The following is a 70,330-nucleotide window of genomic DNA, read 5'->3' as shown; positions in this document are numbered from 1 at the left end:
TCAAACACTGACAACATACTCCCCTCTTGTGATTCCCAGCAACTGGCGTGCAGAGGTATACTGCCTCTTGACAGTGGCGGGTAGTATATAGCCATCATGGCAAATAGCCATTGGAAGGTAATCTTATCCTCTGTGAAACTTAAAACTCTCTCTTCATCGATAACTAGAAAGCATGGGCTCTGCTGTGCTTGACAGCAGAACATATTCTGGAACAGCAGCTTCTGAATCTCTTCTGTCCTTTCTACTTTTACATTCCTTTCCTTTAAAAGCCTCGTTAAGTCCCCTAGAGACCTCAAAGACTGGCACAGCCCCATAGAAATGATGCCAAGAGCAAAAGAAGGGGATGGGTCACATTTGTTGACGTGATGAAAGAAGCATAGAATTGTAGAGTTGGAGGGGTCCGAAGGGTCATCTAGTCCAACTCCCTGCAGTGCAGGAGGAACAAGTGGAAGTAGGAAGACCATAATTTCTTTTCTTTTTTAGTCTGAGGTTTCCATGCTCTAAATGGATGAATTAAGCCCCCTCCCCTCTTTAACTATCTCAAGCTTGCTATTATCCTATTCCAATCAGTCACAGTCTTGACATGCAAAGCTGAAAATGTGGAGCTTCTTAAGTGCTTATGTTGTAGAAAACAGGAAAAAAAATAGATACAAGTTAAGGAGTGGAAACCAGAGTAAATACTGAGGTGGGGTGAGGGCCAACAGTGGCCTCTGCCCAATTGAATGCAGCCCTTTGCTTGATTCCTTGTGGGTGGCATGGAGCAGGAAGTGGAACAAAAAGATAAAAGCGGGTCCGCTAGTCACTACTGGCTGTTCTAGTTCTGAATGGCAAATTAGAGCTGTTTTGATGTCTTCAATATGGTTGAAAGAAACTTATCTAATGGAAGCAGGCGGTCTGCTGTTTTTTAACTTTTGTTTCTTCTGTCCCCCAGCTTATCAGACCTGCCAGATTTTAGACAGGGAAAAGAGTCACTGAAAGAAACCTCACCAGATGACAAGTGAAAACTTGTCCGCTTATCAGGGAGCGTTGCTTGTTGAACTTTTTGGGGTTTTGAGTATATATACTGAGAAAGCTTTGCTATATAAGTGGTTTGTAGTACAGTATTTTGCTTTCCTCCGTTCTCATGTAGTAGCTTTTGTATTTTTGTTTTTTTGCAGGTAGTGAATCTGTTGATGGGCATTTTGCTGACTGTTGAAGTTACTCACCCTAATACTGTGCCAACAGTGGATATCCAATCTGAAATCATTGGTAGCTACTATCCCTCTGAGAGGGTGGCTGGTAGGTATATATATTTTCTGGAGAGCAATGATTTTTGATATAGTGTGTTGTGTGTTTTTCAGAGTACATAACTCCACATCAAAATGTGTTTTAAAATTCATTTGTGAGGTATGTTAATCAGGGATCAAACACTTCACTTAGCTTGCCAAGCCATAATTTGTGGCTTTCAGTAATTTCTCCTCTCTTCTGCCATATGCCAGAGAACATGGGGAAACATGTCCATGTTTCTCTTTGGTGAGAAGATGATTGATTAGAAGATCCCTCACCACTTTGCAAGTCCTATTTACAGGAGGTCTGTTCACACTGACCTATCAACTTAGAATAGAAAGATGTTCATGGAAGATCTGTATAGAAAACAACACACTCCATCAGTTGGAGGCAGAAGAAACTTACCGTATTTTTCACACCATAGGGCGCACCGGACCATAGGGCGCACCCAGGTTTTTTGGGGGGAAATAAAGGGGAAAAAATTATTTCCCCCCCAGGCGCGGGGCTGGGGCGGGGGAAGCTCGAGCTTCCCCCGATCCCAGCCCCCAAACAGGCAGCTCTCTGCAAGCCGTGGGAGCGCTCCCGCTGCTTGCGGAGAGGTCCGCGAAGCCTGGTCGCGCTGAGTTCAGCGCGCGCAGGCTTCGGCATGCTGGCAACTCTCTGCAAGCAGCGGGAGCCCAGCGCTGGGCTCCCGCTGCTTGCGGAGAGGTGTGCGAAGCCTGGAGAGCGTGAGGGGTCAGTGCGCACCGGCCCCTCTCACTCTCCAGGCTTCAGCGAAAGCCTGCATTCGCACCATAGGACGCACAGATATTTCACCTTCATTTTTGGAGAGGAAAAAGTGCATCCTATGGTGCGAAAAATACGGTAACTAATGCCTTTTTCAGCTAAGAATTAGGCTTGTGACTAAGTGTTGCCTAGCATACTGTTTTCCAACTTTCTTCAGACAAATAAAACATGGCAAAGTATCTTCTATCTCAAGTGATAGTAAACAGTATCTTATTCTATTTGTGTAGAGTCAAGCTGACTTGGTCAAAAAATTGCTAAGCAGGAAATGCAGACTGAAACTCACTTGGCCTTCAACTGGTGGGTCCGGACCCGCTAGTGGACCATGGCCTGATCCATGGTGGGTCACAACAAGAGCACTGTCGCTATGCAAATATATTATAAAAGATTAAGAAATGGGTCTCCAATTGCATGTTTGGGTCAGAGGTGGGTCATGGGTCTGAAAAGGTTGAAGACAGCTGCTCTAAAATCCCTAGCGGAAGTCAAGGTGCTCCCTCCCTACCAAGTGACATTGAGATGCTCAGCAGAAGAGTAGTATTGCAAAGCTGTCTAACTATGCTGAAACCATAGAGAACATAAAAAGAAAATGAAGTATTCTTAAGGAATATGCATTGTTAAACTAGCTTCTCCCCTTGCAACCAGCTTTCCTAAGATAAAATAATTCATTGTGGTGAAAAATTCGTGTGTTAAAATTTGTCAAAGATGTAGAGTGTTCTGGTAGCTTAGAGGTGGGCTGCATTATGCCCCTACACTAACTTTTTATGCCTACATACTGATAGATTGTCAGTGTGCTGCAATATCCCCTTTGTGATAGAAATTCTTCATCATATTGTATATTTAAAATAGTGGTTCAAAAAGCAGTTACTAGAGAGGCCTACAATACTTTTGATCACATTTCCAATTTTTTACTTCCTTCTGCTACATTCTGATGCGCTCTGCTGTTAACCAATGCACAGTGCTTTTGTCATTTGTGTTGGTTTTCAGTCCATTTTGCGAGGTACTTAATTGGATGTTCAGCAAATATAAATCCTTGATGTACTTTTATTGTTAAAAATGACTCTTGGTGTTTTTCTCCCACCAGAAAATGCATGTGTTCTCTTTGCTATCTCGCTCCTCATGTTCACAATAAGTGCTATGATGGTGTATGGAGCAATTGCTGTAAGTATATATGAATGGTTTTCAGCACTAAACTTTCCTCGATTTCGATTCACTTCAGAATTAATGAATTCTTCCTGTTTTGCACTTTTAGCATCGAGTTGGCTGGCTGATTCCATTCTTCTGTTACCAGCTCTTTGACTTTGTTCTCAGCTGTCTGGTGGCTATAAGTTCTTTGACATACTTACCAAGAATAAAGGACTACCTGGATCAGCTGGTAAGTGTCTAAATGTAAGACAATATGCTAAACTGGTTAATAAACATTGGAAGCAAAAACTTCCAAACTCATGGCTGTGTCAGAGGAGCAGAGGGAAATAAGGGAGTGGCTTGCTGTGGCTCATTCTTACAGTGACTTCCATACATGCCCAGTATGTTTGTATCCTGACTTCTGTATTTCTAAAGAAAATTTCTACATCTGTTTGTTTAACAGCAGGTGTTCTCTCTTATATCATATTGGTTAAAATATATTTACTAGCTGTATTTTTAGTGGATGAAAATTACAGCTTGGTTGAATGTCATTATAACTTACTTATTTTTAAAAGAACGAGGTCTGACATCCTTGTTCTGGTTATGACTGGTGTATTCCTCCCTTCTGAAACTTTTGAGGAAAATCTTTGTGTGTTGGCCTTGGATTCCATGCTAATGAAACACATTGACTTCCTCCTTGCTTCCTAGAATGGATCTGTGTCATATTTAAATACGTCAGGAGACTTGTATGGGCCTGCCTTCTGTGGTTCCAAAGCAGAGGTGTATCTGTCAGAAGCTAAATGGATACTCTATGAAACTGTTTTCATTTCATCTAATTTTCTTTACAAATAAAGTAGAGCTTAGGAAACATAGTTTAAGGAGAAAAGATAGCTTTTGAAGTTGTTGAATAACGTTATCCTGGTCTATATTTAAAACATTTCTATTTCCTTCACTAGCCAGAGTTTCCGTACAAAGATGACCTCCTTTCCCTCGATTCAAGCTGTCTTCTGTTCACTGTTCTGGTGTTTTTTGCCTTGGTGATCATCTTGAAGGTCAGTTTTTGGATACTATACAAAGCATCTTTTAGGGAACACTAGAGTTGTTGCTGAATTTTCTCTCTAGCCTTCTTCAAGTGTTTAACTTATGGCTAAGTAAACAGGGTTTATAGCAAGTAGAGATTAGTGTGCTAATTCCCTTGTTAGCTAAAAGACCATTTTTTGAAGTACTTGAGGTTCCCTGTGTTTTAGACACATATTTTTTTCTGAACTATACATTGCAAGCACATGCCATCCATACAGTATAAAACTATGTGCTTAGATTGGAGATAATCAATTTTCATGCCTGGTTTTATGTGATAGTCATACAGCAGGCAGGTATAGTTTGCCTAAATGCCCTGGTGGACTAAGTTCAGGAACCTGGAAGACATAATTAAGTATACAGGCTTAAGATTTCCCACCCACTTCTAACAATTAGAAGGCAGCCTCTTTGCAGCACCAGGTTACCTAGTTAATACTGCTTTCCTCTTTGTTCCATCATCCAGGAAAGGGTCCACACTTTCTAGACAGTGGAATGCATCAGGGGTTACTGGCCTGTCTTTTTAATTTTCTGCCTACAAATTAGCTTGGGGACAGGTGTGGAGGTCTGTTGCATGAAGCTTTTCCGCTCAGAGAGGCATGAGATAATGGATGCACTCAACACCATCCCTTTACTACTTCACTTTGGTAATTTCAGCTCCTTTCATAGCAGTTTCAGAATCTAGTCTAAAGGTTTTCTGTTTGGTGCACTGGACCTGTCTTTTTAAGCATAAAGAGTACACAATCACAGTTAGGAACTGTTGAAACAATTAAATTCCATCTCCCCTGCAATTCTGAAGTTTACATTCCTCTGTGCTTTGTTTTGTTCTCCATATACATTATGCTGATGTTGGCATGCTATCCAGCTAAAATGAAGGTATTTTAATTTGATGCAATAGAAGTGCTGGCTCAGTGACAACAAGGTGTTTGTGCTGTAGCTTTAGCTGTAGCAGCCTTCAGTTCCTTAGAAAATGATAGCACTTACTTTGTGCTGGAATAAACAACTAAATAAGCTTACATAGCATGTCTGCTAAATGGTATGTATGTATGTATGTATGGTCTTCCTAGAAATGTAATTCACAAATCTGCTCTTTATTATTTTAAATTTTTGTTTGTCCTCTTGCAGGCCTACCTAATTAACTGTGTGTGGAATTGCTATAAATACATTTGCAACAGAAACTTGCCTGAGATCGCAGTGTACCCTGCATTTGAAGCACCTCCACAGGTAAAATCTTGACAAGACCAAAATAAGCTGCCAGTTATAATTTTGAGTGGCAGGGCTGATGACATTATATGTCTTTGAACCATGGGGTCAGCAAACTTTTTCAGCAGGGGATCAGTCCACTGTCCCTCAGACCTTGGGGGGGCTGGACTATATTTTGAAAAAAAGAAGAAGAATGAATTCCTTTGCCCCACAAATAACCCAGAAATGCATTTGAAATAAATGCACACATTCTACTCATGTAAAACACCAGGCAGGCCCCACAAATAACCCAGAAATGCATTTTAAATAAAAGGACACATTCTACTCATGTAAAAACAAGCTGATTCCCAGACCATCCATGGGCCGGATTGAGAAGGCGATTGGGCTGGATCCGGCCTCCGGGCCTTAGTTTGTCTACCCATGCTTTGAACCAACTTCATTTTTTACAAGTGCCAAATTAGCATTCTTCCGTCAAGCATTAGTGTCTGGATGCAAAATGCAACAACATGAAAAATCTGATAGCTACAAGCTTTGGTATCAAACTGACAGCAGTGTATTAAGGCAAATGTTATATAATGGCCTAGTTTGCATATTCGGGTTAGCCAAGCCTGGGACTATGCAAACATACAAGGTCCCAGAAAGGAGATTGCAACTGCTGTACTCTTCCCTGGACCTATTCGCTACAACACCATGCTGAGTTGAGCTAAGGCTTGACTTAGTGTGTTATTCAAAGATGGGTTTCTGGTTAAGCTTTCTCCAGGCAAGCTGTGAGTTTCAACCAAGTGGTGGTCTTGGTTACAGCTTGTGGTTAGTGTGGAGAGAACTTTACCCATGAGCTTGAAGAGAGTATTTCAATGAGGAGCAAAGCAGCTGCAAGTTCCTATCCCGGAGCCCACATGGTCAGAGTTTTGCTATGCCATGATTTGGGCTAGCATGATGCACAAGCAGCCACTGCAAACATTTTAAGGCAAGGCCGCAGCTACTCTTAACATTGAGAAACAGTGAAGCAAATGAAAAACGTTTGGCAACTCCAGATCAATGAATTTTTCTGGAGTCTTAAGAAGTTTCAAAATTCCACTCATTATTTATGGCCTGAATACATCTGACAAATGATTAAATTAGTAGCTGTTTCAAATTGTATCTATTACTAAAGCAGTACAATTCTTGCAATAGCTGTAATGGGTTTCCCTGTGTAAGCATCTGCTGTAATGTATGTTATAACAGAACAACAAATGCTTACATGAAGTGAAATAGGGAAAACTTTTATTTTAGTATTTATCTTTGTGAGTGTGTGATTCTAAAGGAAAGTGAACTTTTCAGGAGGGATGCCTCCGAAATCACATTTAACTATTATTTATGCTGTCACTCTTGAGGTGGAGTAGTAACCCCCAAGCAACATACTTTCTTTGATTTCTGTGATAAAGTAGTAGCACAAAATGTGAGCAGTTTTCATTTTATGCTAATTTGCAATCTTTCGACATTGGGCGAAGGAGTTCTTTGCAAGTCCATTCGTAACACCAGCCAGGTACTTGCATGACCAGGAGGCACAATGTGATAGCTTCATCTAAAATGTTTATGTTAAGCATAAAGATATTCTGAATCTGTGGATTTATTGTCGAACTGTTAACTGCAGGTATCTTGACACACTGTTCAGCAATAAGCCACTTTGTTCTGTGGCCTGTCTTTCGAAGACAGAGGTCCTCTGGCTGGGTTGGGATGGTATGGGGATGAGGAACCAACTCCCTTCTCTTGTGGGGGCCCAGTTAGTGCCATTGCCTTCCGTTAAGAGTTTGGGTGTAATCCTTGACGCCTCCCTTTCCAGGGAGGCGCAGGTTACAGCAACAGCCAAGGCGACATTTTTCCACCTTCGCTGCATCAAGCAGTTGGTCCCTTACCTTTAAAGCCACAACCTGGCCACAGTGATCCATGCGACGGTCACCTCCAGGCTTGACTACTGTAATTCGCTCTATGCGGGGCTGCCCGTGAAGCTGTCCCAGAAACTCCAGCGGGTGCAGAATGCTGCAGCGAGGCTCCTCACGGGGTTTCTGCCATGGGAGCATATTCACCCAGTGCTTTTCCAGCTGCACTGGCTCCCTGTGGGGTACAGGGTCAGATTTAAGGTGCTGGTTTTGGCCTTTAAAGCCCTTCACTGCCTAGGACCCTCGTACCTATGGGACCGCCTCTCCCAGTATGTCCCACGGAGGACCTTAAGGTCCATAAATAGCAACACCCTAGAGGTCCCTGGCCCTAAGGAAGTTAGATTAGCCTCAACCAGAGCCAGGGCTTTTTCAACACTGGCTCCGGCCTGGTGGAACGCTCTGTCTCATGAGACCAGGGCCCTGCACGATCTGATTTCTTTCTGCAGGGCCTGTAAGGCAGAGTTGTTCTGCCTGGCCTTTGGCTTGGAGTCAATTTGATTCCCTCCCCCTCTTTCTTTTTTCCTTTCTCTTCCTGTGATGAGGCTGCATTTTAATGTTATAATGTTGTATTTTAATCTTGTTTTTAAGTTGTATTCATTCAACTTGTTTTTATTATTGCTTCTTAGCCTCCTTGAGCCTGGCCTTGGCTGGGGATGGTGGGGTATAAATAAAATATTATTATTATTTATTAAAACACATAGCAGTGAAACTTTCTCAAGAATATCTAAAATTGATTTCTCAACTTCCTCATATATATGTATATTTAAAATCTGTGTTTCCCTTCTATAGTATGTCCTGCCAACCTATGAAATGGCAGTAAAGATGCCAGAGAAGGAACCTCCACCTCCTTACATACCTGCCTGAAGAAAACTGAAAACTTGTGGTTGAACACCCGTACCAGCTTCACTTTTTTATATTGCCAGACTGCTTTAATATTCAGGGCTTTAGGTGCAAAGCTACATGGTTGAGAGGCATTTGATATAACCTTACTAAAATCCATATGAAAATCATCCCCTTGCCAGTAGTTTTTAATTTCATTGATCATCTCAATCATTTTACAGTTATGCCTTAGGGTTTAATTCTGCAAGTACTTCTATATTTGTATATAACTTCATTCATATGCATTTACGTTTTCATTTAATTTGATAAATAAGGATTAGTATTGGACGTAGGTGTTCACATGATCAGGCATTTTACAAATATGGATTAGTTCTGAAGGACAATCTGATCAGTTGGCAAGATAACAGCTTGTGTTTTTCTTCATTTATATTGTAGTGGGAAGTTCAGATGTGGTATACGAGATATATATATATATATATATATATATATATATATATATATATACACACACATGCATATGTATATATATATTTACTTGCACTTTCTCTTACCTTTCTTTATTGTTATTCAATGCCTTGAAACAGTATGTTCAGGAAGCCTAAAGCTGGCACTAATTTGAAGTTTTTCCTATATGCTGTGAATACAGCAAAAGTGCAGCAAGAAAGTACATTTGTGTCACTTGCATGCTTCCAATCTGTGTGCATTTCCATCTTTGTTTATAAATGATGTTTAATAAAATCTTGTTAAAAAAATAATCCAGTGGTGTATTTCATTTGTTGTGTTCATTAAAATAATTCTTGATTTTTTTTGTCTGCTAAAATAAAACTCATACTTTGAAATCAGTCCTGTAGCTTCAAGCAAAAACAATTACCAGAGAATATACATTCATTTTTCATTGTGGTGGTATAAGAAATAGCTTTCATATCTCTTTTCTTTTGTGCCAGTGCTAAGTCTATTTCATCATTGGAGCCAGAGACAAATGTTATTAGCTGTGGGTTGACATAGGAGACTGAGAGTTCAGTAGTATCTCATATTCTGATTATCTGAAGGCATAGCTTGGATTCTCTATCTCACTCTGTGTGTGTGTGTGTGTGTGTGTGTCTGTGTGCGTTTGAGATAGAGAGAGAAAGAAAGTAAAAAATAAAGCTACCAATGCAGTTTTAAATACAGTGATACCTCGGGTTAAGTACTTAATTCGTTCTGGAGGTCCAGTCTTAACCTGAAACTGTTCTTAATCTGAAGCACCACTTTAGCTAATGGGGCCTCCCGCTGCCATTGCACTGCCGTAGCATGATTTCTGTTCTCATCCTGAAGCAAAGTTCTTAACCCGAGATAATAATTCTGGGTTAGCAGAGTCTGTAACCTGGAGTGTATGTAACCCAAGTACCACTGTACTGTATTGCCCTGAATATAAGCCGCATCTTTAAAATTCATGGGGGGGGGGGAGACAATACATGAATATAAGCTGCTCCCTTAAAATTCCACAGGCACTCACACCCATTCCGTTTTACAGTATGTCTGTTTCAGCAGCGATATTGTGAAGGCCAATTTTTGTAAGGTCACGGATTGTAAGCCGCACTTTCACAGTTGGAATTTGGGGGGAAAGCGTGGCTTATATTCAGCCCAATACGGCAATATGTTTGGCTGTGGGGTGATGGCAGATGTAATATTTTGCAGAATATGCTTTAACTATGTATTAAAAACATGGACTGTTAATTTTAGCAATACTTGCTTTACACACTTTGAAGTCAAGGCGTTGGGTTTCCCATTTTCTGTCTGTGCATGTGCTTCCTATGTCTCTCGAGTCACATTAAAATTGCATATGAGCATTGGCTGGGATTGTGAGGTGGGCACCATTCTTCACGAGGGGGTTGGGTTATAAGGACCGTCTCCTGCTTGGGTTGAATTGTTAAAAGGCAGTCAGATCTCAGGGTGTTATTCCTGGTAGATCTTTGGCTCCTCAGTGATCTCTCCCCCCCCAGTCTTCCTAAAAAATTCTCAACAACTTTGGCCCAGTGGGTAGATCATCTCCAGTTTTTTTATACTGTGAGTAGACAGTATACTGTGACAGTCTGTTGGGAATTGGTCATCCCTGCTCTAGATGTTAGGGCATGCTTGGGGAAGCACTGTCAATAGATGTATCCACCCTTGGAGAGAGTGGGAACATGGGTAAAGACTACCTCTGAGCCTACTCCAGAGATTTTCCCCGCCTACCACCAACTGTCCTTTGGGAGAGGATCCCAGGAGAGAGCTGGGTGGCTGACAAAAGTCCATTTCAAAGCCTGGTCTGGATGGAAGGAGAGATAAGCCCCCTCTTCGCTGTTATGGTCCCAATCCAATATCCCTTAGCTGCTTTGAAGAAGACCTTGGGAGGAATTCAGTGTTGCACTAAGGTGATCATTCCATTAAGGGAAGCATTTTTGGTTTGCTAAATAGAACAATCCTACCTCCTATTATGAAGGTTCTCCCAACCCCTACCCCCCAAGCCAATTTCAGGAGGCCTAGGGGATTGTGGGGGGAGGGGGACTCTGTTACAGAAGCCCTTATGCAGGTGATGGGACTCCTTAGCTGAATCCCATCCCCAATATAGATCTGGTTAATGTCTAATTTGGCCTTCAGGACATTGCAACATGTATATTTTCTTTTCCTATAACCATAAAACAGGTGTGAGGTGCAGGCTGGGTATCTGAAGTTCAGATACAGAATTCTGCTATAAACATAGTTCACAGCGATCTCCCAGTCTTCAAAACAGATTTCTTTCTGTTTGTGCTTTCAAGAGGGTGTTCAGGTTTCGTAGGTAAAAACACAGTCCTGAATATGCACATCAACTTTAACCGCAATATCTCAATCTTCATGGCAGATACCGCATAAACATTACTTTTGCAGTGTTCCCCATACACCTTTTAAAAACAGGTGCAAGGAGGGGTTCAGTTGGTCTTCAGATCTCAGAACTGCTATTAAACATATTGACTCCCAGGCTGATGCCTCAATCTTCAGGGTAGATATTGTACTGTGCTGTACGTTTCAATTTTTCTGGCTTTAATTAAAAGGCTATCCAGAACAGACCCATTAAAATTAATAGACATGACTGACTTAGGCCCATTGATTTTAGTGTGTCTACTCTGGTTAATACGTAGTTGGCTGCAACCCTCTGATATGATGGCATAGCCCTTTGATGCGGTCATGATGGGTTCACCTCTTGAATACTTTTCTGTTCTTATGTACATATCTGTGCTTGCGAGAAGTCTGGTTATATTTTTAGGAAGCAGGAGGATTTCAGCTCCATTTGTATCACTGACGTGGATCCTCAGGACTTCTGAATGTGGACTGTTGGTCGTCTTGGGAGTTTATACAAGGGTGGTCCATGTAAACAAGCCAAGACTTGCTCCTTGGCTCTCTGTCGCTGTGCCGAGAACAACATGTGCAACTTCATTGCCATTATCTAAACATTGATTTGCTTGAATGTGACTTACCTATATTGAGCATGCAGTAGGCATGTTGAGTTCAGAGAAGGTATGGGAACTTTGCTAAAAGGGCCGTCGGGCAGAAGGATGCAGAAAGTGCCGAGTTCAAGCCCTGACATCTCCAGAGCCTTGCCTGAAACCTTGGAGAGCTGCTTTAAACATTGCTTGAGAGAGATTGCTGAGCTAGATGAACTAGTGTTCTGACACAATTCAAGCCAGCTCCCTATGTTCTTCCAAAATGGTGATACTATTTTACTTTCCAATTAGCTGATCACTTTAAATCTCTCAAGTTAGTTTGAGATGCATGTATGAGTTTTCCCAAAGCTATTTGAACAGGGGGTGGTAGGGAGATAAATTCACTTTCCTGGTTGTAACCTATGAATTTAAATTGGATGCTAGTGCCTATGAATTAAATACATTTTTTCCCCACCCTGCCCTGCATTTTTCTTGGTTCCCTTTGTGGCTTCCCTTTGTGCCCTGTTTTCATTGCAGCTGATCCCCTTGCTAAGTTGAAGTTGGCCAGCCCAAATCCTGACAGCTGAAGCACTTGATTGATGAAGCGAAGTACCTGGCTTTGATTTTCCCCTTCTGATGAGTCTTTAACACTGTGATTACTGAGAAGGTTACTGAGGGAACGTGGGTGACTCAACGGAAGAAACTCAAGGGTGGAGTGAACTGACTGTGCTTTCTCCTTGCCCGCCACACACTTGCTCTCTGGCCAGGAACTTAAAAAATAAAATAAAACCTGTCTCAAGGAAAAGCTCACAGACAGTATCAGGGAGGTAGAGGAGCTGGTGTTCAAACCAAAGCAGCTGAAATGCTCTGGCTACTCAAGACGCCTGGCGCTTGCCTTTTCCTGCTACTGCCTGCTGTTTTAGGGGTCCGGTACAGGTTTCCTAAGCGCTCAGTTCGGGTAGGTTTGCGCTCCCTTCCACTGCAAGGCAAGACATTTGGCGGAAAAGCTGCAGCAAGGGCTGATGAACCCTACGGAGATATCGAGGGTTCTTCAACAGTCTCCTCTACAGGTAATTTAGCTTCTGTGCTATGGGCAGAGGGTCTGGAGAAATGCTAAAGGTCAGGCATATTTTCTAGGTGTTGGCTATATGCTCCATGTCTTGCATTCCCAAATATTCAGTAAATAATAATAATAATAATAATAATAATAATAATAATAATAATAGGAGCTGAACCTCAGTGTCTGGGCTGAACGGTGGGGGTGGAGATGCTCCTTCAGGTATACTGGGCTGAGGCCATTTAGGGCTTTAAAGGTCAGCACCAATACTGAATTGTGCTCGGAAATGTACTGGGAGACAATGTAGGTCTTTCAGGACTGGTGTTATGTGGTCCCGGCGGCTGCTCCCAGTCACCAGTCTAGCTGCCGCATTCTGGATTAATTGTAGTTTCTGGGTCAAAGATAGCCCTACATAGAGCACATTGCAGTAGTCCAAGCAGGAGATAACCAGAAAATGCACCACTCTAGTGAGACAGTCTGCAGGCAGGTAGGGTCTCAGCCTGTGTACCAGATGGAGCTGGTAAACAGCTGCCCTGGACACAGATTTGACCTGTGCCTCCATGGACAGCTGTGAGTCCAAAATGACTCCCAGGCTGCGCACCTGGTCCTTCAGGGGCACAGTTACCCCACTCAGGACCAACACAATCTCCTTTTTTTCTGGCAGGTGGTCTGCAGGTGGGACACAAATTGTTTTGGTGTATCTTTTTTTATTGACAAGAGATGTGATGATGGCAGGCATTCTATCATAAACACTCAACAACCATATTGGATTGATGAGAATTCCTGATGATACATTGGGAAACTTTTAGGCTAGACTTTCTCAACGCTGTAGCCGAGATGTTGTGGACTACAGCTCTCACAAGCCCATAGCCAGCATGACAAATGATCAGGGATGATGGAAGTTGTCACCCAAAGCACCTGGAGGATACCAGGATGCTTTAGAGAAAAGCCAAGTAGTAATATAAATATATATATTATAAATATGCATTGAAAAATAGGTTGTTAGAACTTTTAATTATGCCCTTGTGAGTTCCAAAACTTCCCTCTTCCCCTAGCATAGAAGAAGACTCCACGTTAGTTGAGTTAAAAATTGGTTTACTTACGAACCCTTCCAAGGGTTCATGTGCTATTCCGTACATCCCTCGGAAAAGTTGCACAGGCAGTATAACTTGGCTTAGTTGTAAAGTGGTGGAAGTTCCCAAATCATTAGTATATAGGAACTCAAGAGAGGCTTGTTAGAGCCATGCGGCTAAGCTGCAGCAATCAAAAATAAGGCAGGCAGGGTGGGGGTGGAGAGAGGATAGAGAATTTGAAGAAGCTGTAAAAGCTGCACAAATGTTAAATATTCTCCCTGACTTGCTACCATGGTTGAATCTCCAGAAAGGGGCTTAAACTGCAAAGAAGTTGTTGAAGTATCACAAATGGGTCATTGGCGACATGTTTGTGTGTGTGTCCTGCTTTCAGATTTTCTCCAGAATTGGTAACTTCATATTAAATGGGGGTGGCAGGACATCGGAAAAACTTGCATGTGTGAGGAGTTCCAATCCCACAATAAACACTTATCTGAAAACACACTATTCCAGTTGTGTCAAGCCTGTTGTGATGACCATTAGTGTAGAAATCATTTTTTTTAAAAAAGCACTGATATTCTCAATCCTTTCACAGTGATAAAATTATTAAAGTCTTGACTGCAAATCTATACTCACCTGAGGGGAGTAAGCCCTATTAAACTCTTCTATATTTTTCTTAAATGTACTTCTGAGCAGGCCTAAAACTGCACCATTTTGTACTACACATTGCTATCCCAGGCAGGCAGATTTCTCGATTTTCCATTTGTACCACACTGGAGTCCAACTTGTAAAAGAAAAGAAAAAATCAGGAGTAGTTTGTCAAAGTCTCTTTTAAGTCCAGCCACTTAATTTGGAATATTGTGCTTCAATTGTCTTGCAGAGGCTATATGCCGGAGTCGCCCCATAGACCTTGTATTTATAATAGACAGCTCCCGCAGTGTCCGGCCTCAGGAGTTTGAAAAAGTGAAAACCTTCTTGGCCAAGCTGATTGAAGCCTTGGATGTGGGGGAAAGAGCGACTCGTGTTGCAGTGGTCAACTATGCCAGCACAGTCAAGATTGAATTCAATCTTCAGAAGTACTTTGACAAAGCGTCCATGAAGAATGCCATCTATCACATCCATCCATTATCTGTGGGGACTATGACTGGCTTGGCCATCCAGACAGCCATCAACGAAGTTTTCACCAGAGACGGAGGGGCAAGGGACTCTTCCCATGACGTCCCTAAGGTGGTCATTATAGTGACCGATGGCCGACCTCAGGATCAGGTGCATGAGGTGGCTTACAAGGCTCGAGCCTCTGGAATCGAGATTTATGCCGTTGGGGTTGACCGAGCAGATATGGAGTTCTTGCAGCTGATAGTGAGTGAGCCGGTCAGTGAGCACGTTTCTTATGTGGAGACCTACGGTGTGATAGAAAAGCTGGCTTCCAAATTTCGAAAAACGTTCTGTGGTAAGATAATCACTACATGGTGATTACTCCCTTTTGTTTCTGCTGCTAGGATAAGGATATGCAATCGTACCTTGGAAGTCGAACGGAATCCAGTCCAGATGTCCGATCAACCTCAAAAACGTTTGAAAACCAAAGCGCGGCTTCTGATTGGCTGCAGGAAACTCCTGCAGCCAATCAGAAGCTGTGGAAGCCCCGTCGGACATTCGGGTTCCAAAGGAACATTTGCAAACTAGAATAATCACTTCTGGGTTTGCGGTGTTTGGGAGCCAAAATGGCTGAGTTTCAGGGCATTCAGGATCCAAGGTGTGTTAGGTAAATCTGTTTCCCCCCCCCCTTTTTAATGTATTATATGGCTTTATTGATGTAAATTGCTTTGATATATCTTTTCATGATACAGCAGTATACAAATGTTTAAAATAAATAAATTCCCCACATAAAAACTGAACTGTGTCTCTCTATGAGACAGTTGTGCCATCTCAGCCAGGAAATGCTTAATACGTGTTATTTGATCACAGAGCATTAAATATTTTCTGTGGCACCAGCGGACATAATTCTTCTGTATACTCCTTCCCTAGCTGTGGATGTTTGTGCCCTTGGGACCCACAATTGTGAGCAACTTTGTGTGAGTAGCGATGGCTCCTGGCGTTGTGAATGCTATGAAGGGTACACCTTGAATCCGGACAAGAGAACTTGCTCAAGGAAGAAGTTGGAAGCTTCTTCAGGTAACATACTTTGTGAGATTTCTTCTAAGTAATTTATCCATTTATTATTCAACTATTAATGCAATTCCTTAACATCTGCCCTAGGTGGAGAGGGTTGTGCATCTGGAAGCCACAACTGTGACCAAATGTGTGTGAGTACTGATGGATCCTGGCGCTGCGAGTGCTATGAAGGGTACACACTGAATCCAGACAGGAGAACTTGCTCAAGGAAGGAGTTGGAGGCTCCCTCAGGTAACACATTTTATGAGGAAATTAGGATTTTTATTGATTTATTATTTAGTTATTAAAGTAGTTCCTTAATGCCTCCCCTAGGTCGGGAGACCTGTGAGCCTGGGATCCACAATTGTGAGCAACTTTGTGTGAGTAGCGATGGCTCCTGGCACTGTGAATGTTATGAAGGGTACACCTTGAATCCGGACAAGAGAACTTGCTCAAAGAAGGAGTTGGAGGCACCTTCAGGTAACATGTTTTGTGAGGAGATTTTTTTTTTAAAAAAAGTAATTTATAATTTAGTTGTTAATATAATTCCTTATAATCTGTCCTATCTGGAGAAGGTTGTGCATCTGGAAGCGACAACTGTGAGCAATTGTGTGTGAGTACAGATGGCTCCTGGCATTGTGAATGCTATGAAGGGTACACCTTGAATCCGGACAAGAGAACTTGCTCAAGGAAGGAGTTGGAGGTTCCCTCAGGTAACACATGTTATGTTGAGATTTGGCTTTTTATCAATTTATTATTGTGTTATTAATGTAGTTCCTTAATGCCTCTCCTAGGTCGGGAGACCTGTGAGCCTGGGATCCACAACTGTGAGCAACTTTGCGTGAGTAGCGATGGCTCCTGGCGCTGTGAATGTTATGAAGGTTACACCTTGAATCCAGATAAGAGAACTTGCTCAAGGAAAGAGTTGGAAACTTCTTCAGGTAACATATTTTTTGAGATTTCTTCTGTTTTCTTTTTTTTTTAAATTCTTTTTATTAGGTTTCATTCATCACATACACAAAGAAGAAAATAGCATATAAACATTAAATAAAAAAACAAAAATGCACCAACACCAAAGAGAAAAAAGGGGGGGGGGGCAAGTCAAAAAAAGGAATGAATAAAAATTAAACTAATACATAACATTCACTATCTGACTTCCTTCCCTCCTGATTTCGGACTCCTAGTTTTAAAGATTTTGTTTTTTCAGCTGATATTGGTTATTAGTTTATACATCGGAAGTTTTATAATATACCTGCTGTAGTTGGTAGGTTTCTATAATTGCCTTCTATATATGCCATGAATTTAGTCCAATCATTATTCAACTTTGTATTCTTTTGGTTTCTGATTCTCTGCGTCATTTTTGCCAATTCGACAAAGTCGTATAGTTTCGTTTGCCACTCCCTCACCGTTGGTATATTTGTACTTTTCCAGTTTTGGGCAATTAACATTCTGGCCGCTGCTGTTGAATATTGAAATAAGATTTTATCTTCCTTCCTAATTTCCTCCCCAATAATACCTAATAAGAAGGCCTCTGGTTTTTTAGGGAACGTGTATCTAAATATTTTTTTTAACTCATTATATATCGTATCCCAAAATTTTTTTATTTCCTCACATGTCCACCACATATGTATAAAGTTGCCTTCTTTTGTTTTGCATTTCCAGCAGGCCTTATTTCCAGTCTTATACATCTTGTTTAGTTTCTCTGGTGTTATATACCATCTATGTATCATCTTCTCTAAGTTTTCTATGATTGCCACACTGATTTCTTCTGTTTTCTAAGTAATTTATCCATTTATTATTCAACTACAGTGGTACCTCGGGTTAAGAACTTAATTTTTTTCTGGAGCTGTGTTCTTAACCTGAAAATGTTTTTAACCTAAGGTACAACTTTAGCTAATGGGGCCACCCGCTGCCGCCGTGTGATTTCTGTTCTCATCCTGACGCAAAGTTCTTAACCCGAGGTACTATTTCTGGGTTAGCGGAGTCTGTAACCTGAAGCGTCTGTAACCCGAGGTACCACTGTATTAATGTAATTCCTTAACATCCATCCTAGGTGGAGAGGGTTGTGCATCTGGAAGCCATGACTGTGAGCAATTGTGTGTGAGTAGCGATGGCTCCTGGCACTGTGAATGTTATGAAGGGTACACCTTGAATCAAGACAAGAGGACTTGCTCAAGGAAGGAGTTGGAGGCCCCCTCAGGTATCACATTTCATGAAATTTATTTTGTTTTCTAAGCAATTTAGCAATTCTTTATTCAACTATTAATTAACTTGCTCAAGGAAGGATCAGGAGGATCCTTCAGGTAACACATGCTGAGAGAAGATTTGTTCTTTCCTAATTTATTAATTAGGCATTAATGTAGTACCTTAATATATCTCGTAGGTCGGGAGACCTGCGGGCCTGGGACCCACAACTGTGAGCAGCTTTGTGTGAGTAGCAATGGCTCCTGGCACTGTAAATGCTATGAAGGATACACCTTGAATCCGGACAAGAGAACTTGCTCAAAGAAGGAGTTGGAAGCTTCCTCAGGTAACACATTTTGTGAGATTTCTTTTTTTCCTAAGTAACTTATCCATTTATTATCCAACTATTAATGTAATTCCTTAACATCTGTCCAAGGTGGAGAGAGTTGTTCATCTGGAAGCCACGACTGTGAGCAATTGTGTGTGAGTACAGATGGCTCCTTGCGTTGTGAGTGCTATGAAGGGTACATTTTGAATCCGGACAGAAAAACTTGCTCAAGGAAGGAGTTGGAGGTTCCCTCAGGTAACACATGTTATGTTGAGATTTGGCTTTTTATCAATTTATTATTGTGTTATTAAAGTAGTTCCTTAATGCCTCTCCTAGGTCGGGAGACCTGTGAGCCTGAGATCCACAACTGTGAGCAACTTTGCGTGAGTAGCGATGGCTCCTGGCGCTGTGAATGTTATGAAGGTTACACCTTGAATCCAGATAAGAGAACTTGCTCAAGGAAAGAGTTGGAAACTTCTTCAGGTAACATATTTTGTGAGATGTCTTCTATTTTCTAAGTAATTTATCCATTTATTATTCAACTACAGTGGTACCTCGGCTTAAGAACTTAATTCGTTCTGGAGCTCTGTTCTTAACCTGAAACTGTTTTTAACCTGAGGTACAACTTTAGCTAATGGGGCCACCCGCTACCGCCATGCGTTTTTGTTCTCATCCTAAAGCAAAGTTCTTAACCCGAGGTACTATTTCTGGGTTAGCGGAGTCTGTAACCTGAAGCGTCTGTAAACTGAGGTACCACTGTATTAATGTAATTCCTTAACGTCCATCCTAGGTGGAGAGGGTTGTGCATCTGGAAGCCATGACTGTGAGCAATTGTGTGTGAGTAGCGATGGCTCCTGGCGCTGTGAATGTTATGAAGGGTACACCTTGAATTCAGACAAGAGAACTTGCTCAAGGAAGGAGTTGGACGCTTCTTCAGGTAACACATTTTGTGAGATTTACCGGTTTTTTTTGCTCTATTAGACTCATTTTTCCCCTCCTAAAAAGTAAGGGGAAATGTGTGTGCGAATGCAGGCTGTGCAGCTATCCCAGAAGCCAGAACAGCAAGAGGGATCGCTGCTTTCGCTGCACAGTGATCCCTCTTGTTGTTCTGGCTTCTGAGATTCAGAATATTTTCTTTCTTGTTTTCCTCCTCCAAAAAATTAGTTGTGTCTTATGGTCTGGTGCGACTTATAGAGCGAAGAATACGGTATTTTGTTTTCTGTGTAATTTATCCATTTAGTGTTCAACTATTACAGTGATACCTTGGAAGTAAAATGGAATCCGTTCCGGAAGTCTGTTCGATTTCCAAAACGTTTGGAAAACAAAGTGTGGTTTCCTATTGGCTGCAGGAAGCTTATGCAGCCAATCCGAAGCTGCAGAAGCACCATCAGACGTTTGAGTTCCAAAGGACGTTCGCAAACCGGAGCACTCACTTCCGGGTTTGCACTGTTTGAGAGCCAAAACGTCCAAGTACCAACACGTTCGGGTTTCCAAGGTACAACTATTAATGTAATTCCTTAACATCTGCCCTAGGTGGAGAGGGTTGTGCATCTGGAAGCCATGACTGTGAGCAATTGTGTGTAAGTACAGATGGATCCTGGCGTTGTGAATGCTATGAAGGGTACACCTTGAATCCGGACAAGAGAACTTGCTCAAGGAAGGAGCTGGAGGTTCCCTCAGGTAACATATTTTGTGAGATTTCTTCTGTTTTCTAAGTAATTTATCCATTTATTATTCAATTATTAATGTTAGACCTTAACATCTGCCCTAGGTGGAGAGGGTTGTGCATCTGAAAGCCATGACTGTGAGCAATTGTGTGTGAGTACAGATGGCTCCTGGCACTGTGAGTGCTATGAAGGGTACACTTTGAATCCGGACATGAGAACTTGCTCAAGGAAGGAGTTGGAGGCATCTTCAGGTAACATGTTTTGTGAGATTTGTTTTATTTAAAAAAGTAATTTATAACTTAGTTATTAATGTAATTCTTAATTATCTGTCCTAGCTGGAGAAGGTTGTGCACCTGGAAGCCACGACTGTGAGCAATTGTGTGTGAGTAGCGATGGCTCCTGGCACTGTGAGTGCTATGAAGGGTACATTTTGAATCCAGACAAGAGAACTTGCTCAAGGAAAGAGTTGGAGGCTCCCTCAGGTAACATGCTATAAAAAGATTTGTTGTTTTTTTTTAAATTATTATTTAGTTACTGATATAGTTCCTTATCCAACCTAGGTGAAGAGAACTGTGTAGCTGGAACACACAACTGTGAGCAAATCTGTTTGAGTAGTAATGGCTCCTGGCATTGTGAGTGTTATGAAGGGTACACCTTGAATCCGGATAAAAGAACTTGCTCAAGGAAGAATCTGGAGGCTCCTTCACGTAATACATTTTCTGAGGGCCTTATTATTTATTTATTTTGAAAGTTTAGTATTGAATTATTAATGTAGTTCCTCATCTGTCCTAGGTGGGGAGAGCTGTGTACCTGGGACTCACAATTGTGAGCAAATCTGTGTGAGTAGCGATGGCTCCTGGCATTGTGAGTGCTTTGAAGGCTACGTCTTGAATCAAGACAAGAGGACTTGCTCACGTAAGAATCTGGCAGCTTCATTAGCCAGCACATTTCGTGATGGGAGGTTTTGTGGGGTTTTTTTGGTTTAGAAGCGTTCAGCAATGTGATTTCTTATTTGCAGTTGAATAATCTTATTGTTCTTCAAAACTATCTTGTAATCTAGGTCATTATTATTTATTCCCATATTGATGGTGAAGGAGGGCTCTGAGGGAATAGCATCCCCAAAGCTTTAGTTATACCTTTCCATGTCATGGCTAAAGTACAGTTTGAGTTGGAGAGTTCCCCATGTCTCAGGTGACAAACCTAGCTATTCTGTCACATCCGCTCTCTCTAAATACCCCAAGAGGGTGATTCGAATCATTTTTCAATTAGCATGTCTTGTTTTCCCCTCAGTTACAAAAGTATTTATAAACTAAGAACTTTCTCTCTCTCTCTCTCTCTATATATATACAGTCATACCTCAGGTTACAGAAGCTTCAGGTTTTTTCAGGTTGCAGACCACCAAAACCTGGAAGTACCAGAATGGGTTACTTCTGGATTTCAGCAGTTGCGCATGCGCAGAAGTGCTAAATTGTGTTTTGCACATGTGCAGAATGCCGAATTGCAACCTGCGTGTGCGCAGAAGCACTGAATCGCAACCCACGTGTGCACAGGCGCACCGCTGCGGCTTGCGAACGTGCATCTTGCACGGATCACGTTCACAACCCGAGTGTCCACTGTATATATAATGGTTGTACCAGATCAGGCCACTTTGAGCCCTCTTGATGGAAAGGCAGGATATGGATGTGCTAAATGAGTAAATGTGTCTTTGTGAAGACCAAGTTACACGGTATATCTCAACTCCCTCCCTAGCTAGAGAAAAGGATGTTTGCACAACTGGAGACCATGACTGCGAACAGATCTGTGTCGCCAGCGGTGACTCTTGGCGCTGCGACTGCTTTGAAGGGCACACCTTGAATCCGGACAAGAAGACCTGTTCAAGTAAAGATATGGCAGCTCATTCAGCATATATTTAATGAGAAAGGGAGGGTGCAAGCCTATTTATCGCAATTCTCTCTTTTTTAAAAATAGTTCATTCTTCAGCTTTGGACGTCTGTGCTCCTGGAACCCACAACTGCCAACAAATCTGTGTTCCCAGTGGCAGTTCCCATCGTTGTGAGTGCTATGAAGGATTCACCTTGAATGCAGATAAGAAAACATGCTCAAGTAAGAATCTGGCCGATACATCAGGAAGGAAAAGCATAGTGTTGCTTCTTTCCCCCCAGTACATATTTCAGTTTGCTTGAGAAACTGCATTCTTAGTGGGCTTGCTGCCATTTTTCTTGGGAATGGTCTCTCTCCCCTTGGCTGCGTACATGCCATGCATTTAAGGCACCCACCCCTCAAGAATCCTAGGATCTGTAGTTCACCCGACACAGCATCCGAACAAACTACAGTTCCCAGGATTCTTTGGGGTGTGTGGAAATGTGTTTTTAAATGTGTGGTGTGTAACAGCTGCATGACAGGACGACGCTTTCCCTTGAAGAGAGATGTACTGTGGAGGAAAGCTATGCTGTCATGACATCTTCTATCATGGAGACATTTAATGGTTTTCTGTCCAGGACATCCCCTTTTGGGGAGCTGTGCTCTCCCATGGGTCATGTGACTCACATGGGAGTCCAGCCCAGAAGACACACACCCCAGTTTTGTCCTGGGACATGCTGGAGGGCATAGTGGCACCATTCACACAGCAAAAACTACAACAGAGATGTCAACATTTTCAAAAGTAAGGGGGTCCATGACTCGGCCTTTTAAAAAACAGGGCGTCCACAGTACTCAGCTAATTGGGAACCACTGGTTTAGATACTAATGTTTTATTTATTGTACCCTGCTCTGAGATTGCTTGTGGCAATGAAGGTAAAGGTAAAGGGACCCCTGACCATTAGGTCCTGTCATGACTGACTCTGGGGTTGCGGCGCTTATCTCGCTTTATTGGCCGAGGGAGCCAGCGTACAGCTTCCAGGTCATGTGGCCAGCATGACTAAGCCGCTTCTGGTGAACCAAAGCAGTGCACGGAAACGCCGTTAACCTTCCTGCCAGAGCAGTACCTATTTATCTACTTGCACTTTGACGTGCTTTCGAACTGCTAGGTTGGCAGGAGCAGGGACCGAGCAACGGGAGCTCATCCCGTTGTGGGGATTCAAACCGCCGACCATCTGATTGGCAAGCCCTAGACTCTGTGGTTTAACCGACAGCGCCACCCGCGTCCCGTGGTAATGAAGAGTGGGTAACAAATATTGTTAATACGTAGATAACCGAAAGCATATGGTTCATTCTCTCCTCAGGAATAGCAAGAAGCCATCTTCCTTCTACGACAACGGAAGAGGCCTGTAAATGTGAATCACTTGCTAAATTTCACAAGCTGGCCACTTCATACCTTGAGGCAATATCTACAAAACATATCCTTTCTTTTGAGATCTTTTCAGTGGTGGATGCATTGCTGTTTCGTGTGCTTCCTTGTGTGGCAAACATCTCTGCAAAATCTGATCTGCAACCATGTGATATGTTCCTTAACGGTTGACCACTAGATGATCTGTCCAAGAAATTAGAAGCATACCAGTATGGTGCAGAACATGTCTAGAGCTGAAGAACTGGCTGCAATTAAAAACAATTCCTTTCTATTGCACTTTGCAAGCTTTTCTTTCAAAGGAGTTGCTTTGTGGTTAAAAAAAAAAAGTGCAAATATGTGTAGTGACGCCACTTGTGTAATGCACATAATTGTGTCTAATCAAAGAAAGTTCATTCTGCATAAAAATCAATGTTGTTGTTTTTATAGTCATATGCACTGTGCGGTGCATATTTCTACAACTATATTTAAATGTGGTGGTTAAAACTAAATCTGCCCCTCTCATATCCAACCATTTATAGGTACAGAGAAAGCCATATAAAGAGTTGTGGCTGGTATGGTGCATTGTAAAAACTTTTTTGCATCTGGCAAAGTAGAATATAAATGCTATCTCCTATCTCTGATTTCCATTTAAATGGTATTTCTTTGCCCTTAGAGACATATATGGGACGCGGGTGGCGCTGTGGGTAAAACCTCAGCACCTAGGGCTTGCCGATCGCATGGTCGGCGGTTCGAATCCCCACGGTGGGGTGAGCTCCCGTCTTTCGGTCCCAGCTCCTGCCCACCTAGCAGTTCGAAAGCACTCTTAAGTGCAAGTAGATAAATAGGTACCGCTTTATAGTGGGAAGGTAAACGGTGTTTCCGTGTGCTGCGCTGGTGCCGGCTCACCAGAGCAGCTTCGTCACGCTGGTCACATGACCCGGAAGTGTCTTCAGACAGCGCTGGCCCCCGGCCTCTTAAACGAGATGGGTGCGCAACCCCAGAGTCGGTCACGACTGGCCCGTACGGGCAGGGGTACCTTTACCTTTACTTTAGAGACATATATGTCCAGTGGGACAAGCTGCTCTAAATGACATTCATGCCCCTTTAAACTTCATTTTTTAATCCAGAAGGACTCAAAATATATCAGCAGAATGGACTTGCTCAAATATCACTACTATGTGGATGAAACACAATGTACAGTGGAAGGTTAAAAGCCCCTGACATTATTTGCCTATGACATGTTAATGTAATTTACATCTTGCAACCTTTCATTTTAATAAAGATCAGCATACTCTGGAAAAGTTTTCTCTTCTTTTCTATGTAGCTCCGTGGGAATGTATACAATACATTAAAAAACAGGAAATTTGTTTGTCACTGTGAAAGCGACTTAGCCCATGGTTCATTGATTCAACGCGAGTTCTTATCTTAATATAGTTGTCCCTTATTCTCTATTACAGGTCCTTAAAATAAACAAATGCTTTTTTATCTGAATAGCAAGTTTTGATTTTCCCACAGGGACCCTACATGCACTACTTATTGTTCACTAAGTTAGGGTTGCCATATTTCTAGAAGAGTCAGGACCCAAAAGTCATTTAGCTTTTTTCAGGCAACAACCTCCTAGATATTTTGACGATTTTCCAAACTCCCTGCCGGAATTAAATCCCGGACATGTCTAGGAAATTCCAGACGTATGGCAAACCTAACTGTGTGTGAATATGTGTTCATACCCTGAGGTGGGAAAAATGAATTGCACAAATATAAACTGACGCAAGAGAGGAAGTAGACTAGAGCGTTCCTAATAAAGGCTCTGTGTCTCTGATATTTGGATACTTAATGTCAACACAGAGAGATGCACTGAAGAAGGGAGGTTAAACCTGTAAAAAATAATAATCATCATCTCACACAGCTGCCAAAGATGTTCAGGACTTGTATTAGATAAAATAAACATGGGGAGTAGTAACTCCAGCCTCTGGGTGGGCAGACACAGAAGTTGCACCTGGACAACCAAGTCATAGCTGGTCATACAGCTGAGCTCTCTCTCACCCCATTTCTCGCTTTGTCCCTCTCCATTCTCAGCAGTCCCCAAAAAGGTAAAGGTAAAAGGACCCCTGATCATTAGGTCCAGTCGTGACCGACTCTGGGGTTGCAGCGCTCATCTCACTTTATTGGCTGAGGGAGCCGGCGTACAGCTTCCGCGTCATGTGGCCAGCATGACTAAGCTGCTTCTGGTGCAACGGGACATCATGATGGAAACCAGAGCGCATGGAAACACTGTTTACCTTCCTGTCGCAGCAGTACCTATTTGTCTACTTGCACTTTGACGTGCTTTCAAACTGCTAGGTGGGCAGGAGATGGGACCGAGCAACGGAAGCTCACCCCGTCACGGGGATTTGAACTGCCGACCTTTTGATCGGCAAGTCCTAGGCTCTGTGGTTTAACCCAGCACCCCCCAATACTAGCTTCCAAAAGCCAACCTTTAAGGGAGCCCATTATGGGGGGTGGGAAAACCTTTTGTTTTTGGAAATGGTTCCTCATTTTTGAAGGTAGGAAGGTTGCCCACACCTCAGAAGGGATGGATGGAAATGAAAGCAATCATAAAAGAACAGGTGACACATTTGTGTGGAAAGGTGGGGAGAGACAACCAAACTTTCCTTGAAACAAAATACAGTGGTACCTCGGGTTAAGTACTTAATTCGTTCTGGAGCTCCGTTCTTAACCTGAAACTGTTCTTAACTTGAAGCACCACTTTAGCTACTGGGGCCTCCTGCTGCCGCTGCGCCGCCGGAACTCAATCTCTGTTCTTATCCTGAAGCAAAGTTCTTAACCTGAAGCACTATTTCTGGGTTAGCAGAGTCTTTAACCTGAAGCGTGTGTCACCTGAAGCGTATGTAACCTGAGGTACCACTGAAAAAAAAATTCCTTCCAGTAGAACCTTAGTGAACAACTTTCCTCAACATGGAACTAGAGCAATTATCTCTGAAATACTTGACTGCCTCCCCCCAGCTTTCTCCTTGCATTGAGAACTCCTCTATCGGTCAGTATATTCCACTTTTTTATGTGTATATCCTGTTATGGAATATCAGTGACCCTATTTAATCTGCCACACCTAAATGTTAAGTTACATTTACATTTAATATATGAATATCATTTAAGAAATAAATCAACCAAGTGCATTCACTGAATTGCATGATTCCACATACGTAAATGCATGTGCATTCAGTATTTTCTGCTAATAGATGAGCACATATAATATCAAATGTATTATAAGCCAAACTCACCCTATTCACAGTGGCTGGGATCCTAACTTCCATGTGTCATCTGTTAAAAATACTAGACGGCAAATATCCACCACCTTCAAAGAATGGTAAATACTTGAGACTAGGACTATATGCATTTTTTAATTGCCAAAGGTTTCTGTAGCCTCACTAGTTCAGACTTAACAAACATCACTTTTCATAAACACAGCAAAATAATTAATGTTTTTGTCTTGTGGTTATCCCATCAAATTCCTGTCACAGATCGCCTGCCAATTTTATGAAAAGGTCTGGCTATTTTTATTTTTTTTAAAAAAGGCTTTGAAATACCTGATTCTGATTCACATATTTTTCCAGTTTTTGTTCTGCCTCGCTCTGTAATAATTTAAGATCCTCCCCTGATTTTCTCATTTTTCCCCTAAGTGGTGGGAAAAGGCCCACAGTACTTTTTCGGAGGGAATATAAGGTGAGCTGAATTTAAAGGTTTTGGCACTTTATCTTCGCTGTCATGGAATGCACCTAAGGCACAAAATAATAGGGATGGTTGAGGCTGCTTGCTAAATGCACATCTATCAGCCCCCTTCACCTGTGGATTGCATGAAGCGGAATCACTGGAAGAATGGGGCTGGTGCCTCTGGCCCCACTCTCAGTATTGCATAGTGCTGATGATTCCTACACCGACTGTTCACATATTAGCCGTGGACATCAGAGGGATGCCTTGCGACTTCAGGTACGGGACCAGAAGTACAGCCCCATTCTAAGCATGTTTTTCCTCCCCGATGCACACCTGAAGAGCAGTGCCGGTTTTACATAGAAGCTAAACAAGCTATAGCTTAGGACCCCACTCTCTTGGGGGCCCCCAAAAAAAACTTAAAGGAAAAAAAGAACTGGATGTACATTTCCAAAATATAAGATAAAATACATATTCTGTTATCTGCAAATGGCTTTAGATACCTGTTAGGTCCATAAATTACCATACAGCATATATTCAACACAAAAAAGCAGCGACAATTTGTTGTTGAGAAAGGACAGCTGGACATATAAAGAGCCCCATTACCTTCAGTAGCTTAGGGCCTCGTCAGACCTAAATCCGGCTCTGCTGAAGAGGGCTATTGATTTTCATAGCAAAACCCGAATGGCTTTAATGGATTAGACAAATTCATGCAGGAGAAAGGCTATCAGCGACCATGTTCTCTCCTCCAGTATTGGAGGCAGTAGGACTCTGAATTCCAGTTACTGGGAATCACCAGAGTGCTGTTGTGGTCAGGTTCTGTTCTGAGGCTTCCCACTAGCGTCTGTGGAAAAAGGATGCTGAATTAGATGGGTCGGTCTTTTTCTGGCTGGTTCAGTGGTTCAGTGTTCTTCTGCCTGATCCTCTTATGTTCTTTATCTTGCACAATACTTTGATCAGAGGTTAGGACTACAGTGGTACCTCAGGTTAAGAACTTAATTTGTTCTGGAGGTCCGTTCTTAACCTGAAACTGTTCTTAACCTGAAGTACCAGTTTAGCTAATGGGGCCTCCTGCTGCCGCCACGCCACCAGCGCACGATTTCTGTTCTCACCCTGAAGCAAAGTTTAAGGGGTACTATTTCTGAGTTAGCGGAGTCTGTAACCTGAAGCGTTTGTAACCTGAAGCATCTGTAACCCAAGGTACCACTGTATCTTGCTTTGCGATGTGTGCCTCCTTGCCCAAAATTGTTTTTACTCTTTCCAACATGGCCCTGTTTCTCCTGCTTCAAAATCCAGTCTTCCTGATTACCCATCAACACTTCCTTGTTTTCTTTCAGGGTCTACAATGTAGGTGAATGATATGCCTTTTGAATGATGCCCAAAGCCACCTGGGTAAGCTGCGATTTCAATCAATACAGTGGTACCTCTGGATGCGAACGGGATCCGTTCCAGAGCCCTGTTCGCATCCTGAAGAGAATGCAATCAGTGTCTGCGCGTGCACGGGTCACGATTCATCGCTTCTGCGCATGACATCATTTTGACGTGTTCCATTACTTCTGGGTCGCCGCGGAGCGCAACCAGAAAACGCTGAACCTGAAGCAACTTTAACCCGAGGTATGACTGTACTTTATTTTGCCAGTCTTTGATGAAAGCTACCCAGGATTGCTGTTTCCAAGATAAAACTGCCTGAGATCACCTTTGGATGAATCACATACTCACAACTTGAGAGATACTTTATTAACTACTATTACAAACATATTAGTAGTTTTGCTCTGCATCCATCTCTCTCTCTCTCTCTCTCTCTCTCTCTCTCTCTCTCTCTCTCACTCTCTGTTTTAACTTATCCCGATTTTGATTATTTAGATAATAACATTTATATGGTTTCAGGGACCAAGGAATCCAATTTGTCAAATAACAGCATTTTATAACAGACAATTATTATTATATAATTATTATATAGTGACCTCCCTGGGGCACAAGTCTGGGCATTGTGTATGGAAGTCCTGGACTCCTCAGATGACAAGACCTTGATTTCGGCCTTGCTGATGACTAGATTACTGCATATTTGAAACTACATTATCTTTGCACTTAAACGTTGTGTTTAAATTTACTATTATTTTAAAACTGTCGCACTTATACGTTGTGTTTAAATCTACTATTAGTTTAAAACTGTTATTCTTAGCAGAATATACACGTTTTTCTTTTCAACTCTTGAGTAGGAATTATTCCTTGTATTGAAACTTTTGGCCAGAGCTCTTGGTATATCCTTTTTAGTGTACTTTCAACAAGAACTCCAATTTCTTTAGTGGTCCAAAGGAAAGCAGAGCAATAGGTCTGGCACCAGCGTAGCTGTGGGGGTTGCCAGAAGGAGGAGTAAAAAGGTAAAAAGTAAAGGACCCCTGGACGGTTAAGTCCAGTCAAAGGCAACTATGGGGTTGCGGCGCTCATCTTGCTTCAGGCCGAGGGAGCCGGTGTTTGTCCACAGACAGCTTTCCAGGTCACGTGACCAACATGACTAAACCGCTTCTGGAGCAATGGAACACTGTGATGGAAACCAGAGCGCGTGGAAATGCCATTTACCTTCTCGCTGCAGCGATACCTATTTATCTGCTTGCGTTAGTGCGCTTTCAAACTGCTAAGTTGGCAGGAGCTGGGACAGAGCAAAAGGAGCTCACCCCGTTGTGCGGATTTGAACTGCCAACCTTACTATCAGAAAGCCCGAGAGGCTCAGACCACAGCGCCACCTGCGTCCCAGCCAGGAGGAGGAATAAAAGATGACATCCTACTGTCTTAGGGACTCCACTCCGAATTTGTGTAGGGTTTACCCCTTAGACTTTTTCTCTCCCAAAGATGTCCCACAAGGCAGCAGAGGTTTAGGATAAGAGTTTTCCTTCTCCTAGATGGGCTACCTTGACAGGTTGACAAGCCCCATCTGCTCCTCATTTCCCCCCACTACAGCACATGCAGGAAAAAAACACCTTATTGACTATTGGACCCACTACCGTATTGGTCTCATCTGTCTCCAGAGAAGACACCAACAGTATCTATCAAAGCCACATCAAATCAGGAGAGTGGTTTTATTTGGTTTTACTTTTCATTTCCATTTGGGCTTTTGACTAGGACTGGTGTGCATACACTCTTTGAAAAGAAAAGGAAAAAAGCAAGACTTTCAAACCAGGTCTGGAAACTTAGGCAATGGTCCATCGCTCAGAGTAAATGTGTCACTGCCACAGTAAACGAAAAGTTGGTAGTCAGACCAAAGATCTGTGAGAGGTTTTTTTTTTTTTTTTAAGGCTCACATTTGTTCAGATTTTCAGAATAATTTACAGCTTTGTTTTGGGTATTCTTAGAGTCGTTTTTGCAAACCCTGTTTGCCGGCATGACTTAATGTGTATTTGTTTTTTTTTTATAATATTTTTTTATTAGTTTTATATAATACAGAAAAAAGAATAAAGAACGTATTGCAAAAGTAAAGAAGAAAGGTTACAAATTTTTCTTACTCCTTTTTCCAAATCTGTTGGACTTCCCCACGTCCTCCCAACCCTGCATTCTCTGTGATGCATAACGTCTGCAATTTGTTAACTTGTTTCAATACTTATTATATCTTCTTTTTTATCATGTTACCCAATTTCAAATGTAATATAACCCAAATCATGTACATTTTCATTTTAACACAATAAAGTTGTTTCATTATTCTATCTCTGACTCCTTGTACCTTAATTTCCATTTCTTTAATTTAACATTACTGAAACTAGAATTTCCTAGAGGGTGCGTTTTTTAACATTCATACAACTTATAATGTTTTTGCAAATAGTCTTTAAATTTTCTCCAATCCTCCTCGAATGTTTCTTCTCCCAAGTCTCGGATTCTGCCAGTCATTTCGGCCAGTTCCATATAGTCCATCAACTGCGTGTGCCATTCCTCCAGTGTGGGTAAATCTTGTGTCTTCCAATATTTTGCAATCAGAATCCTTGCTACTGTAGTAGCATACATAAAAAAAGTTCTGTCCTTCTTAAACACTCTCCGGTCCACCATGCCCAGAAGGAAGGCCTCTGGTTTCTTAGGTAAGGTAAATCTCAGTACCTTTTTTAGTTCATTATGAATCATTTCCCAGAAGGCCTTCACTTTCGGGCAGGCCCACCAGAGGTGAAAGAATGTCCCTTCCGCCTCTTTACATTTCCAGCATTTATTATCAGACAGGTGATATATCTTAGCAAGCTTGACTGGGGTCATGTACCACCGGTATATCATTTTCATAATGTTTTCCTTCAAGGCACTACATGCCGTAAATTTCATTCCGGTGTTCCATAACCTTTCCCAGTCTTCAAACATAATGTTATGCCCCAAATCCTGCGCCCACTTTATCATGGCGGATTTGACTGTCTCATCCTGAGTATTCCATTTAAGCAGCAGGTTATACATTCTCGAAAGTAGTTTACTTTTTGGTTCTAACAATTCTGTCTCTAGTTTCGATTTTTCCACCTGGAATCCAACCTTCTTATCTACTTTGAAGACCTCTTGAATTTGTGCATAATGCAAACAATCTCGCACCTTGTTTTTTAGTTTTTCCAAGCTCTGCAGCCTCCAATTGTCTCCAATCTTTTCAATGATTTCCCCATATTTAGGCCAATTGGCTTCCATATTAGGTCTCTTACGTGCCTTGGCCTCCACCGGCGAGAGCCACCTCGGAGTCTTACTCTCCAATAAGTCTTTATATTTTGTCCAGACCATTAAAATTGCTCTCCTGACAATGTGGTTTTTAAACAATTTGTGCACTTTAACCTTGTCATACCACAAATATGCATGCCACCCAAAAGCATTGTCAAACCCTTCCAGATCTAGGACATCAGTGTTTTCCAGTAAAATCCAATCTTTCAATCAGCAGAAGGCTGCAGCTTCGTAATATAACCTGAAGTCTGGCAGGGCAAATCCCCCTCTTTCTTTCGCATCAGTTAGTATCTTAAACTTTATTCGGGGCTTTTTGCCCTGCCAAACAAACTTAAAAATATCCTTCTGCCACTTTCCAAAACATTCCACCTTGTCCACGACCTGTAGGGTCTGAAACAAAAATAGCATTTTTGGCAATACATTCATCTTTATAGCTGCTATTCGGCCCAACAAGGAAAGTTTCAATCTTGACCATGTTTCCAAATCTCTTTTGATTTCTAACCAACATTTCTCGTAGTTATCCTTAAACAAATTCAAATTTTTGGAGGTTAGATACACCCCTAGGTATTTTACTTTTTTAACCACATTTAATTCTGTTTCCTTCACAAACTCATCTGTTTCTGTACTTGTCAAATTTTTTGCTATAACCTTAGTTTTTTGCTTGTTCAGCTTAAATCCTGCCACCCGACCAAAGTCCGAAATTAATTCTAACACTCTTTTAGTACTAGAGACAGGCTCCTGCAATGTTAATACCAGGTCATCTGCAAATGCTTTCAATTTATATTGTTTCACTCCGACCTCAATTCCCTGTACCAACCGGTCCTTTCTAATCATGTTCAATAGCACCTCCAGAACTGAAATAAACAATAGGGGGGATAGGGGGCACCCCTGCCGTGTCCCTTTTTCAATTTTAAACTCCTCTGTCACCACATTGTTTACTATCAATTTCGCTTTTTGTTCTGAATATATTGCTTCTATTCCATTTTCAAACCCCCGCCCCACTCCCATCCCTTCCAAATTTTTCTTCATAAACATCCAGGAAATATTATCAAAGGCTTTCTCCGCATCAATAAAAATTAACACCGCTCTAGTATTTAGATTTGTTTGTAAAAGTTCCAAAATGTCGATAATGTTTCTTGTGTTGCCAAACAAATGCCTACCAGGGAGAAAGCCAGCCTGGTCTTTATGGATCACTTCATTAAGCACTTTTTTAAACCTACTTGCCAAAATGTCTGCAAAAAATTTGTAATCCACATTTAGGAGTGAGATGGGGCGGTAGTTCTTCAGCTGAGTCTTTTCAGTTTCTAGTTTGGGTATCAATGTGATGAAGGCTTCTTTCCACGTTTCCGGTGCCTTCCTCCCCTCCATAATCTGGTTACAAACCTCCAACAAAGGCTGTATCAAATAGTCTTTCAAAACCTTATAGTATTTGGAGGTAAGTCCGTCGGGGCCTGGAGATTTGCCTAATTGTAGGTTCTGAATGGCACTTTCAATTTCTTGCTGTGTAATATTACTATTCAGGGTTGTTCTCATTTCCTGAGGTATTTTCTGTAATCCGTTGGTTTTGAGAAATTGGTCCACCTCCGAATCTTTCTGTGGCCCTTGTGAATAAAGTTCTTTGAAATATCTCTGGAAGCACTTTCTAATTTCCTCGGGTTTCTGAACCATTCTCCCTTCAATCTCTAGATTTGTAACAGTATTAAGTTTCTGTCTCTTTTTCAACTGCCATGCTAGCAGTTTCCCACACTTATTTGCTGATTCAAAGGATCTTTGTTTCATTTGTTTAATTTTCCATTCCACCTCTTGATTTATCAATTTCAAATATTGTGCTTGGAAAAATTTCACTTCTCTCAGCACCTCCTTCGACTTTGGCCTAGATCTTAATTTTTTCTCTCCATCTCTTATTTTTTCCAATATCTTCTCCTTCTTTTCATTCCAGAATTTTTTCTTGATCGTATTTTGTTGTATTAGAAACCCTCTCATAACTGCTTTACTTGCGTCCCATATTATTCTTTTTTCCACAGTAGTATTTAAATTTATCTCAAAATAGTCCTTTAAAGTTTTTTGGGCCTTCCTAACAATCTTCTCGTCCCTTAATAAGGTGTCATTCATTTTCCATCTGAAGGATCCGATTGTATTTAGTCTCAATTCCATTTTCAAAGCATTATGGTCGGAGCAGGTTTTTGGGCAGATTTCCACCTTTCTAGTCTTGGGTGCCAGTCCTCTAGTTATCCATATTTGGTCGATTCGTGTCCATGTCAGATGAGCTTCAGAAAAGAAAGTCCCTTCTTTTCCTAGGGGGTTCTTAACCCTCCATATGTCAATCAAGTCCACATTGTCAGTCATTTCAAAAAAAGTTTTAGGTAGTCTGCCATCTTTCGTTATGTTAGCACTTTGCGACTTATCCATATTTACAGACACAACCCCATTCATGTCACCCATCATGATGATGTTGTTATTATAGTCTAAGTAGTCCAGCATAATCTCATGCAGCTTCCTGAAAAATTCCGATTTTCCTTCATTTGGGGCGTATATTCCTAATATCAGAAATTTTTCTCCTTGTGTCTGAATTTCAATCGCCAAAATTCTGCCGTGATCATCTTTAAATAAGAATTTCGGTGACAGGCTCTCCTTTGCATATATCACCACACCTCTTTTCTTCACTTTATCCGAAGAGATAAATTCTTGGCCTAGTCTTTTATTAATTAACACTTTTCTGTGGAGCCTTGTCACATGCGTTTCTTGCAGGCAAATAATGTCCAAATGTTCTTTTTTCAATATATGAAATACTTTTCTTCTTTTTTCCGGAGAATTTCCGCCATTTATATTCCAACTAAGAAGCTGCAGCGACATCCTGGTCTAATTGGTGGGTCTACAATGGGGTGTCTAGGCTTCCCCCCGATCCCGGAGGTGGTAATGTTGGTCCAGATCCAGGCGGTGTAGGCTTTGGAGATGGTCCCGGTGGTGGTGGAGGCCAAGAAGCTGCAGCTCCTTTCTGGAGGTCCTCCTCGTGGTCGTGTAGGAACTTCTGTTGGTCCTCCGGTGTTTTAATTCTTACTTTCCTTCCTTTGTAAGTAAATGATAGTCCTTGTGGAAACTCCCACCTATAAGGGATTGTGTTATATCTCAACAATTTGGTCAAGTCTATATAAGTAGTCCTAAGGTCCAAAAGGTGTTTAGGTATGTCTCTGTAAATTTCAGCCTTTTTTCCTTCTATCTCCAAGGATTTTTTGAAATGTAGGCCTAGTATCTTGTCTCTTTCCTCTCTCGATCTCAAAATAACCAAGCAGTCTCTGGACTTGTCCTTCTTTATCAATTTTCCCAGTCTAAAGGCAGTCACAATTTTAAAGTCCTTATCTTCCTCTATCCCCCAGAATTTGGAGAACAAAAGTGTTAAAAATCCCTGTAGATTTCCTTCCTCCAATTCTGGGATAGCCCTTAATCTGAGATTATTTTCCTTACTTTTCAGTTCAACCAATGACAGGTAGGCTTGTTGTTCCCCTACCTGTCTTTTCAGAGGCCTTACTTCCCCCCTAATCTCATCAACCTTTTTATTCGCCTGTTCTGCTTTTTGACAAGCTTCCACCGCAAGCTTATAATTTTCAGTCGTTGCCCCTTGTAATTTTTCAATTGCCTGGGTATGATGGGAAACTTGCTCAGATAATTTAGTGATAGAGGATGTAGCTTGGTCAATTTTTGATGATTGGTTGTCCACTTTTTGATTTAAAATTCCAAGTTGTTCCAAGATTTGCTTCAGGACTATTTCAGATCCTCCAGTTGCCATATCTTCTGCAGCAGGCTCTGCAGCAGGCCCTTCAAATTCCACCTCCTGTGCTGTCAGCACAGTTGGAACGGATGATCTTCGTTGATGAGATAGGGTTGTTTGAACAAGTTGCCCTGGTTTCTTTTCTTTCTCTTTAGCTTTAGCTGCTCTTGTTCTCCCTGTACCACTCATTCCACACCTGCCTCTGTTCAAGGTCAAGTTTTCTTTTGTTTCATAAGTTAGACAAAGTCCAGAGTGTAAACAATTTAACCACAGAGAATCACAATAAAGTACAGTTCCCAGGCCTCTATATCTCCACAATCCTCTAGGTGGGGGTATTTCAAAGTTTCAAGGAAGGAGAGAACTCTTGTCCGCCATTGAAGTTCTTATATTCCCTATGTTAAGTCTTTGATAGTTCCAGAGCACAAAAGGAAGTTTCCACAGGCTTTCTTTGTCTTAAAGAGAAGCCACAAGGTGTCAAGAGGGGTCCCAGCAACAATGTTTAAACGTTAATGTCTCAGTCTATGTATCAGTTAAGCTCCAATAACAGTATCAGCAGTTTGACAGCTCTCCTTTACACACTGACAGCCCGATCGCTGGGTTGTCTCTTTTAACTCCACATAACTCAAAATTAGGAAGAAGGTCCCAAAGATAAAATCCACAACTTTTACAGAGATTTCCTGCTTGTCTTTTCGCTACAAAGTCTGTCAAATACACCCTCGTTTTACTTTTACAGTCCCCTTTCAGCGCTTCAGCACTCTTCTGCGCAATTGCTTTAATCTGGTTAGCAGGATCGGGAGACGGACTTCCTGTTACTCGCCTCCCGTTTTCAGCCAAATTTCAACCAAATTCCCAAATTTTCCGATGTTTAGCTCCCCTTACTCACGGGTATGTAGCAGCCAATTTTGATGTTTTCAAGAAGAAAGGTCGGCGCTCATCAGCAGCAGCAGCGCGGCTTTGCATCCACGAAAAGAGCGATGAACTCACAGCGCCGCTCCCCCTTTCGCGTTCCGGAGCCCCTTACGGAGCCCCTTCTTCGTTTCCGGGGGGGCTTTGGGCGCCCGCCGAGTCCCACGGCCGCAGGCTCGCTCTGCCTGCGGTTTTTCTTAACGGGTCTCCGCTTTGCCGTAGCGGACGACCCTTTTTCGCGGAGCCCCTCTTCACCAGGTAAAGAGGACCGCCATTGCTATTTTGCGCCGCCTCCGGAAGTCCGACTTAATGTGTATTTGAGGCTTCTCTTGTGGCCCTCAGGTTATAGAAGATAATTCTGCAGAGAAAACAAATCCTGGTTGAAATATGTTCCTATAGAAACAACAAAGGAAAAATGTGAATGTGCCAATAGTTGGATTTCAAAACTGCACAGCCACTGGTGACATAATAAACTCAGCAGCACTAATAGGATTTGCCATCTCGCTATGTCAATATCTTACTTGTAGGGTTAATTTCCCTTTCCCACATGCTAATTTAACTCAATATAGAATCATTTCACTCCATGTCCCTGGAAGACAGTTCAGAAACTTCAGTTGGTTCTGAATGCTGCAGCCTCAATGGTGTCTATGATCCATATTGGCTGATTCTGCTGCAGCTTCACTGACAGCCCACTGAACTTAAAAGATTGTTCTTTTGGGCATCTGAAGGATAGCACTGTGAGTTAGTTGCACTTAAACCTCACTATTTTCAATGAGAACTAAGCAATGATAAATTTGCCCTACAGCGTTCAATGGAATCTACATGCAACAGACCTACAGTGCAATCATAACATAGGAACGCCTTCTCAGAAGTAAGCTCCACTGAGTTCAATGAAACATACTTCCAGTTAAGTGTGTACTGTAGCCTTAGCCGGGATCCAAATCACAGTTTAGTGAAGTAGTAAACTGGGGTAATTTAACAGATAGTGTTATGACTCACAGCTGTAACCAGAGCTTTGATTAGAGTGGCTTGTTTGTTTTCATGCACAAAGGTAGGGCTGCCATACATCAGGACATTACCAGGATTTCACAGGCAGAGATGACGTACAGGGGGAATTTCCGAGATGTGGCGAAAAAAATTGGGTTTTTTGTGTTTTTGTTTTTTAACATCTTTATTGAAAGTTCAAAAAGTACATAATTATATGTGCACTGAATATGATGAGATGCAAATTAAAGAGAGAAAAAGAAAAAGAGAAACAGAACCCACGTAGAAGGGAAAATAAAGGGGGGAGGGGGGAAAAACCAAAACTGTATATTTTACAAGGTTGTTATTGTACTTCACCAGATTTGAACCTATTACAGTATTTGTAAGAATGGATTCCAAATATCATTGAATTTGTCCATGGCGTCTGTTTATATGCAAGTTGTTCATATGCTTGTGTAAGTCTTTTTTTTTGTAAAAAAAAAAAAAAAAAGCTTTACAACTTTCAGGGTGTCCTGGTTTTTACTTTTTGAAACACGGCAACCCTAAACAAAGAGCAATTCTGTTGTTGCGTGCCATCCCAATCTCAGAACTGTGTGAGATTTCAGGGGTTCCAGGTGCTTACACAGATATTCAACCTGAGCTTACAAGTCAGAGGCTTACAGCATTAACCCCCCCCCCCCAAGAAGGACTTGATTCTTCCATAGCCACAGCCTTGGATTTCCGCAGAAATCAAGCATGTCTCTCCCTTACATGCTTCAGCCTGTTGCCTGCTTCTAGCTCTCACACACCTCCAACTCTGGCTTTTGTCTTTCGATAACTACCAACCAGCTGAGGCAAGGGAGCACCACACATTTGTCCTCTGGCACAGAGCCATTTCCTTTGTTACCTTAACAACACATGCAAGGGCCATTACCTTACCAGGAAGATAGCATGGCTATTTCAGCAACGGATTCTTTGCTGGACCCAGGAAACAGAAGAGACTCAAGCACACAGCCTAACCCCCTGCATTTAAAAAAAACACTATAATGTTGAGTTTTGGGGTTCTTCTGCAAAAATTATGCTGCTTCAGTGTGTTTAGTTGGAGAGAAGGGAAGCTTCTAACATGTCTTTCCTGTCATATGGTATTAGTTCTGGGATTCTACACACTTGATTTTTGTTGTTGTTTAGTCGTTTAGTCGTGTCCGACTCTTCGTGACCCCATGGACCAGAGCACGCCAGGCACTCCTGTCTTCCACTGCCTCCCGCAGTTTGGTCAAACTCATGCTGGTAGCTTCGCGAACACTGTCCAACCATCTTGTCCTCTGTTGTCCCCTTCTCCTAGTGCCCTCCATCTTTCCCAACATCAGGGTCGTTTCCAGGGAGTCTTCTCTTCTCATGAGGTGGCCAAAGTATTGGAGCCTCAGCTTCACGATCTGTCCTTCCAGTGAGCACTCAGGGTTGATTTCCTTCAGAATGGAGAGGTTTGATCTTCTTGCAGTCCATGGGACTCTCAAGAGTCTCCTCCAGCACCATAATTCAAAAGCATCAATTCTTTGGCGATCAGCCTTCTTGATGGTCCAGCTCTCACTTCCATACATCATTACTGGGAAAACTATGGTTTTAACTATACGGACCTTTGTTAGCAAGGTGATGTCTCTGCTTTTTACACTTTTTGCTTTTTACACACTTGATAGATATGGTCTGAAAAGTTTAGAAACCCATTAAGGTGGTTAGAGGACGGAATGAACTCAGAAACAAACAAACAAACAAAAAAAGCAATTTAATGACTCATCCATTCCTGCAACTGAAATGATCTGAACCTTTTCTTCAAATCTGGCAGAACACTTTCTTAACATAAACGAGGCCTGAGACATAACACAAACAAAATGAATGCCTGTCCTGACTTTCTCTGATTTCTTGAAGTCACTCTCTACTTCACAAGGCCTTCCTTCTTCTTTTTGTATGGACACTATATACTGGGCCAAATAAGTTTCCAAAAACGTTGGAAGGAAAGAATTTGTGATGGCAACCCATGCTCAAACAGATCAGTCACAGCAGCACATGGAGTGGTTTTTTCCAAAGCTAAAACACCTTCAAATCAGGTATTGGGTGAAGGCTGAATCCACGCTCTGCCTATGCAGCCGATCAGTAGAATATTAGCTATTTTTAAAGGCTGCATACAGAGGATGCATTTTGCACATTCAATTTTCAACTCAGGTGAGAATATGCACCTGTAAGCTCATTTGTGCATGTGCAGTGCCCCTGTCCAGATTGGGGTAAGGGGAAGGAGACCAAGATGTTAAAGGTGTGGCAACCAAGCCTTCTGAGGAACGGATGAGGGAGTCAAGCATTGCTAAGCCTGCAGAAGAGAAGACTTGAGAGGTGATGATAGTGATCTTCAAATATCCGAAGGGGTGTGGCGTTGAAGATGGCGAGAACTTTTCTGATCTAGGGGGTAGGACCTGAACTGATGGAACGAAAGAAGGCATTACAAGAAAAAGGAGATTCCGACTAAACACGAGAAAGAACTTTTCTGAGGGTAAGAGCTTTTGGACAGCGGAAATGTGGAAATGTCTTGGACTCCTTTATCGGATGTTTCTAAACAGAGGTTCAATGGCCTTATATTAGAGATTTTTTTTGCTGCGATTCGTGCATTGCAGGAGCCTTCTATTTTCCAGGGATGTCCCCGATTTAGAGAAGCCATCCCAGTTTCTGATTTGACCCCTATTTTGATCAGATAAATGCTGGAGGGTACAGAGTTATCCAACCCCCCAAAGCCTTATGGTTGTTTTTTAAAAAAAAGTTTAATGTTTTATTATGTTTTTTATATGTTTTATTAATATTATTACAAGGGTACCTTGGTTTAAGAACAGCTTAGTTTATGAACAAATTGGATTAAGAACGCTGCAAACCCGGAAGTAGGTGTTTTGGATTGGGAACTTTGCCTTGGAAGCAGAACATGTTTCGCTTCCTGTTGAGTTTTGTTCCATTTTTAAATTGAGTCCGCTGCTGCTATGGGAAAGCACGCCTTGGTTTAAGAATGCTTTGGTTTAAGAATGGACTTCTGGAACGGATTAAGTTCGTAAACCAAGGTACCACTGTATTTTTATTTGCATATATAATGTCATATATATATATATAATTACTAATTATATATATATATATATATATATATATATATATATATGCATGTATACACATACACACACACATACATATATATTTGCTTACACACTGCCATAAATACTATTAGCAATATTTAAAATAATAATAATTATTCCCCGTAAGATTCCGTAGCCCAAACCCATTAAAAACCGCATGTGCTCCGTTTAGCTGCCATCCGAGCGAATATCCCAAACTATCCCGGAAGCTCCGAAACGTTCGGCAGTCTTCATTTCTTGAATAGCTCTATAGTTGGGGCCTTCCCGATGACGTCACGGCAGGAGAGACGCGCGACGTTGCCTCAGCCCCAACGGCTGCCACGAAGGACAGTTGGGCGCGAGCGGGCGGGAGAGCGCGCACGCGCGAGGGAAGGAAAGGGGCTCTGCTCCCACTGTAGATATTTCGTGGCGGGTTGGGAGGAAGAGCTGCGTGTTGGGAGCCGCCAAGTACAGCGGCCGTTAAAATAATAACAATAATGGACCGAGGCTCGACAGCTGAGTCTGCGCCTGCGCTGAACGTCCTGCGTGATGCGCACGCAGCGTTTCGGGAGCGACAGTACGAAAGGGCGGAAGAGCTGTACAGCAGCTACATCGAGTACTGCGCATGCGCCGGCAGGTGGGAAGTCCAGTTCCAATAGACGAGATTAATATCGTCTGTGTGTTTCGTAGAGAAGCTGTTACGTATTTTCTCTCTCCCTCTCATCCAAAATCCTTCAACGTCTCTGCTGCAGTAATGAACTTCACAGCCCCTTCCCCTCGTTTTCCCTTTTAAAAGAGGGGGAAGGAAGGAAGGGGAGGCAGTGTGGTGTAGTGGTTACAGTACCAGACTGCGTGATCTGGGAGAGCAGGATTCAAATCCTCCCACTGGGCCATGAAGCTCACTAGGTGAGCTTGGGTCAGTCACTACTGCCTCAAACTTACCTCCCAGGGTCGATGTGGAGGATAAAATGAGGAGGGGAAGGACTACTGACGTCACATTACAATCCTTGGAGAAAAGGATGGGATTTAAATGCAAGGACATGAGGATTTGGGAAACGGACCTCCGTGTCATTTACACAGGAAGTGATTTTGCAAGCAATCCCAAGGCTGCAATTCTGTGTACTTTTACTTCAAAGGCAAGCCTCACTGTACTGGGTAAACATGCACAGGATTAGCCCTGGGTTGTTGCTTAAGATGTTGCAACAGATTTGTGACTCCTGTGTGCATCTTCTTCCTGTAGTTCCAAAGGATGGATTTTAAGCAATTTTTTGTTTTTATTCACCTAATTTTTAAAACTCACTTTATTTCAACCGTGTCTTAACTTTTTAAACGTTGACAGATTTTCTGTGTCATTTTATGTTTAGGCAGCACAATTCTTTGTAGGTGACAATAACTCTGTTCTCTTTCTTTTCAACAGTCATGATCTGGCAACAGCATTTAACAACAGGGGACAGATCAAGTATTTGAGAGTTGACTTCTATGACGCCATGGAGGATTATACATCAGCTATAGAAGCCTGGCCTGAATTTGAAGTCCCATACTATAACCGAGGATTAATATTATATAGGCTAGGTATGGAAGTAAGCTTTCATTATTGGATATTTAAATGCCTTTCTTTGTCCTAACTTAATTGGCAACATTCAGAGTAGGTTCTCTTGACAGATGGCTTTAAAACTTTCTACCTTCTGGGAACATTTTCCACTTTGTTGAGGAACCCCAGTCTAGCAAAATTCTGAAGCAGATTCTTGTGTGCACATCAGTGCTTATCAGGCTCTTAGGCTTCACTTGTATGAAGTGAGGCTGCACCCTATCATCATCATCATCATCACTATAATTTATTATTCATACCCCACCCATCCATCTGGGTTTCCCCAGCCACCCTGGGCAGCTCCCAACAGATTAAAAAGAATAAAACATCAAATATTAAAATTTTCTCTAAACAGGGCAGACTTCAGGCTTGCAGGATCAATCCCAAGTTCCACAGAATAGAGGCTAATTCTAACTTAAAGGTAAAGGGACCCCTGACCATTAGGTCCAGTTGTGACGGACTCTGGTGCTCATCTTGCTTTATTAGCCAAGGGAGCCGGCATACAGCTTCCGGGTCATGTGGCCAGCATGACTAAGCTGCTTCTGGAGAACCAGAGCAGCACACGGAAACGCCGTTTACCTTCCCGCCAGAGCGGTACCTATTTATCTACTTGCACTTTGATGTGCTTTCAGACTGCTAGGTTGGCAGGAGCAGGGACCGAGCAATGGGAGCTCACCCCGTTGCGGGGATTCAAATTGCCGACCTTCTGATCGGCAAGTCCTAGGCTCTGTGGTTTAACCCACAGCGCCACCCACGTCCCAATTCTAACTTAAAATTAAATAATTATATGTGCAGGAATTAGTTTTGAGCTGAACCTCTGATTAACCCCAGCTTTCTTATATTCAACAGTATAATCAGAGTTTCTGCTGCTGCTAAACATTTGAGAGGTATCTACTTTCTGCTCCTTGCCCTAGCATAAACCCAGTGCTCTCTTGTGGTTGTGCACTGCCAGGGCTTATCAGGGGTCCTCAAACTTTTTCAGCAGGGGGCCGGTCCACTGTCCCTCAGACCTTGGGGGGGGGGCGGACTATATTTTGAAAAAATATATAAAAGAATTCCCATGCACACTACACATATTGTATTTGTAGTGCATTTTAAATAAAAGGACACAATATTCTTTGCAAGAGCACCAGGCAGGCCCCACAAATAACCCAGAGATGCATTTTAAATAAAAGGACACATTCTACTCAGGTAAGCCACCCCCCAACTCTCCCCTACCTTCTCCACAGCATTGAATGAGCGCCGGTGGCTGCTTACCTGTGTCTTGAGAGTGGCAGGGGCTGGTGGAGGGGGAATGATGAGTGGTGCATGAAAGGGCTCCGGAGAGGGGCTGTCACCAACAGAGCTCAGCCCCCTTCCTCCTCTAGGCAGGGCAGGGAGAAGCCAGGAGGAGGGAGGGAGGAGGCACTGCTGCGCTGCCGTGTGAGAGAGAGGGAGGGAGGAGGGAAAGAACATGCACACTGGCGTTCCATGCGGCGATTCCTGGACCTTCCATGGGCCGGATTTAGAAGGCAATTGGGTCTGATCCAGCCCGTGGCCCTTAGTTTGACGACCCATGGCTTATTGCTAGTGTAGGTGAGCAGTCTTTCCAGAAACCTTGTTGCCATTATCAGTCCTTCCACTGAGGAAACCCAGATTTCAGCAGAACACAGGGTAAGCCCCCCTTCTGAATGCCAACACATCCCCTTTAACAAATGGAATAAAAAGGTAATGCAAAACTGTAGCAGCACATTTTGTGATTTCCCTTGGGTTTACATAACACCGTATTCCCAAAAGATTCCACTTTAGAAATGCAGCACTGTAAAAATAAAGTGCTTGTGCAAATGTTTGACCCTAGAACACAATGACCCACTTTCTAAAAGGGCACAGTGTCCATAATGTGTGTTGACTTTGTAAAAGCTGCTTTGTTTCCTGTTTGAAGATTCTGCCCTTTTACTTGTGTGCTGTGATTTATTAGATAAAAGTTTTATGAAGAAGATTCAAACTAATGTATCAGAAATAGATCAGTTCAAAGTAATAACTGACTGAAACTTTGCTTAATCTCCTGCTCAACCTGGTATATTTCTACTGTACATGTAAACAGTTTACTCAAGCATTTGGATAGTTCCTAAACACAAGTCTGCACAATTGCACTGTGATACCCATTGCTTTGTCTTATTGGGCCTATGTATTAGGATTAGTATTGCTAACTAATATATGAGGTGAAAACACCCACTGTAGGCAAAGGAACAGTGCACTGAAATGGCCTCAGAGCCAAGGGAGGGACATAACTGCTTTGTGATAGATTCTATGGCCTACATTGTAATTCTGTCTACTCATGCAGCCAGATGACTGACTGAAGCCTCAGTCACACAGACATACAGACATAAATTAGTTCAGAGTTTATTATTCTGTATATTAATCATTACACTATACCAAGGAATAGTATCTGGTGTGCACTTTTTGTGTCTTTGGAAAACAAAAGGGTGCAAATAATTATTATTCATTTATTAAACTTGTTAGGTCAACCCAACAAATTTGGGTTTTGTGGGGGGTTCTATGAGTGACAATGGAAGTAAGCAGTTGAAGTTTCTGCAGGGCAGCAAGATTAAATAGACTGTGTTGATAGAAGAGATACAGAAAAATAGTACAATAGTCATGCAGAGTAAGACAAATGCATCTTTTTTTCTTTTTTCTTTTTTGAGGCAGGTTTCTTTGATGAAGCCATGAAGGATTTCAACAAAGTCTTGGAGCTAAACCCTAAGTTTGAAGATGCTTCTCTGAGTTTAAAGCAGACTATTCTTGATAAAGAAGAAAAGCTAAAAAGAAACTATTGAAATTCTACTCCAGATGAACCTGGACAAACTTGAGATTGGATTACCTGGTAATAGGAACACACATATTTTCTTTGCCTTAGGTTACCTGGTAATAGGAACACACATATTTTCCCCACCCCACTCCACTATGTTAATTTGTTAAATTTAAAGTCAGTTAATTTGAAGTGTAACCTGTTTGTACTGTGGATGTTTTCTAATGACAGAGCAGATTATTTTTAAAAAAGTACTGTATTAACCTTGTCTCGGGTTCTCTTCATTGTAGATATTGGAACCAAGGGTGGGTAACATTTTGTCTTTCTCAAGAGAAGCATTAAATTCCTTCAGGGGCCACATTCACTTATTTAAGGATTTTGCATAGTATGAAACAACCTGCCACACGTAGGACATTAGACAAATGTGACAACCAAGTCACATCGGCTCTTACAAGCAGGTTTAATAATCATTGTGTAAAGCCTTCATAGATTGATTAGTAGAGAGACTGCGAAACACCCCCCCTACATTTTAATAATATATTTCCAACGGAAAAGAGCCCGCTGAGCTTCAGAGAGACAATAAGCTATAGAGATTTTATAGAAAAATAGGTCAGCATGCAGGATTACAGCCTTCCAGCACTATATGACAGATGCATGAAGCAATTCTGGCAGTGCCTTTCACAGTCCTGGGGGCCTGAAAATTTAGCAGATGGGCAGCTGCTGATATGTAGGTTTGGTGGACTCTCCCCTTGGCTAGGATGTCTTCAGACATGGACAGTTTATGGGAAGCCTTTGGTTACATTGTAAGAAAAGCCTTAGAATGTCCAGAACAATGATGCAGATTATTTTATGCACTTCTCACGTTTCTTCTAAATTGGGATGCATCACTTCCTATAAGATCTGCGCCATTAATGTCAAACAATGGCCGTACTTTTGTCTGGTGATTCTACTATAGTTGTCTAGAAGTGGTTCACTGCATTACATAAGGCTTTGTTTTATTCTATGAGGTAGTTTGGCCCACATGCACACCTGGCAGGAGGTCTAAAGTAGGCTGTTGCTTGACAGCCAGCTATTCAACTCTTGGCCTTACAAAATGGGGAATAAAGTTACATTGGTGTTGCTTGAAATGGCAAAGGCATGGGTTGTTGCAAAATGTTTTACTAGCTAACCCTGGATATTTGCCAAGCTGTCTAGTACAATTGAGTAGATACAAAATAATGTGATTTTGCCTCCAATAACAAATGAATTTGTCATGCAGAATGAGACAGTTTGATTCTTTCTACTGTAAGACACTTAAAGCATTATAAGTCGAGGTTCTCATTTTATCCTTGTAACTAGGACTATGCAGGAAGGTGGTAGCTTAGCATGAAGTCCGTTTGACTTCCAAAACATTCGGAAACCAAGGCGTGGCTTCCGATTGGCTGCAGTAAGCTCCTGCAGCCAACTGGAAGCTGTGGAAGCAGTGTTGGACGTCCGGGTTCCAAAGAACGTTTACAAACTGGAACACTCACTTCCAGGTTTGCAGCGTTCGGGAACCAAAAATTTCGACTTGCAAGGCGTTTGTCAACCAAGGTACGACTGTATCCTTTGGCAAACAAGGGTCTTGATCCCCTCACCAATCCAGCACTGAATATCTGAGTTTGTAACTGCACCCCACAGGCCTCTTGGCTCCCCCCAAAATTCAAAATTATTCAAAATGCTTTTGTAGCAAATTCAGTCCTAAAATAAGGTCAACTCACATTTTGCACCTCCAGATTTTTATTTATGAAGTGTTGCCATAGGAAGCCAATATGTACATTTTAAATCAGTCCCAGGTAATGCATCGAATCCAAAGGCCAGCCATAGCAAGTAGGGTTGTGTAGCTATTATCTGGAAAAGAAAAATAATTTTCAGTTTGTCCCCTTACACATGTGGGTGCCTACTACATACATGGACCACACACAGACTTGCCCTTCTCCTAGAATTCAGCAAATAAGCATGGGTTTAGTACCAGGTAGGTGTTTTCGGTTTGTATGTTTGTTTTGGAGAAAGGAGGAACTTTTAGATCTTCTTGGTACTAGAATCATCAGCAGTCAATGGCTTGTGAAAGTTAAGTCAAACTTCTCATTTAGCAGGTGTGGCTATATCAAGCTGCTAAATTTGTCAAAAGGTTTCTGGATCCAGGTGGTGGGCCATTGTCCTGGACTGTTGCCTATGCCTGTGGCAGGATCAAGAACAGGATTGATAGGCAAAGTGTCCTCGTCTCCACACCAGCCTTGCAGGTCTGTGATCATGGGGTTCATTTTTATGGTTTCAGAGTCTGGGAGAAAGACTCTGCCCAAAATTCAGTGTAGAATTTGTTGTTGTTTAGTCGTTTAGTTATGTCCGACTCTTTGTGACCCCATGGACCAGAGCACGCCAGGCACTCCTGTCTTCCACGGCCTCCTGCAGTTTGGTCAAACTCATGCTGGTAGCTTCGAGAACACTGTCCAACCATCTCGTCCTCTGTCCCCTTCTCCTTGTGCCCTCCATCTTTCCCAGCATCAGGGTCTTTTCCAGGGAGTCTTCTCTTCTCATGAGGTGGCCAAAGTATTGGAGCCTAAGCTTCAGGATCTGTCCTTCCAGTGAGCACTCAGGGCTGATTTCCTTAAGAATGGATAGGTTTGATCTTCTTGCAGTCCATGGGACTATCAAGAGTCTCCTCCAACACCATGTAGAATTAGACATGCTTAAATCTGCCACCAGTGAAGTGCAGACAGGTTAAATCTATTTGTCATCAGCAGAACCTAACTGCATATATATTGCAGCACCAATTGTGGTCTAAGTTATTGATCTTAAGACCAAAGGCATTATTTCGTCCTCTATACACAGCATCTTGTATACCATCTTGCTATAAGGCTGGGGCCTAAAGCTGAGTAGAATTTATTCTTTGCAATGCGGAAGCGATCCAGGTTCAATCAGCATTTCAAGGTAGGTCTACGAAAGGTAGGTTGGAGAACCCTGGATTGCCACAGGCAATCAGCAATACTGATAGATGCACAATTCTATATAAAAAAGTAAACTCTGTATACCGTATTTTTCGCTCTATAAGACGCACCAGACCACAAGACGCACCTAGTTTTTGGAGGAGGAAAACAAGAAAAAAAATATTCTGAATCTCAGAAGCCAGAACAGCAAGAGGGATCGCTGCGCAGTGAAAGCAGCAATCCCTCTTGCTGTTCTGGCTTCTGGGATAGCTGCGCAGCCTGCATTCGCTCCATAAGACGCACACACATCTCCCCTTACTTTTTAGGAGGGAAAAAGTGAGTCTTATAGAGCAAAAAATACGGTATTTATTGAAATTCCCCAAACATACCTTATATATCTGTGTGTCCGACTACTTAATTTGGTCAGGAGTGATTAACCAAGACTGGTCCAGCTACTGCGTAACCGTGGATTTCAGAACGCTGATCTGAAGTATGGCAAGTATAGTCAATTGTTCCTGGAATTAATGGATGCATATTTACCACGAAGTTTGAAAAGAGCTGGTGACCCCCCCCCCAATTCTTTAACAACAACATTGCACTGAAATTATGGGATAAGACAAGTAACCTTACAATATATTAAAAGTTCAGCAGCTGGTTAATGGCCAGCATCTCCCGAGTTTTCGGTGCTGCACCTACCAAGCTTCCTTCCTTGTAAACATTGTCCTTCTGGAAGCCCATTACCAGGCAGATGAAGGCAGGTGCTGACTTTTACGGTACAGTGGAAGTATACCTAGAAGGGGAAGAGAGAAATTAAAGGACCCTTATTTCAGGTGGGTTTAGAAAATTGCAAGAATAAGTCCTACAGCTGAAAATGTTGTACCCAAGTGCTCTCATTCAACAAGCCTTATTTCTATGGAGAGGATCCCTTAATTGAACTTTTTTTTTTTTTTTTAAAAAAAGCTTTATGAAAAGATGCTAGCTTTGTTGTAGTGGGATTTTACATTTTTTGTTTCAAATAGCAATATGCTAAGTGCCAGCATTTAAAAAGTTGCTTAAAAGTGACACACTTCTGACCAGCGCTTGGATGACAACAGTATAGAGCAGTCCTGGGTAACTGTGATGCATCAAAACTCTTTTTGTGTGTGAGAAGGTACTCAATAAAAGCACTGATTAAGCCTAACCAACACAGCCCCCTTTTGCATTCCAAGGCAAGGAGGTAGGGTACCATTAAAACAATTGAGTTCTCTGCATTTGATCTGATGGATTCACAACTTGCACAGGCCAGGTCTACGCCATTCAGAACTTTAAGAGAAAAAGACCTACTCAGACCTCCCATCAGTGTTCACTAGCAAAGAGGGATGATGTCAGATGTTTGTGCTGATACTCTAGGGCTGCTTATTCTGTTTCCCCTGCATGACATCATTTGCACTGGCCCTTCATGTGCCATTTCTGGTTGTACTGAACTTCAGTAGGAGTTTGGCTTAAGCGGCTTTTGCCATATAGAATGGAATCCCAAAGAAACTAAAATTAAGTACTGCTCACTGGGTAACATCATGCACTTCCCACCCAATATATTTTCAAATGCGGGGTGGGACATTTGATTAGGAATGCCACAGCACTTAATTAGTCATGCTCAAGTAAAACTGACAATTGTGAACTGATTGCCTCAACTATGGAAGATGCACAATGAATATTTTCTAGTCCGGTCTGTTTCACTTGGATTGTACCTTTCTCAAAGGAAGAGTCCGCATCTGTATTCTCAGCCTTTTGAAGTGATTGGGATATTTCACTCTGTCACTTTTAGTAACTGGGCTGAAGCTCACAGATCCACTCTCTTTGCTCTCGCATCTGTTTGAGAAGAGACATAAAGAGTCATTAATCCACAAAGCTTGATCATTACGGTTATAGAACAGGTGTTTAGAGCCACTTGCCCATCTTCAATGATGCTCCATTGGGGAATGGCGCCAAACTCTTCAGACCCAGCCATCCAGCAGTTATCCAAGAACAGTTCAACACCAGGAGCTTCGTCTTTTAGTTCAACTTCAAGATAAACAGGTTCCCTTGAGTATTTGAGAGCTACCGAATGTTGCCCATAGGCTTCTGTGAAAGATTCATCTGCCAACAGCAAGAGCAATAAAGGGAAGGAGATCATTATTTTTAAAACAATTTATATATTCAGTTTTAGTTCAAGTATAGCTCTCCTTCTCCCTTTAGGAAAATGTTACCTTTGAACATGCTTGAGATGATATATAGAACTTGCCTTGCTCTTCTAGGGCCTATAGGAGAAGAAAGTATTCAATGATTATTCTCTTACACACACACACACACACACACACACACACACACACACAAATAAATGAAGTTACATACTTCCTGGTTTTTGCATTTTACAAGATTGCTTACCTGCTACATTTGTCCTAGTCATCATTGTGCCATAGCCAGTAGGAAGAGTTCTAGAAGAGGAGGAGGAGCCATAGATCACAGCACTTTGCATGAGCGTTTCTTTGATTGGGTAGTAGCACAAGATAGTCAGCCTGCAACAGAGGGACATTTCTTAGATACTAGAGTAGTGCTGGTTTCATCTTTTTTTTAAAAAAAGTAACTCCTACCTGTAGGCTGGATCTCTTGTGATAGTTGGTGGTCCCTGTGCTGGAAGAGTCTCTTTTTCAAATAATAATTCATTTTCATAAATAAGGTGATCACCTTCAAACTGTTGGGAAAAATATTTCAGGTTCATCATGCTTGGAAAGAACACACTTTTCCCCTTCTGTTCTCCACACCCTTCGCCCAAGGACTAACCCTTAGTGAAGTGCCACAAGTAGAAACATGAAACTGGAAGAAGACTTGTTCCTTTGTAAACTCCTTAGGCCTACAAGTGCTGTCCTTCAGCCTAGTTTTGCCCATGTCAATGGATGGCACAGTCTTCATGAGAGCAGATATGGTTACTGTTCCATTAGGGTAGCACACTAAGAAAAGCCAGATCACAGTAAATCAGATCATAAGAATCATTGAATATTTACAGATAAATTGTAAACAGATAAAAACATTAGCAGGATTATTGTAATAACCTGCACTTTTATGAGAGTATATATTTACAGTACATAATTAATTGAACAAGTTAAATGAATTTGGATCTGCAGAAGATATTAAAAAATAAATTTAGGGAACCGCAGAAAGAGAAGGAAGAAAGTCAAATTTTGGAATGTGAAATGTATAAATAACAAACTTTTTTTAAAAAATAAAACACAATAGATCATAAGACATCTCCCCATTGTTTCAGTGATAAACTGGACTGGAATATAGCTCACCTATGAATTGTGAAGAGTGAAAATTGCATCTAACAGAGAAGATATCCAAAGTCTCCATAGTGCTTGTTTTCTTCAGAAGAAGATCAAACCTGGCTCGAATTCTCTCAAATGACACTTCCTTTAAACATGATAAGAAGTGTATCTATAAGGATAACTTCATTTATATGTTCTAGCATTAGTTCAAAATTAATGTATTTGAGCCATCATCTCATCAACCAAAATAAATTAAAAACCCATATGACTAACTGTGGTGTTTGCCTGTTTGTTTAGAAAATGTCTGTACAGGGGGGAGAAAAAGGGTTAAAATGTAGACCAATAGGAAATCTGGGGGCGGAGCCTACCTGTTTATAAATGGGCTTAGCCCGAGGTTTGAGTTAGTTGCTGGTGGGTAGTTGGTTGGTTTTAGTGGGTTGGTTGGTTGGTTGGGAAAGGCAGTTGGAAAAGCAGTTGGCAGGCAGTTGGAACTAGAGAGACAGTTAGTGCAGTGGGTTCTTGTGTGAGGGGAGGTAGAAGAGATAGAGGCAGGATAAACTAAGACTAAAAAGGTAAGGAGTAACAATGTTTGGAATGCAGTTAAAGTTTGTTTTTGTCTGCAATAAACTACACTTTTCTTTGTTAACTTGAGAACCTGACTGAGACTAAGTGGTTTACCAGGGAGGACCTGGTTGGTGGCAGCGGATTAGTGGTGTACAGGTCAATAGTCCGTGAGACGACCGGGGGCTCTGTACAAATACCACACTAATCAACTAGGATTGCTTTGAAACACAATTACACAATTCTGTGAATACCCCTTTCTCCATACCTAGAACCTGTGCATGGCCCACCCCTGCCATCATCTGAGGCACTGTCCACCCTCCCTGGGCATCCATACTTTGACACACATATCCTTGCAGAAGAAAAGCCTATGGGGAGCCTGTGGACCTTCAGGTGATTTTGGATTACAGCTCCCCATCATCTCTATTAACCCTGCTAGCTGGGGTCTGATAGAACTTGTAACATCTGGAGTTCTGCAGGCCTCCCATCCCTAGGAAATCACATTAGTTATATCACTGCTTTTTTCATCAAGTAAGACAAGGAAGCTTTAGGCACCAAGGCCTTCACGTTGTATACCTCATAAATAATCCCAACAGCAAAGAGAGGCACTTGCAATATTAGATGAGTATCATTTGTAGTAACAAAATACCCATCTGCGAGGGCAGTGGCTTGACTTAGCGGCTTACTGCCTACATATAAGCTCCAGTACTTGTATAGGCCTGCAATCGGAACAGCTAAATACATGTTCTCTTTGTCGCAGTACCCAATGCCTTCTGGTAGTTCTGTAAAGGAAAAAAGAAAGTTGCTAAGTGAATGTTGTTGTTTTTGAAAAAAAGCTGCATGAAAAGATACCATCTCATCAGGCTTCTGACAGAAGTGGCTTAACATTGAAATGCCTAACAGGTAGGGACACCGGAAACCGCTTCTCTGTTGGGTTCTCCATTTGGTTGCAAATATAAAGATTATCAATATCAGGGATGGGTAACCTGGTGTCCTCCAGATGTTGTTGGGACCCCCAACTCCCTTTGGCCCCAGCCAGCATGGCCAATAGAGTTGAAGTCCCTCAACATCTGGAAGGCCACAGATTCCCCACAGTTTATCTGCATACTTGGTCTTTCAACTCATGGTACATAGTCAAATTTGGGGTTGTGCCCTAGATAGGTTACACTAAAAAAAAAAGTGATTAAATTATGTATATAAAAATAAAAATGGAGGAGTCATGGAGTGAGAGAAAAGTAGAAGTAGATTCTTTGTTTCAAATTAGGATTGATGGTGGAACCCAGAGCCTAAAGAAGACTGCTATCATACAGTTTGGGGTTACGTATTGCAAATATTTGCCTCTCCTTTGGATAACGAGACGTCTTTAGGACATGCTATGAGAGTTTTAAAGTCTTAAAAAGCAAAGAAAGAAAATCTATCCAGACAGTTTACTGGCTCATCTACTCAGTTTCACACAGATTTCATTGCTCCCAGTGGTTTATATTTCTAGAGGATACAATAGGAATTGTCTAGCTATCGTGCATGCAACTTAAACAAGCCATTCAGGAGTTATAACTTTGTCAGTTTAGACAAAACAACTTACCAACATCTGCAATTATGCATTCTATGTCGGCAGGGTGGTGGTACAACTTCAGCTGAGGTCCCACATTCAGAGTGTAGTTCACATGAAGGTGATACTTGGTTTCATTTTTGTTCACATACTTTAAGCAAGTTTTGTAAAACCCACGAAGAGAGAGAATTTGACTGCATTAGCCTAATCAGAATGGATTTTCAGGGCAATAGTCACATTATGCCAAAATCACTTTGGAAGGATGACAATAGAAAGATCTCTAGCGCTGCACAGATGTTTTTCTCCCCACCGCCATATTCTAGGTATGAACTTCTCCCACATGTACCTTCATATTAGCTTTCAACACCACTTCCCACCAGTATTTTACCGTAAGATGCTAAAAAGCACAAGATCAAACTTATTGAGGCAAAAGTTTCCCAATACTCTCAATACTTTGAGTGGTCAGTGCAGAGAAACACATGCATATTTGCCAAGATCAAGTTAATTATATGCACATTTGTATGGTTAGAGTTAATGTCTAATTCCGGGATCAAGAAAATACATGCATAAGGAGACTCAAATAGCTTTTGTATCCAACCTACCAGTAGCTCAACCATTATGTGAGATGTTATGCCCAGCTGCCTTACCTCTCTTAAGATGTTGGGATCGTCAAAAGGTACTACCAAGTTAAAGCCTATTGTTCCATTGGGGAAGTGAATGTCAGAGATCTTGTAACCCCTTTGCTGTGCTTCCTTACGGGATAGATGTTCCTCTCCTATTTTAAGTGCTACCAGAATGACATCATGAAGGAAGACTCCCAAGGTTACATCAAAGAGTCGTGTTTCTGGAACAGTGTCTGTGTTAAGACAAAAGCATTTTGTCACTGGGAAGGCATGAATATTGGAACAGTGTTCTTCAGCCTAAGGCACCCAGGTGTTTGTTGGAGATCATGGGAATTTTAGTCCAATAATATCCAAGGACCAAGAATAGTGCATTAGAACACAAAAAATCCTTCCAGTAGCACCTTAGAGACCAACTACCATATTTTTTGCTCTATAAGACGCACCCGACCATAAGACACACCTAGTTTTAGAGGAGAACAAGAAAAGAAATATTCTCTCCCACTCTGCACAGCGCCCCTTCAGGGAAGCGGCAGGAGAAGCGGAGCCCCTTCCATTTCTCCTCCTGCTTTGCTGAAGGGGTGCTGCACAGAGAGGGAAAGCTGCGCAGCGCTTCTCCAGTGAAGCCAGGAGAGCAAGAGGGATCGGTGCGCACCTATCCCTCTTGCTCTCCTGGCTTCAGGGATAGCCACCCGAAGCCTCTGGACCGCAGCGGGAGCGCTCCCGCTGCGCTCCGGAGGCTTCACGTTGCTTTCACTGAAGCCATTGAGCCTGCATACGCTCCATAAGATGCACACACATTTCCCCTTTTTAGGAGGGGAAAAGTGCGTCTTATAGAGCAAAAAATACGGTAAGTTTGTTATTGGTTTGAGCTTTCGTGTGCATGCATACTTCTTCAGATACAGGCACACGAAAGCTCATACCAATAACAAACTTTGCTGGTCTCTAAGGTGCTACTGGAAGGAATTTTTTTATTTTGTTTCGACTATGGCAGACCAACACGGCTACCTACCTGTAACTAGAACATTAGAACACACTTTGTTTCCCGTGGTCTCCACTTTGAAAATAAACTCTCAGGAGAATTTACCACTAGCTTACTCTCATTTAAGAATGTGACGGGGGGCTGGGGAGAGAGAGAGAATTCAAGTTTCTGTAAACTGATCTACATGTTTTTTTGTAACTAGATGATGGAAGTCAACTGGTAGCCACTGGTAATAACTTGTAGGTTTAGTAAGCTCCCAAAAACTTTCCATGCAGAAGAAAGAGTTTTCTTTAAGGATCTATATTCTGCCTAGGGGGTGTGTTCTTGGATGTATTCTGCAAAGGAACCTACAAAATAAACTTGCTTAATAATAATAATAATAATAATAATAATAATAATAATAATTTATTATTTATACCCCGCCCATCTGGCTGGGCCTCCCCAGGTACTCTGGGCGGCTTCCATAAAAACCAAAAATACAGTAAAATATCACACGTTAAAAACTTCCCTGAACAGGGCTGCCTTAAGATGTCTTCTGAATGTCAGGTAGTTGTTTATCGCTTTGACATCTGCTGGAAGGGCGTTCCACAGGGCGGGCGCCACTACCGAGAAGGCCCTCTGCCTGGTTCCCTGTAGCTTTGCTTCTCTCAATGAGGGAACCGCCAAAAGGCCCTCGGCGCTGGACCTCAGCGTCTGGGCAGAATGATGGGGGTGGAGACGCTCCTTTAGGTATACTGGACCGAGGCCGTTTAGGGCTTTAAAGGTCAGCACCAACACTTTGAATTGTGCTCGGAAACATACTGGGAGCCAATGTAGGTCTTTCAAGACCGGTGTTATATGGTCTCGGCGGCCGCTCCCAGTCACCAGTCTAGCTGCCGCATTCTGGATTAGTTGTAGTTTCCGAGTCACCTTCAAAGGTAGCCCCACGTAGAGTGCATTGCAGTAGTCCAAGCGGGAGATAACCAGAGCATGCACCACTCTGGCGAGACAGTCTGCAGGCAGATAGGGTCTCAGCCTACGTACCAGATGGAGCTGGTAAACAGCTGCCCTGGACACAGATTTCACCTGTGCCTCCATGGACAGCTATGAGTCCAAAATGAGTCCCAGGCTGCGCACCTGGTCCTTCAGGGGCACAATTACCCCATTCAGGACCAGGGAATCCTCCACACCTGCCCGCCTCCTGTCCCCCAGAAACAGTACTTCTGTCTTGTCAGGATTCAACCTCAATCTGTTAGCCACCATCCATCCTCCAACCGCCTCCAGACACTCACACAGGACCTTCACTGCCCTCACTGGTTCTGATTTTAAAGAGAGGTAGAGCTAATAAGAAATTGGGATCTTAGTCCCGTCCCTCCAACAAGACCCTTTACTGCAGAACTGTTTTCTTCACCTTTGAGACAAAAAACTACAAGCCATGCATTTACATGCTTCCACATACCATCTTTGAGTCAATATTAGGACCCAGGACTAGGGGATTAAATCCCAGATGGTGAATTAAGATTTTATATATATGAAGAAATCCAGCAGAGGAACTAATGAAAGTACATTCATCTATTAATAAAAATAAATAAATCAAAACACTTTATCAGTAAGGCACAGCTTTGTACAACGACCCATATAACTGAAAATTAGATGCATCTTAGCCCCACTTACTATTGACTACTCTTGGTATTCTAGGCATGAAGGGTGTGGTGATTTGCTTAATCACAGTGTACTTGGTCAAGTGCCAATCTGTATCTGTCCAGGTATGCTCCAATAATAAGTCAATGCTATATACTGCCCCATAGACACCATTGGATACAGTGCTCTACAAGAGGGAAAAAAGTGTTAAGGAAAGTAGATTCATGTACACCAGGCATGGCCAAACTTGACCCTCCAGTTGATTTGGGACTACAACTCCCATCATCCCTAGCTAACAGGACCAGTGGTCAGGGATGATGGGAATTGTAGTCCCAAATCATCTGGAGGGCCAAGTTTGGCCATGCCTGATTTAGACGAACAGCAGTGAAAACCACCTGTACAGTTAAGTAGTTATATGCCCCTGAACTCAAAACATACAGGGTTTGTATCTTCCCACATTCTATTCTGCAGTGCTTAAATGCATCTATCATTGTCCCGAATAACAGAAGTTTAACACTTTATATTTATTGACTTCAAAGCTTGCCCCATCTAGAGGGTTCTGGATAGATTGACACAGTACATGATACTGTCAAAAGCTATTCTGAATAGAAATACATCACACTACTTTCTGAAGGCAGGCTCAGAAAACTGTAGAGGAAGGGCACTCCAGAGTTAAAGATAAGCCATCAAGAATGTCTTTATAAAAATCTGATTTGGTGTATAGATATATTTCGAGGACTCATGTCAGCCTTATTGATTTCTCAGGTATGATGATTTCAACCATCTAAGGCTTCATAACACTTCAATGGCAATATGAAGTCAACATGAACACACTAATCTTTCTGTCGCAAGGTTTTAGTGACCTCATTCCTTCAGAGACCCAAAAGGCAGGTCACAGTGTTGTACATAAGCAGAAGTTTCATGGGGCGAGTTTATACTGTTTTCTAGTTTGTAAAACCATATCATGAGGCCTCAGAGTTCACCTACATAAGCAGAACAAGTCAGGAGACAGCCCTACCCTATGCCAGCTGGGTTGATTGCAATATCTATATGCAAAGGAAATAAGTAGTTGGGTTTTGCTTTGCTGCAGTGCTGATCTAACAGCTGACTGAATTAATGGAAACTTACATTGCATTTTTTTTTGTATACCAACTTGAGCCTGCTTCCATATTGTTTGATTTTATAAAAATCACATTTACCTTTAACCTGCCCCCAGACGCTCCAATTGGGATAGTCGTTACAATGTGTGTGTGGTTACGATCCAGCGTATAACCGAAACGTTCAGGATTCTCTATTCTTTGCCCATCAACTGCCATTGATATATTATGGGATGTAAAGGTGGGTTCTTGAAGGACCAATCGGGGGATCATACTTGGCACAGTCCATATTATGGCAACATCCGTAAAGCTGGTACCATCTGCCGATTAGTAAGACTCAGATCAGTGCTTGACAAAAAACAGGCAAGATCACCAGGAGGTAACATTTAAATGTTTGTGAATCACCTTGCAACACCACCCATGCACAAGCTGACCAAATCTTATTTTAAGACCTAGTACTAATACATGCATTTTTAATTATTTTTTTACAGACACAGTAGGCATACAACTCAAGTTGCTGAAGGCCCTGACTTGTATTAACATTCATGTAACAGTTTCCCAGAAAACTGGCTTTCTGCCAGGTAGATACATACATAGCAACATGAGGAATGTAGTAGTTTCACTAGAATACCAAGAAGAAAGATCAGACAAAAAGGCTGCTTTAATATCAATAGATGCAGAAAAGGCATTTGACCAGGTGTCGTGGGACTTCATGAAAAGGGTCATAAAGGAAACAGTTTCCCAGAAAGGATCAGGTCACATTGGATTGTAGGAATGAACTATGCTTTTTTAGGGTAAGAGAAGGGAGGTACTCACCAACTGGGCATGACACTGTGGTGTCAATCAACAGAAGCAGCCACCTTTGTCTGTACATGGAAGTGGAGCTGATTGTGCTCATAGTGACCCCATTAGCCTATTGAAAAAACATTTGGTAAAGTTTTATTAGTCCAGCTGGAATATGAGACCTATCTGAGCAATACCATCTTCTTCATAGTAGGATTAACTCACCACTGAAAGTTCTGTTTCATTTGTGGAGTAGGGAGACCGGAGGAACACTCTTGACAGCGTATTATTGAAACTGTAGCCAAGCTTGTCAGCGTCACTCACCAATGTTTTCTTTCTCCCCGAAGGAGAATAGAATATCAGCTGCCATATCTGATACAGAACTTTTCGTGCCTAAAAAAAAGGGGGGGGAGAGCAGGAAGCGTATTAGGCTGATAAGCAATTTCAAGCGGCTTAAGCTTCAGAACAAAAATGAGCCATTTTTCAATTTCATTACAAGCTTTTAAAGAATGTTATGCAAGGTCTAGACTTCAGTACAAATCTTCAACCAGCCACAAAATCCACCGGCATTCATGAGCTAGATATATTCCAGAGGAATGCCCAACTATTTCTGTATTAGTAAAGTGTGATGGGTACTTTTTTGTCGGGGGTTTGAAGTGCCGTAGATTTTTTGTAAGCTAGGAACATAAAAGGGGGGCTGCTATCTAGTTATGGCTACAGATCCACCATGCAGAATGGAGATATTCCTCTCAGTGGGCACTTTGAGGTTTGGAGAAACTATGCCATGACCAGAATTGATGTGATTTGTCGTAGCAGACAAAATACTAGATGTTGCCCAGTGAGACTTGGGTTTGAATACCTGCTACCTCACTAGGTGACTTTGAACCAGTAATTCGATCTCAGTCTAACTTACCTTATGGTTGTGAGGACGATGTTTTAACACCTCCCCTTCCCTTTTTAATAAATTAAAAAATCCAAAACCACTACTTCAAGTTCCTTTGGTGGACCACAAATAATGACTGCACTTGGCTCTGCATTCCATTATACAGTGGTACCTCGGGTTAAGTACTTAATTCGTTCCGGAGGTCCGTTCTTAACCTGAAACTGTTCTTAACCTGAGGTACCACTTTAGCTAATGGGGCCTCCCGCTGCCGCTGCACGATTTCTGTTCTCATCCTGAAGCAAAGTTCTTAACCCGAGGTACTATTTCTGGGTTAGCGGAGTCTGTAACCTGAAGCATATGTAACCTGAAGCGTATGTAACCCGAGGTACCACTGTAGTATACACATAGGATGGGCAGCTTATTACAAACAATTTCTTTCAGAGGGAGAAAGGGACAGAGAGATTTCAACTGATATTTCATTGGATTTAAATTTATTTTTTTCTGTTTTTGAATTGACATAATTCAACTCTAGAGTGTTTCTTACCATGAAAGGTAGGTAATAAAACTTACAAAAACCAGCATATCATATACTTCCCCCCTCTTACCTCAGGCAATGCAGACATCCATTCTGCAGTTTCATAATCTGAAATCACAGGGACATCGGTCTTCACTGATACCTTGAAACGAGATTATACTTATTTATAGAATGTGCAACAGGTTATGAGGTCCAAATTTGTTCAGTTCCCTCCTACCAGTTTCCTTATTTTACAGAACTTAAGTTTCCAATGTTTTTATTTGTTGTGTAAAGGAGGAAGGCTGCTCACATCCTGCACATGGTAGGATCATTGGTAGCACAACTCATTCTCATATATATATATATATATATATATATACACATATATAAAATTTTTAAATTAGATTTTACAATCTAATATTCAACACATTTATCATATAAAAGAGAAAATAAAAGAAAATTTTCCCCCACCCTATGACTTCCTTCAACTTCCCTTTCTGCTTCTTTAAATGTTTGCTACTTCTGCTTAATTTTTGTCTTATTTTGATAATCTTTTAGCTAAATGCTCTTATATTCTTATCATTTTTATACCAACTCATTCTTAGGAAGCATATCGAACCATTTCTTACCTCCATGTAATTCTCTTCACACAGAATTTCCCTTGGAGCCCATGTGGGGTAGGAGCAGCGCATAGGGTGTTGGTAGGTTGTAGCTGCTCTCAGGTCTTGGAATAATGACACTCTGATGTTTAAAGTAAGAGAGAACTTTTCATCCATCTGCAATAATTTGAGATATTGGTTTGGGAAGAAAACACTGAATTTAGTGATAGAGATGCATCCCCCCCCACACCAAAGTGCTTAATAAAGCCAGAGTGATGATCTATACAAGTTTGCTGCATTTACTATCAGTTGTGTCATTGTAGTTTACATCTTCAAGGAGGAGATAATATCTGAGGAGAACACTGAGCTTCTGTAGATTTTGTCACTGAGCATCACCTGGAGCAGATTCTTCTTCTGCTGTTCTCTTCCAAAACCCAACTCAGTGCTTTTCACAGAGAATCTGACATAACTGGTTCCTTAAAATAACTTAATTTAATGCTTGCATACATTATCCCAGAGTTGTTTTCTCATTGCCTCCACATCTATGGCCTTTCATTACGATATTTTTTAAATGTCTGACATTTTATTGTCTTTTTAATGTTTTGTTGGAAGCCGCCCAGGGTGGCTGGGGAAACCCAGTCTGATGGGCAGGGTATTAATAAATTATTATTATTATTAATAATAATAATAGTCCCAGCTTCCCCCATCACACATTTCTCTTGACAGTCAAAACACAAATGTGTGTGGGTTAGCATGCTTGGACAGCAGAACACCTACAACAAATAGTTCCTGTTACAAAATCCTGAAGTATGGAGTGTTCCTATTCAGTATTCCAGCACATCATTGATGGCTCTTTTCCTGGATACGCTATTTCATATCTCTCTTCACACTTCTCCCTTTTCAAAATTATATGTTTGCTGAGCTTACTTAGTCCTCATGGTTTGGGGGTACCCCTCTTTAGGTTTATTTTGCCTGATTTATTTATTTATTTTCATTTTCAGCTGATTTCCCCCACCTGTTTGAATGGCGCCATTTGGACAACATCGGGCCCAGCACTAAATTGTATGAAAAGAAGAATGATTTATTCTGTTTTTCTGCACATGCAACTTCAAAATTACCATCTGGATTTATCTATAGGAAGTGTGGAGGACTGGGGTCCACAAAGATGGCAATCAGGTTTTCACTCAGTACTAGTTGCTTCCCTGGGACTCCTGCCTATTAATGACATTTGTCATTGTGTGATCCAAAACTGGGTGGCTTCCGGATAAAAATTTTTTGAGCAACTGCATGGAGATTATAAAGCAGCGCTGTCATGTGGCTGTTATCCTGCACATTCCACAGTAGTTTTCTGTCACCTTTCTTGCCTCAATAAACTAAAACTGAAATTTTATCATTTTTTGCATGGGGGAGCAGATTTGTTTTGCAAGAGCACCATTGCTAATTTATTGCAAGGTATCCGCTTTCTTAGGGACGCAGGTGGCGCTGTGGGTTAAAGCCTCAGCGCCTAGGGCTTGCCGATCGAAAGGTCGGCGGTTCGAATCCCTGAGGCGGAGTGCGCTCCCGCTGCTCGGTCCCAGCGCCTGCCAACCTAGCAGTTCGAAAGCACCTCCGGGTGCAAGTAGATAAATAGGGACCGCTTACCAGCGGGAAGGTAAACGGCGTTTCCGTGTGCGGCTCTGGCTCGCCAGAGCAGCGATGTCACGCTGGCCACGTGACCCGGAAGTGTCTCCGGACAGCGCTGGCCCCTGGCCTCTTAAGTGAGATGGGCGCACAACCCCAGAGTCTGTCAAGACTGGCCCGTACGGGCAGGGGTACCTTTACCTTTACCTTTATCCGCTTTCTTTGCAATGGGATACGATGTTGCACTCCTGATGAGGCTGCATTTTAATATTTTAATGCTTCAATATTTTAATGTTGTATTTTATTCTTGTTTTTAAGTTGTATTCATTCAACTTGTTTTTATTATTGGTTGTTAGCTGCCCTGAGCCCGGCCTTGGCTGGGGAGGGTGGGGTATAAATAAAAAGTTGTTGTTGTTGTTGTTGTTGTTGTTGTTGTTGTTGTTGTTGTTGTTGTTTTTATTATTATTATCAGTATCTGCTCAAATGTGAGAGGTCTTTGCAAATGTTTGGAAGCCTGGAAGTGCATCTGGTGTTTTTTAGCATAATACGTACACAGAGGGCAGGCAAAAAGGAGGAAAAAAGCACAGGTGGTCTACCCATTACTTAGTAACTGCAAACTTTGGGGGGATTCAAGCACACACTGGAAATTTAGGTTTGTGCAATTAAATTGCATTGGACTAGAGTGTTCTGTAACTCTAGTGCAGCAAAAAAAAGTGGGTTTTTTGAAGTCAGGAAGGGACATAGGAATGCATTGAAGAATGTCAGATGACTAACAGGAAGAACACTCCACAGGCAAATCAGGATGAATGCACTGCTGAATTATGTCTAAGCTACATGTAAACTTTGTTCAAATCAATCAAGATAAATGCTCAGTGTTCATCCAGAAGGTCCCCAGTTGGGTAAGGGGAAATCCAGCATCTCTGGAAAATCAAATCCAGCCTCTGCTTCCCATCCTCCTTTGAGCTAGGGATTCTAGCATTGCAAGACTCGTAAGCAGCTACCTCAATGTAAAACCAAAGATTAGACTGAATGAGGGGAGCTTTCCAAGTCAGGAGTCCCTGCCACAATTCTCAGAAGTTTCACAGATCAAATCTTTTGTTTCATTCTGGTAGGGGGCACTGAACAGTAATACTGCACATTAACCTTTCCTGCACTGCTGATACTGAGAGTATAGAATCAGAGCATGAGTTGGCCTCACCTCATTTATAACATGACAGCCAAGAAAAGAAGCCCGGAATATGGTATTACCCCACACATCATTTGACAGGACATAGCCACAGCGAGCTTCTAGCTCCTCGTCAAGCAGAACCAAGACACCAGAGGGATCTAGAGACACACAGAACAGAGTGTTAGCTGCTAGTTTATTCTGGTCAAACATGCCATCACAATTAAGAATGTACTACCATCTTTAGAGACTTTCAGTGGAGTTTGGAGCCAGTTGTTTATTCCAACAACATATTTAATTGCTAAGAATAGCCTTCAAATGGCACATGTCCTCTGGGTTGTGTGTGTGTGTTTTTAAAAAGAAGGTATTGCTTTATGACACATTATAATTTCAATTTAGCATACTTTTGTCATTGCAAGGCTTGAATAAGCAGGTTTTGGAAAAGGGATTATGAATCCATCCATCTCGCTTTCAAGGAAAACTAAGTGATGAAGATGGACACTAACAAACTTGATTAACAGACACACCCATCCTTTAAACATTTGCTCAAGTGTCACTTTAATGCAACTGAAGGGTTTTTAGTTTTCAGTTCAGTCTTCCTACCCACAGTAGGAACAGTTATTCACAATCAAGATCACCCAGGAACCCAACTTGGCCATTAAACATTTCCCCTTCAGAAACTCATTACTTCATGGCTTCCCCCAGTATTTTATTACATCTCTGTCTGCAAGAAACTCAAGGAATACATGTAAACATAGATGGTAAATGAACTTTTCAGGTTAGAGCTACTGAATTTTCCCTGAGAAAAACCTATGTCCTCTTGTAAACAGCTTAACTGGGTCACACTTGCTTTCAAGTAAGCCCCATTGATAGAATCTAGGGTTTCCCAAGCTTGAGCCCCCAGCTGTTTTTGGACTACAAATCCCATCATCCCTGACCTCTGGTCCTTCTATCTAGGGATGATGGGAGTTGTAGTCCAAAAACCAAGTTTGGGAATCCCTGATATAATTGAATGATACTCCCAAAGGAACTTGTACACATAGGAGTAAGGCTGCAAGCATGAAGTGATACTCTCTATCTTTCCCCATAGATTACAGCTCACCAATTATTTCTACTGTGAAGAATTTGTCCTGAAGAAAGGACTTATGCAGCTTCACCCAAAACATACTGGAGGAACAGGTGCTTTCTATAAAACCTAAAAGAGATTAAAGGTTTTACAGTTACAATAATAATATAGTAATCACACAACGCGAAGATACACAATTTTTAGAGTTCCCCTAGAGCCATGGTTAACAGGGCAGGAAGCAATTGAGTCTTTTCTCCAACCTGGAGGAGTAAATGCTGGTCCATTCCTCCCTACTCCAGACTGGAACCAGAGAAACAGCAGTAATATTCTATAAACGAGAGACAGAGAGAAATTAACCATGTAAATAATCAGACAAAACTGAGTAAGTGTGAGAGGAGGAGCCCTCTCTCAAAGCACTTTACCTGCAAAGCAGTTTTTCTGCAGTCTTCATGTTTCCAAAGGAATGTAGTCCAAGTTCATCCAGTTATTTTTACAGGATAGCTCCTCAATGACACAACACAAACCACAAACAAAACAGACACATTCTAAATGGTGGAATCTGATTGGGTCCCCTTTATAAAGAAAAACTGTCCCACAATTTCACTAAATTAGGGGCAGGTGCTCCAGCAGCAATTGTTAATCACCAGAAGGGATGATGTTGATCTGTATGCAACCCCATGGGAGCCTTTTGGAGCAAAACCTGGGACCTAAAATCAATTGAACTCAATGAGATTTACTTTTGAGTAAATCTATTTAAGATCTGGGATGATTATTGGGGCTGCCTCACTCCCGTGATTCCAATAGCTGCCCCTAACATTTTCCCGTCCTTGCCACAGAAAAAGCCACCTGCTAAGTCCCCATTGTTAAAGGTACAGGACAAAATATTTTGGGCTAGTGCAGTGGTGGCTAAACTCAGCCCTCCAGATGTTTTGGGACTACAATTCCCATCATCCCTGACCACTGGTTCTGTTAGCTAGGGATGATGGGAGTTGTAGTCCCAAAAACATCTGGAGGGCCGAGTTTGGCCGCCACTGGGCTAGTGTATGGCTGGTTTCAGATGATCGGCAGTTTAAAAGCTAATCATTCTTCAGAGTAGTGGTCAGCTGCAGCCTCCAGCCATGTGGCTTATCCTAACTTTGCCATTTCCCTGTGCTATCACATTTCTGAGTTGTTAATAGGATTTGCCTCCCAATAAACACACGAAGCTGCAAACTGCAGTCTTAACCAGCCTGACTGCTTCATATTTACTCTGAAGTAAGTCCAACCCATTTCAACTGAACTTGTTGCCACCTGTCCTGCATAGTACAGAATTGTTCCGTGTTTCAATGTAAAATGTGGCGTCCTGTACTATTGATAGTTTTGTCCTGTATTTCAGGTCTTCTCTCTCTCCCATGTTAGAGATCCTCTCCAAATGCATGTTTTCGAAAGGGTGTTTGAAAGGTCATGTATTTAAGCCAAGCACAGACAGATTTACAAATTCGTGTCTCTGTGTGTGTCAATTTCCAGAGGAGCCATCCTGTTAGGCTGCAATAAAATGTAATGGATTGCTTTGAAGACAATTTAGCACTAGATTTATTTATTTTTTAAAACACCCCCTGCAACCTCCCCACTCTGTCCTGTATTTTGCCAGAACAAAGGTGGCAACCCTACTCCCAGGTAAACATGCATAGGATTGCAGTTTTATTTGGAAGTAAATGAAATGAACCTTAATTCTGCATTCTTCAGTTCCCACTGCAATGTTGCATTACTAAGCATACCTGCCAGGAGTAGCGGCTACTCCTGTTGAAGCCGAAAACTTTCCTTCTCAGTACGCATGTTTTGATCTGGGATATTTATGGGTACCTTTTTGCCACCCGGATCTTCCTTGTGCAATTTTATTTCCCTCTGAACTGGCTGTATTATTTCAAATGCTAACGTGTTGCAATGAGGTGCTTCAGGACCTTTGCCCTAATGTAGCATTATGCTATTTATAGGCCTGTGTTTGCAGAGAGGAAAAGGTACAAATAAATGAAGCTATATAATTACATTTTTTTTTAAAAAAATACAACAACACCAAAACCACTTGGTGCTGGTTTTTTAAAAAAACTTTCATGTTTGTGATCACTTTCCTAAACAATAGAACTTTGTGTTTTCCCCCTGTATGAGAATTTAAAACATCTGGGTTTCTTTCTCTTTTTTGCAATATGAAATAGTAGTTATTTCATTCTTTTCTTTTCTTTTTTTTAGAAAAGCTGGCCTGTTCTAACTAAATACCAGTCCTGTGTCCATAATGAGTTACTATTAATATGTGGGAAAGGCAATTGTCCAAAGCCAGTGTAATGTCAAATAACTGGCAGAAGTATGCATTTTATTGCCTAAAAGTGACAAATAAAAACGTCAGGATTACAAAAACAATATTTGTTGGATGAGTAATGGTCCGTATAGATGTTCCCTGCAGTCATTTGAACCAGCTAGAATAACCTTGTGGTTAAAGCTAAGATCTTCTACAAAACTTTGGTTATTTGAATCCTGGAGGTTGTGTGAATACAAAGTAAGTACTGTATGGCAGATGGCTGTGTGATCACATGTTGGCTCCGGCGTTGAAACTCTGCTCGTTTTTATGAGTTTCATGAATGCTTGTGGGAAAATCTCTTAGGCAATGGGTTCAAATCCGAGCTGTGGGGACGGCACGCTCCGCAAATGTATCATTGTAAATTCACACTTACAGTGCAATTCTATCAGGGTCTACTCAGAATTAAGCCCTGGCATCTTCTGTGGGGCTTACTCCCGGGTAAGTGTGAGGAGGAGCACAGCTGTAGAGTGAGCAAAGGCAGTCAGGGATCCTGTGTGTTTAATAATTGAGGGAATTTTAACAGGTGGAGTTTGTCAGAGACCATGAGTGAAAGACAGCTATTGTGCTCATGTCTGCTTGTGGCCTTCTCATTGGCTTCTGGATAGCTCCTGTGAGGAAAAAAATAAATGGTGGACTAGATATGCCTTAGGGACGTGGGTGGCTCTGTGGGTTAAACCACTGAGCCTAGGACTTGCTGATCAAAAGGTCAGCAGTTCGAATCCCCATGACGGGGTGAGCTTCCATTGCTTGGTCCCTGCTCCTGCCAACCTAGCAGTTTGGAAGCATGTCAAAGTGCAAGTAGATAAATAGGTACCGCTCCAGCGGGAAGGTAAATGGCATTTCTGTGCGCTGCTCTGGTTCTCCAGAAGCGGCTTAGTCATGCTGGCCACATGACCCGGAAGCTGTACGCTGGCTCCCTCGGCCAATAAAGTGAGATGAGCGCCGCAACCCCAGAGTCGGTCACGACTGGACCTAATGGCCAGGGGTCTCTTTATCTTTTTTAGATATGCTTTTGGGCCTCAATGAAATTCCCCTTCCCATATGATAACAATTAAAAGTACAGAAGCCCTCTTTTGCCTCTACTCAGCCTATGTGTGAGAAAGCGCTTGCATGGCAGCAGGCAGAGGAATGCTACACTTTTTACTGTCTACCTTCCAAGCTGCTGTAAAGTGAGAGTAACACAACACTGACACCCTATCATTTCCCACCGTTTCCCACAAATGCAGCTCATTCACCCTCAGACTGCACTGTGGTTTATCTCCACGGGATGTCTCCCTTCTCCACATTTGAGGCAAGCAATTTTCTCTCACATGTTCACCTTCTTGTCATAACTGAAGACAAGTGAGTCTCGGTTTAAATAAACCTGAACTTGGAAGAATGCAAGTCAGGGTTATCTTTCGAACGGAGGTAAGTTTTTAAAGCAACATGAGGGTGAAACTCGCCTTAATTCATGGAATGTTCAGGCTTAAGGTTAGGATAATAATGTACCAGAGACAGACATTCTGACCTGTTTAAGAGTGACTCTTGGGAAACATTCAGCAGGTTAGGGTGAGTGGGTTATTTTTCTTGGCCTTTCTTTAGCGCTGAGCTATCTTTTCTTTCTTTCTTTTGGGGTGAGGTGAGACCTGAATACATGCAGCTTAAAGTTTGAAAAACTTTGCACTGAAACTTTGAAAAAAAAGTGAAAATGAAACAAAAAATGTGTTGCGATACATTCATTCAAGGCACAAAGCTTGTTCCTGTGCTGTGTGTTCCTTCAAACTGGAAACAAATCCCGCTGCATTTTGGGGGCTTACTCTCCAAGTAAGTGTGTGCTTTAATGCGATACATTTTCTGTTGGCAATTACTGGTGTCCTATGCGTGAAGGAGGCTGTGAATTTGTATGCAGTTGAAATTTGTGTACGGTTTTGGTTTTAGCCGAGGGTGAGGTGTTTGAGAGAAACAGTGTGAGAGGGAATATAAAGCTGTTGCCATTGCACAACCCACGATTACATTGTTATTGCAGAGAAAAGCACACACATATTTACATTATGCCAAAAATATCCACAACAGTTTAAATGATTTTTAAAAATGCATAATATCCACAACAGCAAAGTCCACTAACACAATGCAACGCAAACACATTAAGGCAGGCAGTTAGAATGATCACCTGTACAGTCTAATAGTGTGTTATTTCACAATTCTTAATTAATTGGCTCCCAGTACGTTTCCGAGCACAATTCAAAGTGTTGGTGCTGACCTTTAAAGCCCTAAACGGCCTCAGTCCAGTAGACCTGAAGGAGCGTCTCCACCCACATTGCTCAGCCTGGACACAGAGGGCCAGCTCCGAGGGCCTTCTGGCGGTTCCCTCACTGCGAGAAGCCAAGTTACAGGGAACAAGGCAAAAGGCCTTCTAGGTAGTGGTGCCCGCCCTTTGGAATGCCCTCCCATCAAATGTCAAGGAAATAAACAACTATCTGACTTTTGGAAGACATCGTTCTGGAGGTCCGTTCTTAACCTGAAACTGTTCTTAACCTGAGGTACCACTTTAGCTAATGGGGCCTCCCTCTGCTGCCGCAGTCACACGATTTCTGTTCTCAACCTGAAGCAAAGTTCTTAACCTGAGGTACTATTTCTGGGTTAGCAGAGTCTGTAACCTGAAGCGTCTGTAACCCGAGGTATCACTGTAGTTCATCCATGTTCTCATTTGCATCATAGGGGAATAGCTCTACGAGTGCTTCTGGTCAGTTCAAGAAATCTCAAGTTTGTTCAGTTTTGCTCCCTCCCCCTCAAAAAAGTGTTATGCAATTAATCAAGGGAATATTCCACACGGCTGGCAGGTATTTCATTCTCAGCCTGGAAGTGTGGCAATGAAAGTGGCGAAAATGGGAAGAAGAGTCAGTATGTGAACATGCATGCTGTCAATCATACATACTTAGTTTGCTGAGTTCACAATGCATGGAGTTCATTGGTTATTTTTCACTGCCACCTAATATTTTCCAGTGGGGATCTGATAACTATATCTGACCACACTTACATACCCTTCAACATTTATCTGATGAAAATAGGTACATCCTACTCCATAACAACAACAACAACAACAACAACAACAACAACAACTTTATTATCTATACCCATCCATCAGGGGTGCCAACTTGAATAAAATATTGTGGGGGACCAGGTAAGTCCCGCCCTGCATAATCGATCACATGATGCAGTGCACACACATCATGGGAATGTCCATCAACTTGGGGGGGCAGCCCCCTCAAATATTTCATTATGGGGGCTAAAGCTCCACAGCCCCTAGGTGTTAGCTCCTATGCCACCCAACTGACAGGGTGGCCCCACCCACTCTGAGTGGCTTTCAACATATATAAAAACATAATAAAACTATATAGGGCTGCCTTCAGATGTCTTCTAGTGTGGTGTGGTGGTTAAGAGCGTTAGACTCGTAATCTGGGGAACCGGGTTTGCGTCTCCGCTCCTCCACATGCAGCTGCTGGGTGACCTTGGGCTAGTCACACTTCTCTGAAGTCACACTTCTCTCTTAACCTGGTCCCCCACAATATTTTATTCAAGTTGGCACCCCTGATGGATGGATATAGATAATAAAGTTGTTGTTGTTGTTGTTGTTATGGAGTAGGATGTACCTATTCTCAGCCTCACTCACCTCACAGAGTGTTTGTTGTGGGGGAGGAAGGGAAGGAGAATGTTAGCCGCTTTGAGACTCCTTCGGGTAATGATAAAGTGGGATATCAAATCCAAACTCCTCCTCCTCCTCCTCCTCCTCCTCCTCCTCCTCCTCTTCCTCCTCCTCCTCCTCTTCTTCTTCTTCTTATTCTTCAGGTTGTATAGTTACTTA

General features: G+C 42.0%; 4 protein-coding genes and 3 long non-coding RNA genes across 9 annotated transcripts in view; 4 read left to right on the top strand and 3 right to left on the bottom strand.

Moving 5' to 3' along the window:
• The window catches only part of LAPTM4A (lysosomal protein transmembrane 4 alpha), an 18,040-nt gene extending 9,078 nt beyond the window's left edge, over positions 1–8,962 (top strand). Inside the window, exons 2-7 of the mRNA XM_083730850.1 lie at positions 1,158–1,278; positions 3,131–3,207; positions 3,299–3,421; positions 4,128–4,223; positions 5,371–5,469; positions 8,157–8,962. Coding sequence (XP_083586976.1) covers positions 1,158–1,278; positions 3,131–3,207; positions 3,299–3,421; positions 4,128–4,223; positions 5,371–5,469; positions 8,157–8,231 — 591 coding nt within the window. The 3' untranslated portion in view covers positions 8,232–8,962. The remainder of the gene's footprint in view (positions 1–1,157; positions 1,279–3,130; positions 3,208–3,298; positions 3,422–4,127; positions 4,224–5,370; positions 5,470–8,156) is intronic.
• LOC310840744 lies at positions 1,367–3,123 on the bottom strand. The gene is made up of 2 exons (XR_014562080.1): positions 2,130–3,123; positions 1,367–1,666 (listed from the first exon to the last, which is right to left on the bottom strand). It is a non-coding gene; the product is annotated as an uncharacterized lncRNA (long non-coding RNA).
• Positions 8,963–12,382: 3,420 nt separating the features above from the next.
• MATN3 (matrilin 3) lies at positions 12,383–23,541 on the top strand. The gene is made up of 11 exons (XM_083730257.1): positions 12,383–12,696; positions 14,634–15,203; positions 18,288–18,434; positions 18,753–18,899; positions 19,950–20,096; positions 20,188–20,334; positions 20,419–20,565; positions 20,644–20,790; positions 20,876–20,998; positions 22,052–22,186; positions 23,305–23,541. The coding sequence occupies exons 1-11, from the start codon at positions 12,489–12,491 to the stop codon at positions 23,538–23,540; spliced, it is 2,154 nt and encodes a 717-aa protein (XP_083586383.1). The 5' UTR covers positions 12,383–12,488; the 3' UTR covers position 23,541.
• LOC310840870 lies at positions 21,971–40,733 on the bottom strand. The gene is made up of 2 exons (XR_014562226.1): positions 40,661–40,733; positions 21,971–22,157 (listed from the first exon to the last, which is right to left on the bottom strand). It is a non-coding gene; the product is annotated as an uncharacterized lncRNA (long non-coding RNA).
• A 78-nt stretch (positions 40,734–40,811) lies between these two features.
• TTC32 (tetratricopeptide repeat domain 32) lies at positions 40,812–45,140 on the top strand. Its single transcript, XM_083730929.1, has 3 exons — positions 40,812–41,133; positions 41,914–42,068; positions 44,773–45,140. Exons 1-3 carry the CDS (start codon positions 40,994–40,996, stop codon positions 44,898–44,900), a joined length of 423 nt encoding a protein of 140 aa, XP_083587055.1. The 5' UTR covers positions 40,812–40,993; the 3' UTR covers positions 44,901–45,140.
• Positions 45,141–48,186: 3,046 nt separating this feature from the next.
• LOC310840352 (uncharacterized protein) lies at positions 48,187–64,623 on the bottom strand. Its single transcript, XM_083730154.1, has 22 exons — positions 64,580–64,623; positions 64,418–64,485; positions 64,194–64,286; positions 63,125–63,252; positions 60,337–60,483; positions 59,799–59,870; positions 58,536–58,703; positions 58,344–58,440; positions 57,630–57,847; positions 56,464–56,617; positions 53,856–54,064; positions 53,242–53,359; positions 52,236–52,441; positions 51,126–51,243; positions 50,617–50,783; positions 50,427–50,527; positions 50,221–50,351; positions 50,043–50,093; positions 49,749–49,932; positions 49,545–49,665; positions 48,514–48,607; positions 48,187–48,332 (listed from the first exon to the last, which is right to left on the bottom strand). The coding sequence occupies exons 1-22, from the start codon at positions 64,606–64,608 to the stop codon at positions 48,241–48,243; spliced, it is 2,766 nt and encodes a 921-aa protein (XP_083586280.1). The 5' UTR covers positions 64,609–64,623; the 3' UTR covers positions 48,187–48,240.
• LOC310840727 lies at positions 51,468–61,766 on the top strand. 3 transcript variants are annotated; one of them, XR_014562051.1, is made up of 5 exons: positions 51,468–51,670; positions 52,420–52,562; positions 55,013–55,049; positions 60,361–60,460; positions 61,308–61,766. It is a non-coding gene; the product is annotated as an uncharacterized lncRNA (long non-coding RNA). The 3 variants fall into 3 exon arrangements; XR_014562050.1 differs by lacking the exon at positions 55,013–55,049; XR_014562049.1 differs by lacking the exons at positions 52,420–52,562; positions 55,013–55,049.
• Positions 64,624–70,330: the final 5,707 nt, after the last annotated feature.

This window comes from Podarcis gaigeae (genome assembly GCF_964106915.1).
Source record: "Podarcis gaigeae genome assembly, chromosome: 3".
Classification (NCBI taxonomy): Eukaryota; Metazoa; Chordata; class Lepidosauria; order Squamata; family Lacertidae; genus Podarcis; species Podarcis gaigeae.
The sequence above is the reverse complement of the archived record's forward strand: the minus strand, read 5'-3'. Positions and strand labels throughout refer to the sequence as shown.

Bases quoted from the DNA above. Each gene is read 5' to 3' on its own strand.
- TTC32 (XM_083730929.1), top strand. From the start codon at position 40,994: ATGGACCGAGGCTCGACAGCTGAGTCTGCGCCTGCGCTGAACGTCCTG. The intron at 41,134-41,913 runs GTGGGAAGTCCA...TCTTTTCAACAG, and splicing joins TACTGCGCATGCGCCGGCAG to TCATGATCTGGCAACAGCAT. The intron at 42,069-44,772 runs GTATGGAAGTAA...TTTTTGAGGCAG, and splicing joins ATTAATATTATATAGGCTAG to GTTTCTTTGATGAAGCCATG.
- MATN3 (XM_083730257.1), top strand. From the start codon at position 12,489: ATGCTCTGGCTACTCAAGACGCCTGGCGCTTGCCTTTTCCTGCTACTG. The intron at 18,435-18,752 runs GTAACACATTTT...TGCCTCTCCTAG, and splicing joins GGAGTTGGAAGCTTCCTCAG to GTCGGGAGACCTGTGAGCCT. The intron at 20,335-20,418 runs GTAACATGTTTT...TATCTGTCCTAG, and splicing joins GGAGTTGGAGGCATCTTCAG to CTGGAGAAGGTTGTGCACCT.
- LOC310840352 (XM_083730154.1), bottom strand. From the start codon at position 64,608: ATGAAGACTGCAGAAAAACTGCTTTGCAG. The intron at 64,287-64,417 runs GTTGGAGAAAAG...AATCTCTTTTAG, and splicing joins ACCAGCATTTACTCCTCCAG to GTTTTATAGAAAGCACCTGT. The intron at 58,441-58,535 runs GTGAGTTAATCC...TTTTTTCAATAG, and splicing joins ATGAAACAGAACTTTCAGTG to GCTAATGGGGTCACTATGAG.